At 37.6% G+C, this 60545-nt stretch overlaps 5 protein-coding genes and 1 long non-coding RNA gene across 11 annotated transcripts; 3 read left to right on the top strand and 3 right to left on the bottom strand.

Annotated features, from left to right (window-relative positions):
- The first annotated feature begins 10085 nt into the window (after positions 1-10085).
- Positions 10086-15631, top strand: LOC130989616 (probable ubiquitin conjugation factor E4). Its single transcript, XM_057913633.1, has 16 exons — positions 10086-11064; positions 11414-11618; positions 11733-11884; positions 11975-12269; positions 12462-12614; positions 12707-12910; positions 12999-13111; positions 13194-13308; positions 13721-13810; positions 13896-14099; positions 14182-14277; positions 14354-14476; positions 14606-14698; positions 14853-15017; positions 15154-15243; positions 15324-15631. The coding sequence occupies exons 1-16, from the start codon at positions 10235-10237 to the stop codon at positions 15498-15500; spliced, it is 3105 nt and encodes a 1034-aa protein (XP_057769616.1). The 5' UTR covers positions 10086-10234; the 3' UTR covers positions 15501-15631.
- Positions 15632-17668: 2037 nt separating this feature from the next.
- On the bottom strand, positions 17669-21480 carry LOC130989642 (uncharacterized). Of its 3 annotated transcripts, none has more exons than XR_009090705.1 (7): positions 20698-21480; positions 20079-20595; positions 19461-19599; positions 19304-19365; positions 18926-19064; positions 18115-18318; positions 17669-18022 (listed from the first exon to the last, which is right to left on the bottom strand). XR_009090705.1 is itself a non-coding variant. In XM_057913673.1 (6 exons), the coding sequence occupies exons 1-6, from the start codon at positions 20840-20842 to the stop codon at positions 18184-18186; spliced, it is 1137 nt and encodes a 378-aa protein (XP_057769656.1). In that variant the 5' UTR covers positions 20843-20857; the 3' UTR covers positions 17669-18183. The 3 variants fall into 3 exon arrangements, 1 of the variants encoding a protein (XP_057769656.1); XR_009090704.1 differs by having other exon boundaries at positions 17669-18020; positions 18112-18318; positions 20698-20857; XM_057913673.1 differs by having other exon boundaries at positions 17669-18318; positions 20698-20857.
- A 7613-nt stretch (positions 21481-29093) lies between these two features.
- Positions 29094-30599, top strand: LOC130989635 (UDP-glycosyltransferase 13-like). Its single transcript, XM_057913663.1, has one exon. The coding sequence runs from the start codon at positions 29171-29173 to the stop codon at positions 30500-30502; it is 1332 nt and encodes a 443-aa protein (XP_057769646.1). The 5' UTR covers positions 29094-29170; the 3' UTR covers positions 30503-30599.
- Positions 30600-32636: 2037 nt separating this feature from the next.
- On the top strand, positions 32637-40420 carry LOC130989637 (UDP-glycosyltransferase CGT-like). The gene is made up of 2 exons (XM_057913665.1): positions 32637-33749; positions 40076-40420. Exons 1-2 carry the CDS (start codon positions 32679-32681, stop codon positions 40322-40324), a joined length of 1320 nt encoding a protein of 439 aa, XP_057769648.1. The 5' UTR covers positions 32637-32678; the 3' UTR covers positions 40325-40420.
- A 108-nt stretch (positions 40421-40528) lies between these two features.
- LOC130989632 (probable mitochondrial saccharopine dehydrogenase-like oxidoreductase At5g39410) lies at positions 40529-45804 on the bottom strand. Its single transcript, XM_057913661.1, has 2 exons — positions 45099-45804; positions 40529-41323 (listed from the first exon to the last, which is right to left on the bottom strand). Exons 1-2 carry the CDS (start codon positions 45774-45776, stop codon positions 40592-40594), a joined length of 1410 nt encoding a protein of 469 aa, XP_057769644.1. The 5' UTR covers positions 45777-45804; the 3' UTR covers positions 40529-40591.
- Positions 45805-51790: 5986 nt separating this feature from the next.
- On the bottom strand, positions 51791-54656 carry LOC130989658 (uncharacterized). Of its 4 annotated transcripts, XR_009090708.1 has the most exons (5): positions 54191-54649; positions 53349-53409; positions 52802-52871; positions 52519-52618; positions 51791-52255 (listed from the first exon to the last, which is right to left on the bottom strand). It is a non-coding gene; the product is annotated as an uncharacterized LOC130989658 (long non-coding RNA). The 4 variants fall into 4 exon arrangements; XR_009090709.1 differs by lacking the exon at positions 52519-52618 and having other exon boundaries at positions 53349-53679; positions 54191-54653; XR_009090706.1 differs by lacking the exon at positions 52519-52618 and having other exon boundaries at positions 54191-54644.
- Positions 54657-60545: the final 5889 nt, after the last annotated feature.

The following is a 60545-nucleotide window of genomic DNA, read 5'->3' as shown; positions in this document are numbered from 1 at the left end:
AAGCTTTTGATGAAGATTAGAGTTGATTGTGGAGGAATTTAGAGATTGGGCTTGGAGTTAATTATTTTACATTTAATTAAGCCCAAAACTCTTATTTTAATTATTTTGAGAGGTTATATTTTTGAAGGGGCCGAAAGCCCATGTTGGGCTGAGACACGACATCTAGGGATTTTTAATCTCTAATATTTGTTTTTAGTTGCAACCTAGCCGCAACTTTGGACTTAGATATTAGGTTTGACTTTGATTAGAATTAGGGGAGATACCTTTGCTTTTATTTTTTTAGTGCAGACGAGTTTATTTGGTTTAATGCATGCAATTTTGAGTTTTGACTTATTTTTGTAGGGAACAACTCTTCTGATTCCATTATTGATTGCTGCGTTTTAATTTTATGCATGAAGTTTAGTTTTAGATTTTTATTTTTTTTCTCTTGCTTTTTACTTTGGCAATTGGCGGCTAGGAGTTTGGACGTGAAGATCATTGGCGGCTGGACATTGCGAGAAGAACAGTTTATTAGAGAGATTTGTTTCCTTAGTTTTATTTTCTTTTCGTGGTTTAGATTTATTTTAATACATTCGATTATTTTATGTTTACTTTTATTTATTTGATTGTTTTTATTTTAAGCATGAGTAGCTAAATCTTTTAATTCGGCGAGAATAATGAAACTCTAATTTAATGATCTGTGAGACCTAATTGGTTTAAAATTGATTCCTATTGATTCCGATTAATTCCTAGGTTCCAAGATAATTCTGATTTTATTTAAGCCTAATCAACTTAAGTTTAATTGGATTACAGTCAATTAGTTCCTGCCAATCCGTAATTGTTGGAATTGGACTAATTAGTGATACAACTACCGTGATCGTAGTAGGAATTAATTGGTATATTAATTATTACTAGCGTCTCTAGGATAATTGATATAAATTGGGTTCTTTCATCGTAATACTGTTAGAATATTAAATCTAGGTCTGGTGTCTCCAGCTAGGTTATATTTTAATAAGGGAAATAAGCAGGTCTGGCGTCTCCAGCTGTTTATCGACACAGTAAGTAGGAATTGGGGTACGTCCGTTGTGTTTCACGGTATCCTATAACTGGTTGGTTGATAGGGATTGATTAATTATTGCGTCGAGGATCAGAGTTGAATTAGAGTGGATTTATTTGAGCCGAATTACCCTTTTTATTGATTTACTTCAAGCGTATTTTATTTGATTTAATTCTACATTTTTAGTTTAATTAACCCCTCTTAAAATTAAGGCGTGGTGGCATCACCGTTTTTATAGATTTAGGGATTTGAATGAATTTTAACTGCTCTCTGTGGGATCGACCCTGCTTACCAATATACTAATTTATTTTGGTAATTCCGCAGGAATTATTTGGTGGTTGGCGACGTCCACCAAACTTTGGCCATACAAGTTTGCAATGCGCTGGGGGGGACGGAGATCTTCAAGCCCAAGTAAACTCGTCTCACAACTTTTACAGCTGTTCTGATCCACTGCCCCCTTTGCCCAAACGGGACCCCTACTCGAGCAACTACAATGCGCCGTGGAGAGATCACCCTAATGATCGTTGGAGAGACCAAAGCAATCAAGTGCAGTAGCAGCAGCAAAGCTATAGACCGCCTCATCAAAGAGGATTCCAACAAGCACCACCACATCCCCAAGAAAATCAAGGAAAAGCTCTCGAAGAGATGATGAGAGAGTTGATTGGCTCACAACAATTGTTGCAAAATAATTTGCAAACAACCAATGAAGCGGTGCTAAAACTTCAACAGTCTCAAGCAGAGCAAAGGGTTCAGATCGAAGGGTTGGCTCGTCAAGTGTCTCAGCTTGCAACATCCGTGAATCAACTCAAGGGCAATCAAGGCAAGTTACCATCTCAAGTCCAATTGAATCCGAGGGAGAACGTTAGTATGATCACTTTGAGGAGTAGCAAGGAGTTGAGTGAGCCCACAACCCAGAATTCAAAGGGGTGTTCGAGCAAGGATTCTGGAGTCGAATTCAACTTGGAAAAATTCGAAAATTCTGGAGAGGAAATCGGTTCGGCTGCCCAGAATACAGATACGTCCCGTTTGGCCAAACAGAACGGTAATCCGACAGCTGTGCAGAAAGAAAACGAAGCAGAACACAAATTAGTTGAGGGTGAGCAGTCTAAGGTTCATAAACCTTTGAGTCTACATGATCCCGAGATCGAGATACCTGTTCCTTTTCCTATGAGGTTAGCAAAGAAGAGGCCGGAGGAAGAGCTAATGGATTTCATGAAGATATTTGGGAAGTTGGAGATTAATCTTCCTTTCCTCCAAACACTCAAACTCCCTCATCTGAGCAAGTTTTTGAAGGACTTCATCGCTGGAAAGTCTAAGAAATCTGGAAAAATTGTGATAGGCGAGACCGTGTCAGCAGTGATACGAAAAGAGTTGCCGCCCAAATGCAAGGATCCAGGTATGTTTTCTCTGCCATGTTTCATAGGTGACACCAAGATTGATCATGTCATGTGTGATCTAGGAGCTTCTATTAATGTCATGCCTTTAGCTGTTTATAATAGCCTAATTGGTGTGAAGTTGGTGCATACTAAGGTGGTGATTCAATTGGCTGATGGGTCATATGTTCATCCTGAGGGTCTTCTAGAGAATGTTCTTGTAAAGGTGCATGATTTTATTTATCCTGCTGACTTTTATGTGGTGAAGATGAGTGGTATGCAATCGAAAGAGTCAGCTGGTGTTCTGTTAGGCCGTCCTTTCTTAAGGACCACTAGGGCACTCATTGATGTTTATAGTGGTACTATTTGTTTGGATTATCATGGAGAGAAGTTCACTTTCAATATTGATGATACCATGAAAAATCCTCTTGTTGTTAAAACTGTTTGTGCCACTAACATTACTGACCCTTCTGTCCAAGAACATCTTGAGACTAAATCTGTGCAGGACAAGTTGGAACCGACCTTGATCAAAAGAGCAACTGGTCTTGATGCTCGTGGGATGAACAATGAAGAAGTCAAAGAATCTACCTAAGTCTCTCCATGCTCACTCAAAATTGGCAGATTCTGGAAATACGTTCTGTTTGCCCAAACAGATCAAATTTCTTCATGCTGACTCAAAACTCACAGGTTCTGGACATATGGTTCGTTTGCCCAGACGGAAGCCACGTTATAGAAATCTACATTTTAATGTGGAACCACCTGACTTAAAAGATAAGTGTGAGGAGAAGCTCTGTTTGGAAGCCTATAATACCAACATGGGGTATGCAGATCTAATAGCGATAGCTTATCACAAGCATCGATTCTGGAGAACATTTGAAGTCGGTGAAAAGGTCCGATTCATGCTTGGAAGGCAATGGATAGGTCCTTTTGAGATACAGTCTGTTTGGCCAGGCGGACCAGTGGAGATTAAGAGTTTGGCTACGGCAAAGACGTTTGTAGTCAACTATCACAAGTTAAAGCCATATTGCGATGCATCTCATATGACAGCAGTGGAAGAAATTCCATTGTCACCTCAGACGAGATTCTGATTGCATCAATAGTCTAGCCAAAGACTTTAAATAATGGCGCTTATCGGGAGGCAACCCGATTTTCTTTTCCTTTGTTTCTCCCGTTTTGTTTTTCTTTTTCTTTATTTCCGTTTCGTTCAGTTTTTCTTTCAGTTTTAATTCCCTTTCTTTAGATTTAATTTTTGTTAAAGTTTCTTAAAAAAAAAATCAGGTGACGCAGCAGTGGATTACGTGAACGTGGCAGCCCTACAACAGAGCATCACAGATTTGAGTGCCACCATTTCACAGGAGATGCGGCGGCAGCGTACACGGTGACTTCCTTCCTTTTCTTGTTTTGTTTCGTGTGTTTTTGTGTTGTCTTTGTCTTTGTTTTTCGTTTAGTTGAGTGTCTTGTTGCTCCTTCGCTTATGCTTTGTTTTATTTGCTTGAGGGCAAGCAAAATCTAAGTGTGAGGGGGGTGTCTTTGAGTTTGTGTTCTGTTGAGTCCGTTTTTTATGTCGTTTTGTGTGTTGTGAGCCTTGTGATTGTTGAAGTATTAGTGATAAACATGCTGCCCGGTTGAGTTGTGTGATGAACGTGAGGTTTGATACTTGAGATTTGGGATTTTGAGATTGAAAATTTGTGTTTTTATTGGATGACATTTGGGATGACAAATCAGAGCAACAATGAGTAAAAAGCCACATATAAGTGAGAATTGAGCTTATTAGAGTAGAGCACTCTCTACTATCTTATTCTTGTTTAGTGGTTTGTCGTTCATGAAGTTGTGATATGTTGTGAGTCATTGGTGATGCATGATAGAAGGCACTAGGGTAGCCATTTGGCCTGCTTTTGAATTCCTACCTGAACATTAACCCCTAGTGAACCTCGTTTGAAGCCTTGAACCTTTTTGTTCTTAATAGTCACTAAATAATTAAGCCAATGCCTGTTTTGGACTTTCTCTTGACCCTGTGATGCTTGTTTAATCTTGAACCTCATTCCATCTATTATTAGAGAGAATTACACTGTGTATTTATGTGTCGTTTGCCCAAACTGATGTCTTGTGTAAAATGATAAGGATCTGTGATCCGTTTGGCCAAATAGTGGCACGATCAGATCAGTCTTGATTAGATGCAGGATTGGGAGATAGAATTATGGGGAATGTTATATCTGATGATCATGTGTTGGAAGTGAAAATAAAAATGGGTGTTGCTGTATGCTGTAAAAAAAGAGAAAAAAAAAAGAAAAAAAAAGAGAAAAAGAAAAGAAAGAGAGAAAGAAGTGCAGCACCAAATTTTTGAAACACGTTGGAGTTTTTGATGAGTTTTCCCCTTAGCTTTGTAGTGTTTCATTCTCTCTATAGTCTTGATTGTAGGGATGATGGTTTGGATTGAACATGCACACTTTGAGTTTCAATGCTTGAGCTTAGGACCCCTAGGATCTTACCAACATCATGAATGGTCCTTAGCCCCATTACAACCAATGAGAAAAGACCTTTTTGAGTTACTGTGTGACCATGACATATCACGACTAAGTGGATTTTCCTTCTTGTGTGTGAAATTCCAAAATAAATTCTTGAGAAAAGAGTGAACCTTGAGAGGAGCTCATTGTTGCTTGTTTTGGACTAGATTGACAATGAAAACACTTGTTTTGCATTTCATTTTCTTGATTTGAGAGTTGAGAATCGATTGTGAGTTGCATAGTTCGATTTGGCAGTATGTTACGTTACTAGTGTTTTGATGATTACTTGGCTATTGGTTTAGTTGAGTTCGTCGTTGTTTAGTGTCTTCTTTCTATTTAGTTTCGTTTGCTTGTTAGTTTGTTTCTTCCTTTTTCTTTAGGAGTCTTTTGTGTCGTGTCGAGGGAGGAAGTTGTCTCTAGTGACTGATTTTCACCATTAAATTCTTCTTTCACGTCATACTTGAGGACAAGTATGGTCTAAGTGTGAGGGGATTTGATGTGTGTATTTTAGCTACCTAATTTAGTGTGCGTTTCGCCGTGGTTTCATGTGATATTACATGTTCTGCTATGTTTTGGCGCAGGAATTAGATGGATTGGAGATAGATCTCGTGGATGGAAGAAGTTGGTGGAAATCAAGCTTTTGATGAAGATTAGAGTTGATTGTGGAGGAATTTAGAGATTGGGCTTGGAGTTAATTATTTTACATTTAATTAAGCCCAAAACTTTTATTTTAATTATTTTGAGAGGTTATATTTTTGAAGGGGCCGAAAGCCCATGTTGGGCTGAGACACGACATCTAGGGATTTTTAATCTCTAATATTTGTTTTTAGTTGCAACCTAGCCGCAACTTTGGACTTAGATATTAGGTTTGACTTTGATTAGAATTAGGGGAGAGACCTTTGCTTTTATTTTTTTAGTGCATACGAGTTTTTTTGGTTTAATGCATGCAATTTTGAGTTTTGACTTATTTTTGTAGGGAACAACTCTTCTGATTCCATTATTGATTGCTGCGTTTTAATTTTATGCATGAAGTTTAGTTTTAGATTTTTATTTTTTTCTCTTGCTTTTTACTTTGGCAATTGGCGGCTAGGAGTTTGGACGTGAAGATCATTGGCGGCTGGACATTGCGAGAAGAACAGTTTATTAGAGAGATTTGTTTCCTTAGTTTTATTTTCTTTTCGTGGTTTAGATTTATTTTAATACATTCGATTATTTTATGTTTACTTTTATTTATTTGATTGTTTTTATTTTAAGCATGAGTAGCTAAATCTTTTAATTCGGCGAGAATAATGAAACTCTAATTTAATGATCTGTGAGACCTAATTGGTTTAAAATTGATTCCTATTGATTCCGATTAATTCCTAGGTTCCAAGATAATTCTGATTTTATTTAAGCCTGATCAACTTAAGTTTAATTGGATTACAGTCAATTAGTTCCTGCCAATCCGTAATTGTTGGAATTGGACTAATTAGTGATACAACTACCGTGATCGTAGTAGGAATTAATTGGTATATTAATTATTACTAGCGTCTCTAGGATAATTGATATAAATTGGGTTCCTTCATCGTAATGCTGTTAGAATATTAAATCTAGGTCTGGCGTCTCCAGCTAGGTTATATTTTAATAAGGGAAATAAGCAGGTCTGGCGTCTCCAGCTGTTTATCGACACAGTAAGTAGGAATTGGGGTACGTCCGTTGCGTTTCACGGTATCCTATAACTGGTTGGTTGATAGGGATTGATTAATTATTGCGTCGAGGATCAGAGTTGAATTAGAGTGGATTTATTTGAGCCGAATTACCCTTTTTATTGATTTACTTCAAGCGTATTTTATTTGATTTAATTCTGCATTTTTAGTTTAATTAACTCCTCTTAAAATTAAGGCATGGTGGCATCACCGTTTTTATAGATTTAGGGATTTGAATGAATTTTAACTGCTCTCTGTGGGATCGACCCTACTTACCAATATACTAATTTATTTTGGTAATTCCGCAGGAATTATTTGGTGGTTGGCGACGTCCACCATTTTACGACGAGCATTATGGTAGAGTAGTAACATGGGATAAAAACTTTTGACAGAATGATTTTGTGAAATCAATACAAAGTTCCATTACATAATCAGGCAGAAGAGAGGAGGAGAACAATGGAGAGACTTTCCTAAAAAAAATATCAAACAGAGATTTGTTGTAGGACTTGTTGTCTAAAATCAAAAGAAATATCATCCAAACCCTTCTGAGCCTCCGGAGTACCTTGTAGGACTTGTTGTCTAAAATCATTCAGGGAACCAACCTGTTCCACCACAAACCAAAACAACATATATTAGATAAATTGATCTATTACACGTAAACTAATAATGAAACAATGAGAACCACAAAATGCTTTTATGTCTCCTCATACACACATAAAAGAAACACAAACTGATCAGTCCTGCTTGGAAGTATAATTTCATACATATAACCCCTTATTTATGTCTCTAGAAGGACACCAAATTGAAAATAACAATTGGCATACTTTAACGGATATTGAAGAGCATCATTTATTGCATTTGAGTGCTCCTAATACTAAGGGTAAAGATTATTTACTTATTGAACATTGAGAATTTGAAATCATAGCATCAACCTTCCTAACTAAATACAATAACAAAGGGATGAGAGAGATAGAAAATGGCACATCGAAATCATATCCAAAGAAAAGAAAATAGATCCCACAAGAAACGTCAATTGGCACAGATTCAGATTATAATACAAATAATGGCTTCAGAGTAATTAAAACTATAGACAAATCTTGTATATGTCATTCAAAAGGAAAATGTTTCAAAACTTAACAAACAAAAGTTAAATACTTCTAATATCAAACATTCATCAATTGGGAGACTACCGAATAATGCTGGTTCTGGAGTGGGTCGCGGTGGTGTTGCGCTGCGACGAAGGCGGCTGGGCTGGTGCTGTGGTGGTCGGACAAGTGGTGCGGCCGGAAGAGGGAGTTCAGCGGCGGATTGAAGCTAGGGCACGGCAGCGGCAAGGAGCCGCTGTTGTCGCCGGAGTATGGAGAGCAGAGGGGGCTTTGGGCTGCGCTCGGAGGCGACGGCCTTCCCGCCGTGCGGTCGACGGGAATCGACAGGGAGGTGGCTGTAAGATTATAGATCTAGGATTTCAGGCGCGGTATGGTGTGCGTGCATTTGAGTCAGAGAGAGAGGAGATTAAGAGGGAAACGAGGGAAGTGTGACGAGCTTGGTGGCTGACGTTGCTGCGGCCGGGGAGGACAGAGGGGGGGCGTGCTTCTATGGCCAGAACTTGCCTCGGCAGCGGCGGCGACTATCTCTCAAAGTGGGAGAGATCGCGAAGAGAGAGAGAGATTTGGGGAGGAGATGAGACGCAGCGAGGGTGGGCGGCAACGGCGTGACGCAGCGCGACAAGGGTGGGCGGCGACGGGCTGGCTCGGGGCAGCGGCGCCGGCGGCGGAGTCGAGAGGGGAGAGAGAGAGTCGAGAGAGACAGTGAGGACGAACAAAACTAGGGCTTCTAGTTTTGGGGGTTAATTTCTAAATTTCCTAAATTTTTTTCTTTTTTTCTTTTTTTTCACTTTTAATATTCAATTTATGGTATTTAGATTTCTAATTTAGATTTTTAATTTAGATTTTATATAAGTGTTAATAAAATAAAAAAAAAATTATGAATTTTTTATTTTACAAAGTCTATATCTAGGAATAAATTCAAATTTTAGGATAAATAATTTATTTGTTATTTTTTAATATAATATTATTTTAAAAAAATTAATAAAAAAAATTATACATAACAGTTTTTAGAGACGCTCATACATAACGGTTCAAAAACCGTTGTAAATGACTCTTATACATAACGGTTCAAAAACCGTTGTAAATTACTGTTATAAAATATGGTCATAGATAACGGTGGCACAACGGTTTTGTAATACCGTTATGTATGCAACTAATAGATAACGCAAAAACATAACGCATTTGTTCAAACCGTTATCTATGCATTTAGACAACAGTACATAGATAACGGATTTTCGCAAAACCGTTATCTATTCCTAAAAGTGCGCTCATACATAACGGTTTTTGAAGAAAATCGTTATCTATTCACTGTTATGTATGTAAACTTTTGTCGTAGTGACATTAACAATAGCCACTTTTTGTCCGTGTCTTATGCACCGATGATCACTCTTTACTTCCAACGTCACACATTAAAATTGTAATAAAACGATATTACAAGTAAATGCCTATTATTTGTGCATTGACACTAAAATCAAATTGTAAACAATTTTTAAGGTAAAGGTTGCTAAGAAAGTTAGAGAACACAAAAATCGTCGATCACAAGTGGTGAAACAAATAAATAAATTTAGAGAAAAACAACTTTTTAGGGATTGAGAACAAATCTAGAACCATAATCGACGACGTAATTTATATATATTAAACGATGTCGTATATACCTATTGAAATTGCGTCGTTTTATCTTTTAGGCTGACTATTCGGCACTATCTTGACTGTTACATTTGTGCCAAGTTAACTTTAATTTGGTCGAAAAAATAAATCGTGAAAAAATTAAAATAAAAAAATTTCACTTGGCCTAATTTTTATTTCGGATTGTCCCATCAAATTTGATCTGTTTCTTTTTTTTAGTAATAAATTACATTACAATAAGTATGAGCCTACATACTTTACTTTATTTTAGTACATTACAATCTTATTCTCCTAAATAATCGTGTCAAAAAGAATTAGGTCAGAAGAGATGGGACAGAAAATTTTGAAATTTTGCTTGCAATTTAAACATTAGACTAAAGTTCATGTATTTATATGCATTTTAACCTCTTTTTTTAAAAAAATATTTTGTTTACATGATATTTTCCTACTCCTTAAATAGTCATGGTAAATAGTTCTAATAAGGGATGACACATATTTTAATAAAAATGGTTATTGTATTGTGAGTGAAGAAATTGTTCCATTTAAGAAATTAGTGTTTGTATGAATTAATTGTATTGTGAGTGGAGAACGAGGCTTATTATGTGATAAAAAAAATTAATTTTTGTGGACATATCAAAATGGTAAAACAAAATTATTTTTTGTGGATGTAGGATACTTCTCATCTCACTAAAATTTAAATTAAATTATTATTAATAGGACTTTATAAATTTATGTTTGAGATATTATTAATGGGAAGAAGGAAAATATTAAACACAACCGCAATCCATCGTTTTCAATTTCTTCCCTTATTGATCTACACCTGAAAAACCCTTATTTCAAAATCAAATCAGAATTTCGTTCAGTTTCAGATTTCGGGTGATCGGATTGCACTAATCTTCCATCAATGGCGACGCCAAAACCCTCGAAAACACCGGCGGAAATCGAGGATATAATCTTCAGGAAAATATTTTTGGTGTCGCTGGTCGATTCAATGGAGAACGATTCTCGTGTTGTTTATCTACATGGGACAGCCACGGAGATCATGAATGAGGGTAAGGAGCTCAAATTATCGCGAGAATCGATGGAGAGAGCCTTAATCGATCGGCTCTCCGGGAGCTTCCCCGCTGCCGAGCCGCCATTCCAGTATCTGGTCAACAGCTACCGCCGCGCTTACGAGGAGGGGAAGAAAATCGCGTCGATGAAGGATAAGAACGTGAGGTCGGAGATGGAATTGGTAGTGAAACAAGCCAAAAAATTGGCAGTAACCTACTGTAAGATTCATTTGGGTAATCCGGATATGTTTCCGAATTATGATGCGAACAAATCGAGTGTTACGCCGCTGTTGCCTTTGATCTTCGCGGAGGTTGGGGGTAATCTTGATGGTTTCGGTGGGAGTAGCAGTGGAGCTTCGTCTCCACCGGGTTTTCTTGAGGAATTTTTTAGGGATGCTGATTATGAATCGATGGAGCCTGTTATGAAACAGTTGTATGAGGATTTGAGAGGGAGTGTTTTAAAGGTTTCAGCTTTGGGGAATTTTCAGCAGCCATTAAGGGCACTGCTGCTGCTGGTGAATTATCCTGTGGGGGCGAAGGCGTTGGTCAATCATCCGTGGTGGATACCGAATAGTTTGTATTTGAACGGGAGGGTCATGGAGATGACGAGTATATTGGGGCCGTTTTTTCATGTTAGTGCATTGCCGGATAATGCTATATTCAAGAGCGAGCCCGATATAGGGTAAAGTTAGAATTTTTCTTGTCTCAACTTTGCTTGCCTGAGTTAGTTATGTTAATGCAGGTTTTATAATGTTGGTGCATTTTACTACCAGCTAACTCTCGACGTATACCATTATGGCTGTTGTGTAAAGTTAGAATTTTTTGTCTCAGTTTTGCTTGCCTGAGTTAATTCTGTTAATGCAAGATTTATAATGTTGGTACATTTTTACTACTAGTCAAATCTCGACATATATGTATGATGGTTTTGTTTTTTGGTTTGATCATTATTGAAGCTTAGCTAGAAACTACGACATCTTTTTAGTTCAGTTTGTGTTTCTTGTAATAATGGATGTTTGGGTTTACATTGTCAGCCAACAATGCTTCTCTGAAGCCTCAACTCGCCGCCCAGCTGATCTTCTTTCGTCCTTTACAACTATCAAAACGGTTATGAACAGCTTGTATGACGGGTTGGCGGAAGTTCTTATGTGCCTCCTAAAAAATACAAACACACGCGAAAATGTTCTTGAGTACCTTGCAGAAGTCATCAACAAAAATTCTTCAAGGGGGCATTTACAGGTATATTTTTCGTAGTCATAGGAGGAAAACTCAGCCTTCATTTTCCCCTTTAAAGTGATCTTAAGAGGCTAATCTGAAAACAATGTCGGCGGTTGCCACTGGATTTGGTTACAGGTTGATCCTTTGTCTTGTGCTAGCTCTGGCATGTTTGTAAATCTTAGTGCAGTTATGCTTCGTCTCTGTGAGCCGTTCTTGGATGCTAATTTGAGTAAAAGAGACAAAATTGATCCTAAATATGTTTTCTACTGTAACCGTCTGGAATTGAGGTAGAGGATTACTTTTTACCTTTTTTTCACCCATTCTTTAATTGATACTAAAACTTCCCCATATTATTTCGGCTGACAAACTTGTATCAGTGGATTGACTGCTTTGCATGCATCATCGGAAGAAGTATCTCAATGGTTTGGTGGCAATAGTGCTAAAGTAGATACCTCGACAAGTGCTGGTGATGAACTAACCCGGATGTTACTATTTCAAGCCTCAAGTTCCAGCAATAGTGGCAGCACACCTTCTCTCCAAAATAATAAACCAGTTAACATAAGTAGTGAAAAAACCAAATACCCATTCATATGTGAATGCTTCTTCATGACTGCCAGGGTGCTCAACTTGGGGTTGCTAAAAGCATTTTCAGACTTCAAACACCTCCTTCAGGTTATACTTGGTCTTTTGTTCAAATAAGACATGTTTTGTATCAATTTTCACTTTTCAGACATGTTTTGTTCAACTGTAGCCTTATTTTTGTAGTGTTTGTATATATTTAAATTCACATTTATATACATTATATAAGGTTATTCATCAAAACCATTGGCTGACAATATGCTTTGATTTCGACTTTATGTTCAGGATATTTCTAGATGTGAAGATGCTTTGTCCTCAATCAAAGCCATGCATGAGCAGGCACCTTCTCCACAATTGCAGCAAGACATATCTCGCCTGGAAAAGGAAATTGAGTCATACACACAGGAGAAATTATGCTATGAAGCTCAAATACTAAGGGTATAAAAAATATTGCCTTCTATTCTCTCTAATTGGAAATGTAATTCCCATAGTGCTATGATGATAGATGCTCGAGCATTTCTATTATGTAGGATGGAACTATTCTTCAACGCGCATTATCTTATTACCGCCTGATGGTAATTTGGTTGGTTGGGCTAGTTGGTGGGTTTAAAATGCCTCTATCGCCAACATGCCCGAAGGAATTTGCTTGTATGCCTGAGCACTTTGTAGAAGATACCATGGAATTGCTAATTTTTGCCTCTCGAATTCCTAGAGCTCTAGATGGGGTTATGCTGGTATGTTGATATCTGATTTTACATATAATTTGATTATCATCTTGAATGCTTGGAACCAAGCTAGTTGTATCTTCGTACATCTTGACAGGACGATTTCATGAACTTCATCATTATGTTCATGGCCAGTCCAGAGTACATCCGTAATCCATATCTAAGGTCAAAAATGGTTGAAGTGCTTAATTGTTGGATGCCCCGGAGAAGGTATGTTTGATAAGTTTTGTGCACAGTGTAGTTTAATTCATCTTGCTTCATTATTATTGATCCTCACTAACTTTGTGTACAGTGGATCAAAGGCAACTGAAACTTTGTTTGAAGGGCATCAGTTATCTCTTGAGTATCTAGTGAAGAATCTTCTGAAGCTTTATGTTGATATTGAATTCACTGGTTCCCACACTCAGGTAATTGTTACTAAGAATTGTCATGTTAGTGGAGAACTGCAAATATTATTTAGAGATAACCAGTTTTTCATGTGATAGTTAACTTACTGTTTTATTGCCTTTATCGTCCTATACTCCTACTTCTCATATTGATTACTAACGCATGCTTTATCAAGTAGACTCTTCGCTTTCCACTGATATGATTGCTAAACATTAGTAAGGATCTGGTATCAATTTGTCCTTGAAAACCTCCTAGTTTAACAGTTGCTGCTTTTAGTAAGTTAGATGGACTTTGAGCATTTAAGTATTGTCATGTTAAGCGCATATAATGTTCTCCTCCTCCTTATTATTATTTGGCATTTCATTTCTTATCGATGGTGCGCAATCTTGTACTTATGCTTTTCTTGACTGAGTCCTATTGACACCTCCTCAGTTCTATGACAAATTCAACATACGTCACAACATTGCCGAACTCTTGGAGTACTTATGGCAGGTTCCTAGTCATCGAAATGTCTGGAGAAGGGTAAAGCTATCCATTATATTTTTCCTTACCTTGATCTATGTTCCAATGGAACGTTATGTTTATATATTGTTTTCTTCCGTACCAGATAGCTAAGGAGGAGGAAAAGGGCGTCTATCTGAACTTTTTGAACTTTTTAATCAACGATAGCATCTATTTGTTGGATGAAAGTCTCAACAAAATTCTTGAACTCAAAGGACTAGAAGCTGAGATGTCTAACACTGCGGAGTGGGAAAGTAGACCAGCCCAAGAGAGACAGGAGAGAACTCGACTTTTCCACTCTCAGGAGAATGTCAGTTTGCACTTCACATATCTCTAGGTTTAAATTTTAGTTTGGAATACTGACTGAAACCCTAGTTCATTCATTTCTGTAGATTATTAGGATTGATATGAAATTGGCAAATGAAGATGTGAGCATGCTAGCATTTACATCAGAGCAGATTATATCCCCTTTTCTGCTACCGGAGATGGTTAGTGTTTTTGGCTGATTATTCATCAAGTTCAGGAGTTCGTATTAAGTTTTTCTAACAGGGTTTTGTCTTCCAGGTTGAGAGAGTTGCCAGTATGCTGAATTACTTTTTGTTACAACTTGTGGGGCCGCAAAGAAAATCTCTTACCTTGAAGGACCCTGAGAAGTATGAGTTTCGACCAAAAGTGCTGCTAAAGCAGGTACTGAAAACCACTTTGTTCGTGCTTATGCATTGTCGCTTTTTCTTGGTGATTTTGATTTTGAATTGGTTGTAAGAAAGCTGAACCATGTGACTGATGGTACCATATTCCTTTTTCTCTGTTTTGAAGATTGTCACTATATATGTCAACTTAGCTAGAGGAGACACGGAAAATATATTCCCAGCAGCCATCACAAGGGATGGTCGTTCATACAATGAACAGGTTTATTCATCTACGTACCTTTTCTGTTTTTTCCTTATACTTGCTGAGGAACATGAATTCTACCCAATGAGATTATATTGAGTGTAAGAATATATATATTTTCTTATCTATATATGTTTACTTTTGTTTTCTGGTTGGTGGTGGGCGCTGCCAGTTATTTGATGCTGCATCTGATGTCTTGAGGAAAATCGGAGAAGATGCTAGGATCATACATGAGTTTGTCGAGCTTGGCACTAAAACCAGAGTTGCGGCTGTAGAGGCCAGGGATGCTGAGGCTGCTCTCGGAGACGTACCTGACGAATTCCTCGACCCAATTCAGGTACATGATGATTTTCTTGCATGTCTCGGTCTCAATAAGGATTGGTTCATTGGAAAATTGAACAATGTCATCTCGTCTCCTCGGTACATTCTTCTACTACTGTTTGTAAGCATGTTATTGTTTCTTGGTGTTGCAGTACACTTTAATGAAGGATCCTGTCATTTTGCCATCATCAAGGGTGATCGTCGATAGACCGGTGATCCAGAGGCATCTTTTAAGTGATAGTGTAAGGGCCCGTTAATAATTAATTCTTCATTGTATTGTTTTGGAAAATTGAAATTAATTATTCTTGATTTCGGAATACAGACGGATCCATTTAATCGTTCTCATCTCACGGCGGACATGTTAATACCCGACGTGGAGTTGAAGGCGAAAATCGAAGAATTTATTAAGTCACAAGAATTGAGAAGGCGGGAAGGGTTGAGCACGCAAAACTCCAAAGACAAGATTCAAACGACTGATACTACTACCTTAATAGAGTAGGCAAATTTCTAGATACTTGTAAATTTTATTGGGTTGTGTAATCAGTGAATATAATTTTTATGGTGACTGGATTCTTTTGTTGTGAGATGTAGTATGCTCATTGCTCACAATATGCTTTAGTTATTCTCTTACTCGTCTCTAAAAGCATATTTCCTTTATAATGTATTTTTTTTGCTGCAATTTTAATGTCAAAAATCAGTAAAATGTTGAGGGTCCATGCACTCTAGCAAATTATTTGAAGCAGATCATAATTCTTAAGTAAACGAAACATATGAAATGTGTGTGAAGTTGAAGAATTGTTACATTGAAATAAAAGCCATCTCCAATGAAGAGAAAAATAAAAATATCTATAAAAATGCTCCAAAATATCTATAAAAATGCTACAAGGACTTCAAAAAATAAACCGAGTGTACATACTCTGGAATAAAAAGATCACATATTTTGAATGCTTTTTGACAAAGAAGTGAAGAATATAAATGGAAAAGATGATGTGTAAATATTTTTCTCAATTTTGGAATTAAATGGAGTAATACTGATAGAGTAAAGGTGGAGATGACGCTAACAATATAATTTACTGAACGAGAGGAACTCCTCCACAACGGAGGCCTACAGCAAACACGTTGTTTACAAACTTAATCTCAGCATAAACCCTACTGCTACGATACTCACTATAAATAATAGAAAAGGAAACCCTAACTTACTAAGCCCATGCAACATACTGGACGGGCTTAAGGACTCATAATAATTATTGACCCAAACATAATAAATGACTTAACAAGATAAGAAGAAATAAAGATAAACTTAATCAGCCAAGGTCTATCAATAGCCTCCCCGGGCAAAACAGCCTTGTCCTCAAGGCTGGAGCATGGACCGGAAATAGGATGCCTCAACAGGCGCATGCTGGTGTAGTGCATCGAACTCGGGCTCCCCCAATTCATCACACACAAGGACGTTCAACGTCTTAGGCGGGCAGCGGTGAAGGGGTCCGAAAGTCAGACCGCAACGGAAGCAGGTACCAGCGGCAAGATGTTTCTGAATCTCTGATTGCGGCAGTTGGCGAAAGTTTTTGGCCTTGCTTAAAGGTGGTGAAGCGACAGAACCCGTGGAGTCGGAAGAGTAGGTAGTGGTGGCCGTTGGTTGGCCGGCTGTGACAGGGGTAACACGGTGGGAAAATACGGTAGGGGTACTAGGACGTTCAACACGGCGCGCTGCGCTGACCGCAGAGGTGTAGTCAGTTAGAGCGTTGTCCTGTATCTGCTCTTGCACCGAACGCTTGAGACCACCGAGGAAATATCCTAAGCACTGGTCATCCGAAAGGGGAGGCAACTGGGCCACGCGGCTTTCGAATGCAGCGATGTAATCCTCCAGAGATCCTGTTTGACGTAATAGAAACAAGGCCTCGTAGGTGTTGAGCGTGGAGGCATCGCCGAAACGCGCCAATAAGGCTTGGGTGAATTGTGGCCATGCCGGGTTGGGATTACGACGCAGGAGTAGTTGTAACCAGGAAATAGCTGCGCCAGACATGCCGATAATAGCAAGCTGCAGCTTCATGGCCGGTGGAATGCGATGGACGAGAAAATATTGGTTGGCTCGAGCAATCCAGCCCACGGGATCAGATCCATCGAACCCGGGTAAGTCAGATTTTTGAATTGGAATAATGGTGGGGTTGGTGTTGTCGGGAACGAACGGCTGTTTCCCAGTGGAAGAGTCGCTGGGGTCGTCTGGAACGAAGGGTTGTTTTCCAGTGGACGAGACGGCGGCCAAGATGGCTGCAAGTTGAGTTTCCACGGCAGAACGGTTAGCGTCGACTGCTTTGGTGAGGGAGGTCAGCGATGTCTGCAACTCTAACACCACCTTCTCTAAATAATCCAGTCGAGACTCGGTGCTGCGCGTCGTAGCAACCATGGTAGGTCGGACCAATTGATAGAGTAAAGGTGGAGATGACGCTAACAATATAATTTACTGAACGAGAGGAACTCCTCCACAACGGAGGCCTACAGCAAACACGCTGTTTACAAACTTAATCTCAGCATAAACCCTACTGCTACGATACTCACTATAAATAATAGAAAAGGAAACCCTAACTTACTAAGCCCATGCAACATACTGGACGGGCTTAAGGACTCATAATAATTATTGACCCAAACATAATAAATGACTTAACAAGATAAGAAGAAATAAAGATAAACTTAATCAGCCAAGGTCTATCAAATACATAGAATTACTAAGATACACCTACATATAGTATTTTTTTTACAAAATCTCACATCATTATCATATGAAATCTCATAAGCTACTCAGTGCCTCAGTGGACGTGTAATACAAAAATTAATTCTCTAGGATGCTGCAGAAAACAGATTTTTTTGATGTCCATAAGGTTGCTGAGATTTTGTTTTTCTTGTCAAAAATTCTGTTTTGAGGCTTTCAGCATTGATATAACTGGCAATGTGGCCATCATCCTTCCAAGGCAACTATGGTGCTTTGCCCAAAATCTTAACTTGCCGTTTTTCCAATGTTATTACCTGCGATTCGAGAGAGTAACAACTTACCAACTTGTCACCATGCGTTGCTTCAATTACGCAAGAGTTGGAAAGCCAAAAGAAGGGTTCCGTACCTATCGAACTCTGCATCATGATTTGCAACATTTCTCCACTACGGATCTGCAAGGTTAAACGTCGTGCTTTCAGAGTTTTGATTGCATAGCTAATTTCCTCCTGGAGTATTCATTGGCAATTCTGGTGGAGTTTTTGTTGTGACGGAGGTAAAACTCAGCCAGGAGAATTTGGCGCTGATCCTCTGTTAAGTCCCCATGACAACCCTATAGCCAACAAGAAAACTGAGAGTAATTTCCACGAGTGTGCATCTTAGAGCTTAAAGCATCAATTGTTGAAGAAAAGAGTAATTCATTACAGCAAATGGAACTACAGAAACATGAGCACTCATGAAATTCCATCATTTGTTGAAAATTCAAACCAAACGTGATTTTTGTACTAGAAGACTAGGATTCCAAATATCTTGGCCATGTTAAATAAGGATTCAGTTATTGTAGATTCTCAAGTCAAACCACAGAAATCATATAAGAGGAAGAAACCCAAGTTTGATATACTTGATCGTCCAGTTGAAATTCCCGATCCCGAATAAGGCTGAAGTCTGGTACAAGCATATCTAGATAAAAGCTGTTATACGGAATACTCCTCGAGTATAAAGAAAGGAATCTAGAAACACCGGAGAACAGAATCTTCCGTAAGATATGTCAAAAGGTCATCATAAGCTCAACTTTCTTTCTTAAACATCCACAATGTGAGATTTTCACTACAAATCATCTACTTAACCTAAGCACATAGGTAGCTTAGTTGTTCAAGGATGTAATTTCAGTGATAAAATATTAAAAAAAAATTAATAATGAAAAAAAAAAAAGGAATTACCATGCGGGAAGTCCTGTCACATACAGCATGGTGCATTAAAAGTCCAGCAGCTACTGAAACATTAAATGAGTCAACCATGCCTCTCATCGGGATACAGCAGTGTAGATCTGAAAGCTTAAGAGCCTCCTCACTTATCCCACTGAAAGTGAAAGCATTACCAAGTAATTCATAATGATCCAACCCAAAGAACGAAATGGAAATTAATGACATGGATTTTAAAACAAACAAGACAAGGATTCAATTACACTCCATAAGACTCAATATAGGAAGTTATTATCTTAGACAACTTCATTTGGATATGTTTTTCCAAGACTCCGAAAAGAAATCTCACTGATACAGAACAAAAATCCAAGAATATATAGGCTAGAGCAAACGTACTTAAGTTCATTTCCAACAACTATTGCAGTAGGACAAGACCAGTCTACATCATAGACAGAAACCTAGAGAAGCACCAAATGTTGTATTGCATTAGCTGTGGATCTCAACGAAATTTATCACTTCATTGAAAAATATAAGGAAATAAATTTGTTGATACCGCATCCACCCCCAGGTGAGTTGTGGCAATTCTATAGCCACGTGCTTTCAGAACTTCAAAGCACTCACTGATTGAGTCCCACAGTTCAATGTCCAACCATTTCTCTGCTCCCATGCTGACATGGCGATTGTCTCTGTACCTATATATTGGAGGTAGAAGAGTGAGATGGTTAACCCCACAACGCCAAATCCAGAAACTTATTCGTGAATGCAAATCAGCAGATAAGTTCCTCACTGTCTTTCAGTTAGAAGCATAGCTAAAATTCCACAGCCTGACTATAATAAAATGCTGATCAACAAATAGTTGTGCCTAAAGCCAGCAAGTTAAAACTAAAAATCAGAAAGTTTCTAACACGATGCAACTTCATAATCATTTTCTTGAAATCATGAATAACTTGATATACTATTCAACCAATATGCAAAACACATTTGCAACAGGCAGTGATGCAACTTTTGGAGCTGTCAAATGACACAACATGATGCAACTTCATGACTAAAACTAAAAATCAGAAAGCTTCTAACATGATGCAACTTCATAATTATTTTCTTGAAATCATGAATAACTTGATATACCATTCAACCAATATGCAAAACACATTTGCAACCGGCAGTGATGCACCTTTTGGAGCTGTCAAATGAGACGACATGGACAGACTGAATTCCAAGAGCATCAGCAGACCGAAAAGCAGCCGAAACATTCCCAAAGTCGCTCAACCCCTCAACCACTAAACACACAGAATAGCTCCTATTATTCACTGCATTCCTAAACTTTTCCTTCCTCGGGTCCATTATGTAAGGAGCAACAGCTTCCAGAACCTCACTGCTGCTCAGATACGCATCCTCGGCTGTACATTTATCTAAATAAGGAAACCAACGCTTCCTCCTCTCAGCACCATTGCTCTCATCACCATTTCCCAAACGACGCTCCATTTTCATCAAGCTTGAAACATCATCCTTGTTCTTGGAAGACAATAGTTCCTCCACCCTATCCTTACATAAATCTTGTAGCGTTTCTAAATTAACACTATGAGCTACAATTCCCTCTGTACAATCGGAAATTTCTGATGTAATAGCGGTTGCCAGACTACCGAAGCTTCTAGAAATCGAAAAGGGCTTGTGGGATTTGATTCTCAACCCTGTTTTCATAAAACAATTGGATATTCATATCACAGCAAATAGACAATGCGTGATAACACAGATGTATACTGAGTATGTCAACCGTATTAATAATTATGCACCTGGACGAGATGAAAGAGAGACGGGAAAATGGCGCAGCATACTTGAATTTGGAATTCGAGCTCGGAAATCCAGGCATGATAATGTAGCGCGAATTAGGGTTTTGCAGGAGTTCATTTGCAAACGGGGGAGATGAACTGAGTTCATTACGTCGTCGTAAGGGGTTTTTAGCTATTTATTTAATTTTTGTTTTCTGGATTATTTGAAATTTCATAGTAATGGATTAAGTTAAGCTCCTACTCAAATTCTTTCAAAGTTTCAAACTCCATTAGAGGGTGTTTGACTGATCCAATAAGCTTTTTAAAATAATTTATAAATTATTTAAAGTTTATAATCTCTTTTAAATTTCCTCAAAAAAATAAATTTATCTACCCCAACTTATTATTTTATTATCTTATAAAAAACACTCATTTTTTAAAAAAACAATTCAATTTTAATTTTCTATTTTCATCATGTATCATTCTAATTTGGATAAATATAATATTAAACTATGAACTATACCCGTTTTATCAAAAATATCTTGAACTATTATAAATATCGTCTAAAACCCCAAACTATTACATTCGTGTCAATAATATCCAGCGTCCATTTTTCGATCACCAAAAACATGATATGGCTCGCCGCGAATGCCACTGTGTAATTTATATTTTATTTTTTAAAATGACATGGCATAAAACGATGTCGGTTCATACCATGTCATTTAAAAAATTAAAATCCACGCTGATATTTGAACTAATCTGTGATTAAGATCGTTGATCTCGATCTCAGGAGGGCCTTTACCGTCCCTCTCAAGAGCTACACGCACGAGGTATTGTCGTCAATTTACTGTAATTTTTCATTTGGTGTTGAAGATAAAGCTGTGTGATTTCTAAACTGATTTCTTCTGCATATTGGGGCTGATCTTCTTGCATTTTTTTTTTTATTCAATCACGGTTTAGTTCAAATTCCAGCGTGGATTTTAATTTTTTAAATGACATTGTATAAAATGACACCGTTTTATGTCATTTCATTTTAAAAAATAAAATACAAATTACACTATGGCAACCGACGAGTCACATCACGCTTCTGGTGATAAAAAAATTGACGCGGGATATTTTTTATACGAATTTAATAGGTTAGGGTTTTAGATGATATTTGTTATAGTTCAAGGTACTTTGGATAAAATGTATTGTTTAGGGTTTAATATGATATATACCCTTCTAATTTCATCTATCTTCGATTTTTTGCTCTCTAACAAAGATTTTCTCTATCTAACTAAAAATTCTCTATATAGCTTATAAGTTAAATTATCCAAACACTTTGACAACTTATAAGCTCTTAAAAAATTACTACATTTTATAAATTTTTGAAACATCTTATAAGTTATTGGAGCTTATAAGCTCTTTAAAATAAACTTAGCCAAACACGATCATACGTTAAAAGTCTGTCAAATACCAAAAGTACCCTACCAATGAAATGTTGTTGTTCTTATACGAGTAATTATTTTTGTGTATTTCGGTATTTATTTGTTTTTGTAATGAAATGTTGTTGTGATCAGTTTTGCCTTTTTTAAGCGTAGTGACTTTCTTTGGGTAGAAAAGAAGTAAATGTTTGAAGAAAGTTAATCCATCAGCTAGAAGAATGAGTTAATATTTTACTATTTAGTTATAAATTTGAAAGAATGTGCATCTTGGATCTTCTAATTTTGTTATTCTGTCTGATTATTTATCCAAATGGTTTCGTGCTTGTTCTAGGGTAAGATGTAAGTCTCTTCTGGTGATCACTCATCAGCTACTCTCATTGTTGTGCGCTGCTATCTCTCAATACATTACATTCCCAGTTGAAATCACATCTCTCAATATATATACATAGATTTTGGACCTCCTACCAATGCCCATTACATAGAGCTACACAGAATTACACCTTGGTTGTTGTTTGTTGGTGATTGAAGGGAGTGTGCAGTGGAATCAACTCAAGAGTTTATATCTTGAAGTTTTAAATACCTCGTGTGATGATATTGTTTATTGATAAAATTGTTGAAGACTTCAATATCCCATCTACTAGTTTGAAGAAGCTCATAATCAAGAACAGCGGTATGCGGGTTGATGTTGACATAATGGCAATGCTGAGAATTCGGGCTCCTAATCTCTTGACTCTACAACTTAATGCAAATGTTGTTCATGGTGGTAGTTGTTTGTTTGATGTCCCATCTTTGACTTATGCTTCTTAATTTTAATCAATTTTGTTTGGTTGATCCGCCTCTTGTAACGTTCTATAACCTTCTTCGAAGCATCTGCCATGAAGAAGAAATATATGGTTCTTCAATTTCCAAATGCTGAGATTCTACAACACCAGGGCATGAACGCTCGAGGTCGTCTTGATCTTCTAGAGCTTTTTGAACTTCTTGAGATGTTTCCTAAGCTGAAGATATTAACCTTCTCTCAACACCAGGTTGATTAATTTCTCTTTTCTCCACTTATGTGGAGTGAGTGTTATAGTTCATCTCCATAATTGATACATATATACATGTTATGTTACTTTTGCTTTTCGTTTGTCATTCAATTCAATATTCAGGGTGGGGATTTTGGATTAATTAACAAAATCTTCTAGAGTGCTAAATTCATTTGTTTCATAGATTTTGCAGGAATTTTATCCCATAGTTGAGACGACATTCCCCTATCCCTCAGACAGGGCCGGCCCTGAGGGTGGGTGGGCATGGGCGACGGCCCAGGGCCCAAAAAATTAAAAGCCCAATTTTTTAATATATCTCATTAATTATAGGCTTTATGTATACTAAAAAATATTAGATAACATCAAAAATTCAAAGTTCAATTTAAAATAAATTTCAAATTAATTTGATGATAATTTTGTAACATAATTTTGAGGGCCCAAAATTTTAAATATATCTCATTAATTATAGACTTTATATAGACTAAAAAAAATATTAGGCAATAGTATAACTTATTGTCAAATTTATATTATATTAAAACTTCAAAATTCAAATCGAAATATAAAATTATGCTGATAATGCCAGTTACTGACTTACTATTCTAAAATGAGCTTCTTAAATTTAAAATTGTTGAAAACGTATTTGAGATCGTCAATGTCCCTAGAGAGATTGAATGATTTGATAATATCTATATACATATATAAAAGCTCAATCACTTTCAAAAATAGTAAGTTAGTTTTCCTACCAAAAATCACCTTACTGTTTTTAAAAATAATTTTTTCTTTCTATTTTTTTTATCAATCTACTCTAAATAATAATAATAATAATAATAATAATAATAATAATAATAATAATAATAATAATAATAATAATAATAATAATAATAATAATAATAATAATAATAATAATAATAATACAAAAACGTACTAAAAATTTAATAAATGTAAATCATATTAGAAATTCTATTTTTAAGTTATATATATATATATATATATTAATATATATATATATATATATAAATTATTTATCTACAAATTTATGTTTTAAGCTAAAGAGTTCTAAAATGAAAAAATATAAGTTTAATCTTAGTAACTGCATTAAATTGTTATAATAAACAATTTAAATATAAAAATAATACTATATAGTAAAAATATAAAATAAACAAATTTTAAGATGTTATGATTCTTGATCACGACAAATTTTAAATTTCATCTTTGCTAGGTTGTATTTGTTAATTTTATCAAAATACAAATTTTAAAATTAAACTATATATATATTCATTAAATAATATATATATATATATATATAGGGGAGAGTTCAATGGAGACCACTCCCCTATATAGAGAATGAAGACCAAATCTGGTTCATTGATCTAACTTAATCTAATGGTGGTAATTTAATTGATTAAATTTATTAATTTTCATTTATTTTATAATCAAAAGGTTAAGCATGTCATTTTCTATTTAACCCTAATCTCACTCCTCCAACCTCTCTATCTCTCCCTCGACCTCCCTCTTGCTCCCTGACAGCAGCAGCGGCCGTCCAGCCCCCACCAGATCTGGCGCATGGTTCTTTTTTCGGCCGGTAGAAACGGTCGCCGTCGCCGCCACCGTGACAGGCAGCAGTCGGTAGGCCGCCGCCTCCCCTGCTTCCCTCTGTCTGGCTCGACTACAGCCATTCTCCAATATTCATCTCTAAATCCTTCCTCCCCGCCACCTTCCCAATCGCCTCCATCTCTCCAGCTGCTGCTCCGTTGCCCCCCCAATCGCCTCCATCTCTCCTCCTGTTGCTCCGCCGCCTCCTCCTCTGCTCCGCCTCCCCAATCGTCGTGGGCACCTCCTCCTCTGCTCCGCTAGTTCATGCACCCATCTGTACTTCGATCGGCGGCAGCAACGACCGCAAATCCGCCCAGCCGCCGCCTCCTATCACCCTTGTTCATCGATTTTTTCCATGTGTTCATCGATATTTTTGTACTGTGTTCGTAGAAAAATATAATGAACATGATAATGTTCATTGTCATGTTTTGTAGTGTGTTCGTAGTGTGTTTGTAGAAAAAAAATAAATGTTCATCGATTTTTTTGTACTGTGTTCGTTGAAAAATAAATGAACATGATAATGTTCGTAGAAAAACAAATGAACATACTAATGTTCATCAATATGTTCATAGGAAAACAAATGAACATACTAATGTTCACCTATTATGTTCATTGACGGATCAGGTCCCAGAATTGGAAGAGAGTAATTTTCGGGATTTGTTCAACCAGATGCCATAATTCGTGGATTTGAGTGGACGTTTTTGCCCTTTTTGGAAAATAATCAAATCAGGAAATAATCTGGATCATTGATTGGATTGAGATGAATGGCCTTGATTTGGTCTTCATTCTCTATATAAGAAATTGTCTCCATTGAATGCAACCATATATATATATATATATATATATATATATATATATATATATATATATATATATATATATATATATGTTATTAGTACTGTGTATATTTCAGTAGAAATTTTGTAAAAGTTATTTTAATATAATGTGTATATATTATATCATCTTTAATTTTGTCATGTATGAACGAAATTAAAATTCAGGGCAAATTTCAGAATGAGCTAAAGTTTATATATTTATATTGTAACTTTATATAATTGAAAAAAATAGCAAAATTAACTAATAGTTTGTGAATTTACAGTCAATTAACGCCTCAAAAAAATATATATTATGAAATGCAAATAAGTAAAAAGTAATTAAAAGTTCCAAAAATCCTTTCAAAACTAATAGAAAATTTGAAAGAAAAATATCTAGATATTTGGGTGGAAATTTTTTAAATAGATAATAATAATCATTAGTTAAAAAGGTTTTGTCAAGATCTTGATCATTCATTTTATATCCTCCAATTATAAGATGGTTATATCTTCATTTTAATGCTATTATCTTTATTAGAGCTATTTTATATAATAATATAAGTAACTTATAGAATTTTATTTTCTAAATATAATATTCTAAAAAATATAATTTTTTTTACCGTGCATCACACGGGAGTAATACTAGTTATGTATAGAAAAAGAGATTAATAGATTTTAGATAACATGCAACTAAAAATGCTAGATGAAGTCATTTTTTATAAGTAATGGAAAAATTTATTTTTCAATATATTGAGGGCCCATTTTTATAATTTCGCCCAGGGCCTCATTTTTCTCAGGACCGGCCCTGCCCTCAGTGTTCCATCTAAATACAGTTCAGATTATTTGGCCTGAGGAAGACCCCTTTATACTTCCATTTATTGAATTTAATGCTCCCTCGCTCGACGAACTTGTGTTTCGTCTTTCACCGTTTGCTTCTGATAATCGTTTCATAATGATAGAAGAGAAGGTGCGAAGCATGCCCAGATCCTCCCCAACTGAAGAGGAAGCCAGCTTATTAGAAAGGGAGTCGGCATTTGTTTTACCTTTTCTCGACTATTATATCTATCGATTCCTATTTTGCTTATTCGCATCATTTGTTTAGTTGTGTTTGTTCTGTCTTTAAGCAGCATTCCTGCTAATGTTCTGAGCATAATTAGCTTTCAATTTATGTTTATTTCAGTGTATGATTGTGTTCGTAAATGAGCAGCCCAACGCTTTAGTTCGTCTAGCAAAAACTATCGTGTGTATGAGAAATAAACTCTGAGGCTCGTTTATTGACATATTTTTTTCATCATTTTCATATGTTTACTATAATAGAAACTTTCTCCAATTAAGGTGGAATATTTTCTCGGGCAGTTTTTTTCACTCATTTTCTCTCTAATATTGAATAATATTATATTTAGATACTAGTGTAAAAATATGTTTCAACAATTTTCAATATTTTCACCTCTAGTAAATATATGATAAAAAAATTAAGAAAAAATAGAATATCTTACAACCAAAGTAAACGCTCTCTATATGAAAAACATACATATATAATTTTCAGTAAAGGAATAGTGAAAATTGGGAAAGTAACAGGTATTATTTTTAGAAATTTGTCAATTGAACTAATCATACTACCTAATTAACTTAATTTATGGAGATATTAATAATACCATTGAAAATGCAATCAAAGATAAACAATCAATTAATAATATAATTTTTTAGAGGCAATTAATAATATAGTTAATGATTGAATATTTAATATATAATTTACTAAAATTAATTTCTAAAAATGAAATGATGAAAAAATAGAAAATATTCCACCTTAATCAGAGAAAATATCCCACCCTGCACGAAGAAAGTTTCTATCATAATAAACATGTGAAAATTATGAAAACATATATTTTCACTGTTTTCAATACTAATTATAACATTTTTTTCTCCACTATCAATCTATATAATATATAATTACATATATCCAAAATTTATTGCATTACATCATATCCAAAAATGTTTGAATGTGGAGGTATGTGCTTTAATATTCTTTCTTATGGTTAATTTTTAGTTGTTGTTTTAAGAGTAAGAAGTTGAAGTGACTTGAAGATTTTAGCATGTGATAAAAATAATACACAAATATTCATGTGCAACCGGTTGCACTGTGCAACTGGTTGCCAAAATGACATTTCCGAATGACACTACTTCAACATATAAATGACACTTAAATATCTTCAAGTGTCATTTATATGTTGAAGTAGTGTCATTCAGAAACCAATTGCACGGTGCAACTGGTTGCACAGGAGAGCTCCTCAGTCCTCAAGATAATAATAACATATCAAGTAGAATGAATGTTGTCTATAAAAAAGTTTTTCAAAATTTATAAATTTATTAATTTGTATTATTATGCTTTATTCAATTTTACAATTGTCAGTTTTACATTATTATTATTATAGCACGCATATTTCAAATAGTACAATTAAAAAATTAATTCCTTTAATTAATTAAAGGTTATGTGTCTTTTTCGAATATAAGTATTTATTATTTTAACACAATACAATGTTAATTTATATGATGAATTAACGTTATAAAAAAATACTACTCCCTCCGTCCACGAAATGAGTATTCATATTTCCTTTTTAGTCCGTCCACCAAATGAGTACCCATTTCCTTTTTTGGTAAGTGTACCCCACACAACCCACTCACAATAAAAGTGGGCCCCTTATTCCACTCACACACACTTAATCAATTTCTTAAAACCCGTGTCACCCTCAAATGGGTACTCATTTCGTGGACGGAGGGAGTACAATTCTTTTATCCCGTGCGTATGCACGAGTGAATTACTAGTATACTTAATAATTTTTTCATAAAACTTGTGATGCCTCCTACTAAAAAGTTACTCCATCTGTCTCACTCCAATAGACTCATTTTTATTTTTGGGTAAAAAAGTTGTACTTAATTGGTGTTGACCACACCACTTTTCTACTAAAAAGATAAATTTTCTTAATCTCCGTGCCCAAAAGAAGTGAGCCTATTGGAATGTGACGAATGGAGTATTTGGGGGACGGGGAAAGCATAAAGTACAAAAATAGAGAAAAATCAAAAGACTCATGGTAGCCACGTATTACCTTCGTTCTTGTACGAATCGTATATTCGTACGGAATGAGATTCAGTGTACCATATTTTATGTTCCACTTTGTGTCACACTTTCAATTTTATTTAATTTCTTATATATATTTTCTTCAATTTCAACTTTATATGCTTTAGTTTAATTTTATGATTATTAACTAGGGTTTATTCCATCAATCTAGGGTATATAATTATTTTTTATCATTTAATTTCACTTTTATTAGCTAATAATAAGTTGATAAATTCAAAGTCATGGTATATACTTTTTAAAAAAATTAATTTTTTGAAATAAAAATTAAATATAATTCATAGTATTATAATAAATTTTATTTTTATAAAAAATATTTTTAAAACAATAAATATAAACATGGGATACAGTGGCACACATAAAATTGTGGGACACTGGATCTCATCCCATATTCGTACTACCTACTATTACCTAACTCGCACGCGCAAATAAATGAAAATTGAAGGTAATTAAACGCTCTGTTTTATAGAGTAGTCTCACATTTATCATCCATAAACAATACCAAGCATGAATGAAGCATCCCATGTCGCCCTCTTCCCCTGCGCCGGAATGGGCCACCTCATCCCATTCCTCCGCCTCGCCGCCGACCTCCACTCTCGCGGCGCTGCCGCCACCATCATCACCGCCGAGCCTACCGTCAGCGCCGCAGAATCCGACTACCTCTCCAACTTCTTCGCCACATTCCCGCGCATCAAACGCCTCCAACTCCACCTCCTCCCTCACAAGAAATCCCAGCTCACCAACGACGACCCTTTCTTCATCCAAATGGAGCGCATCGCTGACTCAGTCCATCTCCTCCAACCCTTGCTTTCTTCCCTCTCGCCGCCTCTCTCCGCCGCCGTCGTCGATCTCCCTGTCCTCAGCCGCGTCCTCCGCCTCGCCTCCCTCCCCATTTACCCACTCATCACCACCTCCGCCAGATTCTTCTCCCTCATGGCCTCTCTCTCTCATCTCCCGCCCCACGAAAACGACCGCCTCGAAATCCCTAATTTAGGCTCCATCCCCGTCTCGAGCATTCCTCCGCCGATGCTCGACCCCAACCACTACTTCGCCGCCATGATCACGACAAACACGGCGGCGCTGCGAGAGGCGAGAGGCGTTCTGATCAACACATTCGCCTCTCTCGAACCGGAAGCCGTCGAGGCTCTGCGCCGGAACGGAGTGGATCACATTCTCCCAATCGGGCCGCTGCCGCCGTTTAAGAGATCAGAAACCGTAATTGTGCTCCCATGGCTGGACGAGCAGGCGCCGGAATCGGTGGTGTACATCAGCTTCGGGAACAGAACGGCGCTGTCGAAATCGCAGACGAGGGAGCTGGCGGCGGCGCTGGAGATGAGCGGGTGCAAGTTCCTGTGGGTGGTGAAAGGGAGCAAGGTGGATAAGGAAGACGGCGAGGAAGTGGAGGCGATGGTGGGGGCGGCGTTTCTGGAGAAGACGGAGGGAAAGGGGAAGGTGATCAAGGGGTGGGTGGAGCAGGAGAGGATTCTGGCGCATCCCGCCATCGGAGGATTTGTGAGCCATTGTGGGTGGAACTCGGTGACGGAGGCGGCCGCGCTGGGGGTGCCGGTGTTGGCGTGGCCGAGGCACGGGGACCAGCGCGTGAATGCGGAGGTGGTGGAGAGGGCAGGGGTGGGAGTGTGGGAGAGAGAGTGGGGTTGGGGCTGGGAGAGATTGGTCCCGAGGGAGGAGATTGCAGACAAGTTGAGGGCGGTGATCGGAGACGGAAAGTTAAGGGCGGCGGCGAAGGAGGTGAAGCAGGAAGCGCGGCGAACCACGGAGGTTGGTGGGAGCTCCCAAAGGCTGCTTCAAGGACTCATGGAGTCGTTCAAGACCAACTGAAAGTATGCACTAATATCTGTAATAAAACCAAACACATTATGAATCGGCTGTTGAAAACATTAATTCACTCTTATTTATTCTAGTCTACGTGATTCCCCGTATTAGGTCTTATAAGTTTAACTACTTAAATAATATGGGATTATCTATGTGTTTGCTATACAAAATTATTAATCAAGAAGGATCGGAATAAAATTAACGCTATTTTTTGTTTCACTATTCTTAGGGTTGTAAACGAGTTGAGCCGAGTCGAATACTAGCAAGCTCGTACTCGGCTCGTTTTAATATTCGGGTGTTCGAGCTCAGCTCGAGCTCGATTCAAACTTTTATCTTATTGATCGAGCTCGGCTCTGTCACCCAATTAATAAGCTCAACTCGAGCTCGGTTTGAGTTCGACTCGGGTGATGCTCAATAATGTTGAATTTGAGCTTGAGCTCGAACTCGACTCGTTAAATATTCGTATATATGGTGTTCGAGCTCGAATTCGTTATAAATTTAGGAAAAACTTCTTAATTAATATATTACTCGAGCTTGAGTTCGACTCGTTTAAGGCTCGTGCACTAACTCGATTGAAGGCTCAACTGAAGGTTCGTGAACATACTCTCAAACATGTTCGCGAACAATCGAATCCGAACATGTTCGCGAGCTTAACGAGTCGAGCACTGTCAGACTCAAGCTCGAAATCAGGCTTGAGCTCGGCTCGTTTACTATCAAATCTAACTCCGAACGAGCTTTTTTCGAGTCGAATCTCGAATAGCTTGGTAGTAGCTCTGTTCATTTACAGCTCTAACTATTTCTTTTTTGAAAAACAACTCCACCAGATAATTAATTAATGAGTCAGGCATAACCACTATCCACACAAAGATAGAAAAACTATGATGCATGTAGGCGGAATTGAGCCCAAAACCTCTCATAAAGGAGAGTCTTTGACATCTCAGCTTTAACATTTGATTAAGGCCTCATTGACCTTGAGTTGATCTTAAAGATACAGTAAATATTTATTATATTATTATTTAAATTTTATTAATCAATCTTATGTAGTAATCCAAGGTTATTAATCAATCCCTTCTTTTTTGCATGATTGTTAATTATAGAAAAGTGAGTTGTTTTTTTAATTCAAGGCATTATTCCATCAGACTATTCAAAAATAGATAAATTCCATATATTTTTAATTAAAAGGCAAAATGATATATTTCCCTTTTTAAAGACAAAAACAAAATATACTCACATTTTATAAAATATATAAATTCTATTAATTCTGATTATTTTACCCTTGTACTAGTTTAAAATTAAATTATGTCTTAATATTTTGATTTTCTATTTTATTAACTATATATAAAAATGATTAAAAACATACCCCCACCCTGAGCAAAGTAGATTGAGGAAGCTTGATTTCTGTATATTAAGAACTGAATGAATGACTTACACATCTACAAGATATATATATTGAAGCTAACCAAGACTGATCGTGTAACTGCTGCTAACTAAATGAGCTAATTAACTAACTGGAGAAATAGCTGCAAAGGATTGGTTTGGGATTCTAGAAAATTCATCATTGAAGTTAAGGTTAGACTTTGGTGTTGGAACAAAAATTTTGGGATCGTCGAGGTGGATACCACCGTAGCCGATCGGTACCTCTGGTACCTTTCAATGAGATATACTTTTTTCTTGATCTAAAAAAAAACAACTGGTAAGTTACAAAAGCTAAGTCTAATATACTTCAATACTCTTAATTAATTACTATAAATGAAACAAAATTACTATTACGACCATATTGTAATGTCATTGCTTTGACAGGTGAGTATTTCTGATTCACACAATTTGTTTAAACTATAATGTTATGGCAGGACCATCAATAATTCGAAATTAACTACACAAAACTGAAGCAGATTCCTAATTCAACAACTAACAAACAAGATGTCGACGCAGCGACCAATTCATGCACTCCTTCCTTCTCACAAAAACGTAGACTTTTTGCAATTTTGAGTAATCTCATAAAAACATATGAATATTTTTCCTTTATTTTCTATCTCTAATTTTCATACCATTTTCCATTTACAATACACCTTTATCTAAATATTCATATTTTTGTGAGACGAAAGGAGTATATAAATATACTTGGAAGAAGTCATGCAGAAACATCATTCATTCAAGCAAAGGGCAGATAAATCTATATGCAATGTCAGTTTCAGACGAGAGAGACAGGCCTCACCTAGTTTTCCTTCCGAGCGGCATCGGAAACTCGGCTCTACTCTTCCGACTCGCTGCAGCGATGGCCTCGCGCAACTGCAGAGTCACCTTCATCAACGTCCACCCGCCTCAACCCGCCTTCCCCAACCAGCCCGGTGTCGAGGTTCTTGATTTCGAGATGCTTGCAGTTGCAGATACAGCTTCCTTAGACGACGGCGATCCATTTATAGCACGCGCTGCAGCCATCAACCGCGCATTCCGTCAACTAAATCCGATCCTAACTTCTCTACAAGCCTCTGCTATATTCTCGGACTTCGCCGTAGCAGCCACCCTTGCTGATCTCAACATTCCCCTCTTCATTGTTTCCACCACCTCAGCAAAGTTTCTCGCCCTAGTCGCGAACACCCCGCGCCTGCTGTCTCGAGACCCCGACGCGTTTAGCAACTGCGCGGGAGAGATTCAAGTGCAGCTGGGAATGCCGTCGATACCGAAAGCCAGCATTCCTGCTGCTTGGCTGCACAAATCCTCATCAAACAATCTACTAACAGCATACCTTCTACCAAATGCTCGAGCGCTCTCACGGGTGAGAGGCGTCGTCTTCAACACTTTCGACTGGTTCGAGCAAGAGACGCTGGCGGTGGCGGCCCTCGACAGCAGCCGGCCGCCGCTTTTCCCGGTCGGGCCACTGCCAACTCACCAGCAACAGGGAGGCCATCAATATCATCTTCCGTGGTTACGCGAACAACCTGCAAAATCAGTAGTGTATGTCAACTTCGGCAGCCAATTAGAAGTGATTTCACAAGATCAAATAGGAGAAGTGAGAAAAGGGCTGGAGATATGTGGATATGGTTACCTCTGGGCGATGGCTGAAGGCGAACCTTGTTTTGAGAGACGCGGCAAAGGGGTGATAGCGAGAGGGGGAGTGGATCAAGAAAGGGTTCTTGCTGATCCTGCCATTGGAGTGTTTGTGAACCAATGCGAGTGGCAGTCGATTATGCAGGCGGCTTGGGAAGGGGTGCCCGTGTTGGCATGGCCGCAGCATGGTGATCAGAGGATGAATGTGTTGGAAATATGGTTTTAATGCCATATCTGGAAATTATTATTTAATTAAATATTTATTATTTAATTAAAATAATGATTGGATGTTAATCTACATCTCGAGTAGATCAACGTGATATACTTGAAGTCTCAAAACCGATTTCCGGTGAGTGAGATATTGTATGTCAAAGTTTGGATGTTGAAGAGGGAAAATCAGTTTCAACTTCTGCGTTCAACGATTGCGGCCACCTACCGCGTTCAACGATTGCGGCCACCTACCGAGTTCAACGATTGCGGCCACCTACCGCGTTCAACGATTGCGGCCACCTACCGCACCCGCCGGAATTGACTGACGTTCCGTTCACACCGGCCGTTCACACTAGGTTTAACACCTATAAATACGGGTGTGTTGTGAACTCATAACACACAACTTAGAACTCACAACTCAGAACTAACGACTCTGAGAACTCACAACTCACATCAAATTCTGCATTCCACCTCAACCTCTAGCTCAGTTCTTGATCCTATTCAGTTCGCCGGAGCTCGCCGGATTGTGGTGCTACATCTGACGAGACGAAGTCGTTTTACCTTTGGGGAAGATACGCCAAACCGAAGAGCACTACCGGGGCGATAATCTTCTTGCGGGAAGAGATTCATCTCGACTCGACTTGATTTGTTTAAACGTATAATTTATTTATACAGTGTATTTCAGTTGTATATATTTATTTGAGTTGTAATTTCTCAAATTATTTCTTTTGTAATATTTTCAATTATTTTGAGTTGTATTATCTCAAAATATTTATTTTGTAATATCTCGATCGTGTACCCGGTTCTAACAATCGCAAGAAGATTATCTTCTCTGCCGTTGATACACGTTCGAGAAATGGCTCACACCGACGTCAATATGGATGGCTCCACCACCTCTGCAACCATCGGTTCAACCACGTCGTCAATATTTTCCTCGTTTGCATCAACGGGGGCTTCATCGTCAACATCTAGAACTATTGGTCTTGCCGAGAAACCATCAACGTTCTCAAGCAAGAACTTCAAATATTGGCAAGAGAAGATGTTATTCTACCTCACAACCGTGGGGTTTGCCGGATTCTTAATGGAGGATAAACCTCCAACCCCGAGTGAAGGGGAAGGGGAGACAAGCCAAGAAATTCGTACCGGATATTTGAACTGGTGTCGCGGCGACTACTTGTGCCGTAACACCGTTCTCATGTCTCTGGACGAACGGCTCTACCGTGTTTTCAAGGTTCATGAAACCGCGAAACAATTGTGGGAGGCCCTTGATCTGAAATATCAAGTGGACAAGGCAAATACTACCAAGTATATTGTCGCCAAATGGTTGGAATATAAAATGGTCGACTCCCGGCCATTAATGGACCAAGTGGAAGAGTTCCAAAATCTTTCACATGAGGTTCAAGCCGAAGGGATGCCCTTGGCGGATGCATTGCTCGTTGCAATCATCATAGAGAAATTACCTCCTAGTTGGAGGAAATTTCAAAACCTTTTGAAGCATGAGCGCTCGGAGATGTCCGTGCCGATATTAATATCCAAGCTTCAAATGGAGGATCACGTGAGAAGTCGTGATCAAAAGGGAAAAGCTCCGATGGAGGCAAAGGCCAATCTCACCGAGAAAGGCGGACCCTCCAACAAACGTGGTCGCCCTAACCCTAATAATAAGGGTAAATGGAAGCAAGGCGGACATCAACCATCAAAGTTTGATGGTGTATGCTTTAATTGTGACAAAAAAAAGGTCACATGGCTAAGGATTGCCGCAAGCCAAAGCGGAAGAAAGCAAATGGCAACGTGAACAACGTCGAGAAGGACTTCGACGATTGGAACCACGATGACTTTGCTGCCATGATCTCCGAGGTGAATCATGTGGACAACCCGAACGCTTGGTTCGTGGACACCGGCGCTACCGTCCATATATGCATAAATCGTGAGTTGTTCCACAACTACAAAGAAGTGGAAAACAAAACGATAATGGAGGCTAGCGAACGGACATCCCAAGTCCTTGGCATGGGAGATGTGATTCTTCAACTCACGTCGGGCGTGGAGATCACATTGAAAGACGTATTACACGTTCCAACTGTCCGAAAGAATTTAATTTCGGGCTTTAGGCTTACAAATAAGGATTTTGAATTGTTTTTCAAATCTGACTATGTTGTAATACGCAAGTGGGGAAAGTTCCTAGGGAAAGGCTATGCCTCCGAAGGACTTTTCAAACTTGGTGTAAGAGCTTGTAAGCCTGCCAAGGCTAAAATCAATAAAGATGCATCAACTTCTTCTGCTTACTTGATTGAGTGTTCTGATTTATGGCATTGTAGACTTGGACATGTTAATCTAAATGCTATAAAGAGATTAGTAAAAATGAATTTACTAAAAGTTGATGAATACAACTCACAAGAAAAATGTGAAGTTTGTGTTGAAGCCAAAATGGCTAAGTTACCGTTTAAATCGGTAAAAAGGAGCACTCAACCTTTGGAACTTATTCACACCGATGTTTGTGATTTAAAGTTCGTGCAAACTAGAGGTGGCAAGAAGTACTTTATCACCTTTATAGACGATTGCACAAAGTATTGTTACCTTTACTTATTGAAAAGTAAAGATGAGGCTATTGAAGCTTTTAGAAACTTCAAAAATGAAGCCGAGAATCAACTTGGATGTCGAATTAAGATGGTTCGAAGTGATAGAGGTGGAGAATATGTAGCTCCGTTTGCTGAATTATGCAACGAAAGTGGTATAATCCATCAAACGACGGCTCCTTATTCACCACAATCTAACGGCGTTGCTGAACGCAAGAATCGAACTCTTAAGGAGATGATGAATGCCTTGTTGATTAGTTCAGGATTACCCCAGAACATGTGGGGGGAAGCTGTCTTAACGGCCAACTATATCTTGAACAAGATTCCACTCAAAGGGAAAGATGTAACTCCCTATGAGCTATGGAAAGGAAGGAAACCTTCGTATAAATACCTCAAAGTGTGGGGGTGTTTAGCCAAGGTAGAAGTGCCTTTACCAAAGCAAGTTACAATAGGACCTAAAACGGTGGATTGTATCTTCATTGGTCATGCACTTAATAGCAGTGCCTATCGTTTTATAGTGCACAGATCGGAGATACCTGATATACATGTTGGGACAACGATAGAATCAAGGAATGCTATATTCTTTGAAAATATCTATCCTAACAAGGATAAAGGTATATCGAACTCTAATGATGGAGTTGATGGTGATGCTACAGGTTCTAAACCTATGGAAGTAGCTAGTAATTCTACTCAAGTAGATGATGCCACGGGTTCTAATCATGTACCACCTAATAGGAAAAGACCAAGGTCTAAACCTATGGATGTAGAACCGAGACGTGGGGAACGAGTTAGAAAAGCTAATGTCTATGGACCGGATTATGTTGTCTTGATGCTAGATGGCGAACCGGTGATGATTAAAGAAGCTATGTCTGGCTCAGATGCAGCTCTCTGGAAAGAAGCCATCGATATTGAGATTGATTCCATTATGCAGAATCATACTTGGGTGTTAGTGGATCTACCACCTGGAAGTAAAGCTTTAGGATGCAAATGGATCCTAAAGAAGAAGTACAAATCTGATGGTACTATAGATAAGTACAAAGCCCGACTTGTCGTTCAAGGTTTCAGGCAGAAAGAAGGGTACGATTTCTTCGATACCTATTCACCTGTGACCAGACTAACTTCTATTCGGATGCTTCTCGCTATTGCTGCCTTGCACAATCTCGAGATTCACCAAATGGATGTGAAAACTGCGTTCTTGTATGGCGAGTTGGAAGATGAAATATATATGAAGCAACCTGAAGGGTTTGTAGTACTTGGGCAAGAGCACAAAGTATGCAAACTTCAAAGGTCTTTATATGGGTTGAAGCAAGCACCGCTTCAATGGCATTTAAAATTTGACAGTGTAATGTTGTCAAATGGATTCAGAATCAATGAGTGCGATAAATGTATCTACATTAAGAATTCTAATAACGGATATGTTATTGTTTGTCTTTATGTAGATGACATGCTCATCATGGGAAGTAATTCCCGAGTGATTCAAGAAACCAAAGGCATGCTAAGTAAAAATTTTAGCATGAAAGATATGGGCTTAGCTGATGTTATCCTTGGAATTAAAATTCTAAGAAGACCTGATGGTATTACTATAACACAATCTCACTACGTTGAGAAAGTGTTAAAGAAATTCAACGCTTTTGACAAGCCAATAGCTAAGACACCATGGGAACCTAGTGTGCATTTGAGTGTACACAAGGGAGAACCTGTTGACGCGATAGAATATGCGAAGATTATTGGGAGCTTGTTGTATCTAACAAATTGCACTCGTCCCGATATAGCATGCTCGGTCAACAAGTTGGGCAGCTTTACAGCTAACCCTAGTAATGAACATTGGAAAGCTCTTGAAAGGGTTTTGAGATATTTGAAATATACTCAAAACTATGCGATTCATTATACTAGGGAACCCTCTGTACTTGAAGGGTACTGTGATGCAAATTGGATATCTGATGCCAAAGACTCGTTTTCAACGAGCGGTTATGTATTCACTGTGGGGGGTGGTGCTGTGTCTTGGAAATCCAAGAAGCAAACATGTATTGCTAGATCGACCATGGAATCAGAATTCATAGCTTTGGATAAAGCTGGTGAAGAAGCCGAGTGGCTTAGAAATTTCCTCGAGGATATTCCATGTTGGTCGAAACCTGTGTCGTCCGTGATAATTCATTGTGATAGTCAAGCTGCTATCGGACGAGCACAAAACCATTTGTATAACGGTAAGTCGAGACATATTTGTCGACGTCATAATACCGTGAGACATTTGATCACTAGTGGAGTTATCTCAATTGATTATATAAGATCAATTGATAACATAGCGGATCCTTTGACAAAAAGTATCCATCGAGATCAGATGTATAAACTGTTAGGGGGAATGGGTTTGAAGTCCACAAATTAAGGATAATCATAGTGGCAACCCAACCATGATGACTGGAGGATCCCAAGAACTTGGTTCAATGGGACAACTAAGTTATGAAAATCCGTGTGTTGAACACTCGAATTGCCTATTCCTTGTAGAACAGTGAGTGTTCGGAAACCTGCACGTGGTGAGGTTAAGTCTTTGACTTTTAATGACTCTAGAACTCCTCGAAGAGGACAAGTATAGCAGGATACTTGAGTTAAGAGTTACCTATGTAAGTGTGAAGTGGGGCCGCTTCGATTGAAACACTTATGAATCCAAAGAGGTGTTCCAAGGCCTGTAATGGAAACAAACGTGAGAACGAATAAGGATTGAAGCAATATTGTGTCAATATTGTTGACTCAGTATACACCGAGGAGGACTAGTTCAAGGAACACAATCCACTAGGCCGCCGGTATACTCGATAATATTGACTATGGCAGGTTCAAAGCCACAAGCTACCTTTCCAAATGCAATGTTGTATCTTAAGAGGACTGAGCTAAGTGTTTGCATACTTTCGCATACTGATTTCTCACTCATGTGGGGGATTGTTGGAAATATGGTTTTAATGCCATATCTGGAAATTATTATTTAATTAAATATTTATTATTTAATTAAAATAATGATTGGATGTTAATCTACATCTCGAGTAGATCAACGTGATATACTTGAAGTCTCAAAACCGATTTCCGGTGAGTGAGATATTGTATGTCAAAGTTTGGATGTTGAAGAGGGAAAATCAGTTTCAACTTCTGCGTTCAACGATTGCGGCCACCTACCGCGTTCAACGATTGCGGCCACCTACCGAGTTCAACGATTGCGGCCACCTACCGCGTTCAACGATTGCGGCCACCTACCGCACCCGCCGGAATTGACTGACGTTCCGTTCACACCGGCCGTTCACACTAGGTTTAACACCTATAAATACGGGTGTGTTGTGAACTCATAACACACAACTTAGAACTCACAACTCAGAACTAACGACTCTGAGAACTCACAACTCACATCAAATTCTGCATTCCACCTCAACCTCTAGCTCAGTTCTTGATCCTATTCAGTTCGCCGGAGCTCGCCGGATTGTGGTGCTACATCTGACGAGACGAAGTCGTTTTACCTTTGGGGAAGATACGCCAAACCGAAGAGCACTACCGGGGCGATAATCTTCTTGCGGGAAGAGATTCATCTCGACTCGACTTGATTTGTTTAAACGTATAATTTATTTATACAGTGTATTTCAGTTGTATATATTTATTTGAGTTGTAATTTCTCAAATTATTTCTTTTGTAATATTTTCAATTATTTTGAGTTGTATTATCTCAAAATATTTATTTTGTAATATCTCGATCGTGTACCCGGTTCTAACAGAATGCAGAAGCTGTTGAGAAGACTGGTTTGGGCATGTGGATGAAGGAGTGGAGCCGCGGAGGGGAAGGGGCGGTCGACGGGGACGAGATTGGCCGAGTGGTGAGGCAGATGATGGAAGATTTGAACATCAACAAGGCGGCTGAGATTGTGAGGGAGAGAGCCAGGGAAGCAGCCTCTGAGAATGGTGGGAGCTCTCAAAAGGCTTTTCACAAACTAATGCATATGTTTACAAGCAACAACAACTATAGCTAAAGATAATAATTAATTTAACATGTGAAATTATATGTATTTGTAAGTTTACTCTATAGCAATATTTGTTTTAATAATAATGTGTGTATTGCATTACAATATGACTTTGTAGCTGTTTCAATTGCAACACAACGTACACATAAGTTTAGTGTCAATTATATTAGCGTATTTTTATGCTAAAAGACCGCAGACAAACATAAGACCACAGACTTTGACAAAAATTAGTGTCGTATGTGTGGTGTCATATCCAACTTATTGCAACACGTATGATCAAAGCTTAGATGAGGCAGGCAACAATGTTTCGGAAGAAAGGGCTCTCTTGGAGATGAAATCAAACGATATCCCGTTCTCCTGCAAGCGTTTCTGGAGGTCTGTCGGGCCAAACACGAGCCCGGGCGTATAAACTCCCCCTTTAGGCAGATTATCGCGTTCCTCCAGCAGCACGAGAGCGCATTGAAGCAGCACGATTGGGGTCGTCAGATATCCAATCTCCGGCCCCATCACCCTCGTCACCACTTCCGTGTCGGGCTTCTTGTCCCCCTGCGACGCTAGACTGCCGTCCGAGTACCCCTGTCCCACGAACCACATCTTGAAGGTAGCACTCGCGACTTCCTCCTCGGAAGGCCCGTTGTTCCTGAACCATCCGAGGCTGAAGAACGAGGGGTACTTGAGCAGAAGCCATCTCCCCACTTCCCCCACTCTGCTTTTGCTCAAGTTCCCCAAGAATACAATGAGCGTGATCATGGGAAACAAGCCGAGCAATGATTTTGAGCCTAGTTTTATACCGAAATGGGCTGGCTTGGCAGATGACCAGAAGTCCTCCCTCTTCTTCACATGCTCGACACTCTCGTTCCCACCGGGTAAGCCGTGGGGGTTTTCAGCCAATGTGGCCTGAGTTCTTTGCACGACGGTAGAGTCCGCTGATGGGAGGCGTAAAGCCCAGAGGCCGAGCTGCTTCTGCTTCTCGATGGTGAAGCCCTTCGGAGGTGCAGCTCCAGGAATCTGAAATTTAAGATAAGATTGTTGAGAGCTTAGTTTTTAAACGAGGGAAACCTGCAGCTGCTACTCGAGACTGATAAATGCATTTCATAGTTCAGATCACAGCTATAATACACACCATAACAAAATTGTGACACAATTTTACTCTCACTTTATCTCTCACACCCGCGCATACCACATGAGATCCTCTGTCCCATAATTTAGTGTGTACCATCGTGTACCACTCTTAATTTATTATACTAATTTATAATTATATTTTCTTCAATCTTCATATATTATGCTTTAATATAATAGAAAAAATAATTAACAAGGGTTCACTCATCCAATTAGGGTTTATAATAATTTTTTTATATTTATTTGAATTAATGATTGATTATTTGGGTTAATTAATTCAAAGTTAGGGTATATAATTTTTTTAAATTTCAATTTTTAATTATAAATATCAATTAGAGTTCATAATTGTAGAGGCTAAAATCTACAATTGAAGTTGACGTCTGCACGTCCGGATAGATTGGGCACTAGCAACCTGTCAACACAAGAATACGTAAGAGCCCTAGGTTGAGCACCGGGTGGGGGTGTCGACCGTAGAGCCTCCGACGCTCAAGTCAGTAACGGAATAGCAAAGCGGAATTATAAATGAAATTAAATGAGAGAGAAAGACAGGCTGGAATGTGTGGTTGTTCCAGGCTGTAGGCGGCATCGGAGGGTGAAAACGGTGACAGTGTGTTGTAATAGTGGAATATGGGAGGCGGAGATAGGCCAAGTTGGCTATTTCCGGCTCGGAAGAGCAATTAGCGTGGCGGCGGAGTAGAGAGAATTCAAGGAGTCGAGAGCAAGTAGGATTTTTCGTCCCCCCTTATGATCTAGTCTGGATGTTTATATAGGAGACATCCAGCCGCTAGGGTTTTTACAGTCTGGCCCCATCAAAACCCTCATCCCTCCGGTTGTTGCGATTTGGACGGGATCATGAAGATCTCCCTCTGACTGCATCAGCTTGGTGGAAGACGTCTTTTTAGGGTTTGACGGCTGGGAGGCCTTATAACCTTGTCAATCCAGGTTGGCTATAACCCTTGGGCCGCATGCGATATATCCAGCTTGGTTGTGGATTTAAGTCGATCTATAGCTTTTCGGGCTAGACGGACCAGTCCGTTTGACTAGTTGGGCTTTTTAGGATTGTGCCAAACTGGCAAGCTAGCTTGGTGGGCTTAGGCCGAATGCAGCCCGACTGTTTAGACAATTTGGACCTAAAGTGGATAGTCAACCTGGGTCGATCCAGGTTGATCCTGTGATGAGTATAATTTCACTTATTGGGCTAGACGACAAGTTTTCTTAAATAATTGGGCCAACCTGTTAATGATCCAAGTTGGTCCGAGGTCTGTCGGGCTGGACTGGCCGGGTTTGTTCGGCTCATTAGTCCAGCTTGGAATGTTAATTGGGCTTGAGCCAAGTTGACGAATTTTGCCCACTACAATAATATAATAATATTTTTTATTTTTACAACAAATAATTATAAAATAAACAAATTAAGAGTGGTACACGATGGTACACACTAAATTGTGGGACAGAGGATCCCATCCGCGGAATGAGATTCAGTGTACCACACTTTATGTCTCACTTTCAATTTTATTTATTTTCTTATATATTATTTCTTCAATTTCAACTTTATATGCTTTAGTTTAATTTTGTGATTATTAACTAGGGTTTATTCCATCAATTTAGGGTATATAATTATTTTTTATCATTTAATTTCACTTTTATTAGCTAATAATAGGTTGATAAATTCAAAGTCATGGTATATACTTTTTAAAAAATCTAATTTTTTAAATAAAAGTTAAATATAATTCATAGTATCATAATAAATTTTATTTTTATCAAAAATATTTTTAAAATAATAGATATAAGCATGAGATACAGTGGCACACATAAAATTGTGGGACACTGGATACATACAAGCCTCACAATTATTATTATACTACTTTAATTATTAATAAAATTACAATTTTCAAAGAACTAATTATAAAATATATTATCAAAAAAATATAGTTATGGCTAGTTTCACATGTCACAAAAACAATTACACTTTTAAATATCACAAAAATACTTATGTCTTCAAATGTCACTAAATTGATTTTTTTTTTAAAAAAAATTGTTACAACCAAAGAAAGGAAAAAACTCACTCACACTCTAGCTCCTAAGGTGACTCGAACCCCGACCTATTGGTTGGAGGTGAAGCGTCTTACCAACAGACTGCGCTTCATCGTCGTCACTAAATTGATTAGTAACGTTTCATTATTTTATCACACGTAGAACAATTATCCAACTACAACATATCATAATTTTAGTGGTATTTATAAATGTACTCCCTCCGTCCACCAATATGCGTGTCTTAATTTTCTTTTTGGTATGTCCATCAATTCGTATCCTGTCCATTTTTAGTAATTATTTATACATTTTTTAATCGATGAGTCCCAATGAACAATACATTTTTTTCTCCACTCAACTAATAAACAATACATTTTGTGGGTTTCTTTTACCACTCAACTAATAAATAATATGGGTCTCTTTCTCTACTCAACTAATAAACAATACATTTCTTCTTAAAACTCTTGTTTCCTCCCCTAGGTCACGAATTGGTGGATGGGGGAGTATAAAATTAAATTGATAGGATAAAATATAATTAAATAATCAATCCAGAGTGATAAATTAATAAGTATTCAATTAGATTATTAGGGGATGGGGGCTGCATTATATCACGGGTCAAATTATTCAAACAAGACATTTGATCAAATTAAAGAGTAATGGCCTCAATTAGCCCTTGTTATATAAGAAAAAGAAAAAGTGTCTATCCAAATAAAAATATGGAAAAACTACCATTTTTAAATGTAAATATACAATTATACATTTAATACAGTTACACATTTTTTCGCAAAAAAAATGTGTAATAACGTAAAAGTGTGTAACAATGTAAAATACACTGTCACGCACTTTTTCAAAAATCGTGTAATAATCACGAAAATCGTGTAATAGTGTATTTTACGCACTTTTTCACAAAAGTGTGTAATAATGTAAAAATGTGTGATTGCGAAAAAATGTGTAACTGTGTATTTTACACTGTTATACACTTTTTCGCTTCTAAAAAGTGTGTAATAGTGTATTTTACACTGTTACACACTAAAATGGTATTTTAGTCAGAAATGCTATTATTTCCATATTTTCTGTAAATACACGAACTTTTTATATTTTCTGAAATTTAACATGACTTTTATTCTTAGCCCACAAATACACGAACTTAACATTTTTTCTGATTTTTGACATGGACAAGAAAAAATTCTAATTTATTATTAACGTGAAGGCCGGTATACCATGTCATTCACTCTCTAATCAAAATAATGAATCAAATTACTCAATTCAAGTGCATATTTCGTAATCCACGTCATGTATTTCGGCCTCCACCTCAACAATAAATACAGTTTTTTCATGTCGGTGTCAAAAATCAGAAAAAATGCTAAGTTCGTGTATTTATGGGCTAAAAATAAAAGTCATGTTAAATTTCAGAAAATATAAAAAGTTCATGTATTTACAGGCTAATAACCCTTTTTATTTGTATGATTCGAATTTCCTATGACTAAAAGGTTTTAGCTACATTAAGGTGCCGCCTCCAAATTAAATTATATTATCAATCATATTTTATCTCTCGCACTAAACACCATTATATATATAAACTTAGTTAGAGCGGTTGCATGCATGTAACATAGTAGCATCAAATTTATGAGCTTACTGCGGGCCGGGCCCTCCTCAGCCTAGACCGCCGCAACTCCGCCAACTTATCAGCGTTGGCCACCCCAAGAACCGCCGATTCGTACGTCCCGAAATTCAGCACAATCCTCTTGTCCGACTCCAAGCTCAGATACGCCTCCACCCTGCTCGGCGCCGACGGCCCGACCCAATGCTTCAGATGAAATAGCAGCCCGATCTCCGCCGGCACAGAGTCAAACCCGCAAGCTGAGACCACCAACGACCCATTCTCCACCGCCGTGTCGTGGTAGGAAGCCTCCATCCTCTCCATGAAATCGGGCTCGCCGCAGATGTCCAAGTAGTCACAGCCCGAATCAACGCACGCCGCCACGACGGGCTGCCCGTAGAGGCGGAACGGGCCGACGCAGTCCAGTATGATCCTCGCCTGGGACGCGAGGCGGGCGAGCGAGTCCGGGTCTGAAGTGTCGGCGGTCAGGAGGGGGATCTGGGGCGGCGGGTTCGAGGCCGAGGCCCATGCGAGGGCCTCCGATAGCCGCGACGGGCTTCGGCCCGCCAAGGCCAGGGATTTGAGGGGCGAGTTGGGAGCGTGGAGGAATTTGAGGGCTTCTCGGATTACGTATTTTCCGGTGAAACCGGAGGCGCCGAAGATGACGACGTCATAGGTTTTGGAGCTCCGGACGTCGGTATTGATTCCCGCCATTTTCAAAGATTGCAGGGCAAGGCCAAGGCCAAGGGAGCGGAGTTTTTTTTTAAATCATTCTCGGGTTTTATATGTGTCTTGTTGTGTGTGTGCGCGCCTAATGGGATAGGGTGTTCCACCTCTAGATTTAGAAGTAACTCGTATTAGCAACCGAGTTAGGATTTTGTTTAAAAATTAACATTGCAACCAAAAATGATTTTGCTAGAGCTTAGACGAGTATTATATGAAAACTATGTCATATTCTATTGTATATAACAAGGCATTATTGTAATATGTAAAATATATATTATTGTATATAAACATAGTTTTAAAGGAAACATTATTGTAAACATAAAATTATTATTATAGAAAAAACATTATTGTAAAATGTAGTAATTTATTTGAAAATCAATGTTGATCATCCATCAATCTAGATCTCACACACCCACACACACACATATATTATAAGTAAATGAGCAAATTTATTTATATATTATATATAGTGAAACATCTTCAAGGGGACATCCAAGCGATACGAACTCTTGTATATAAGGTATAGGGTTCAAACCTCACCGCTCCACAGTCCCCCTTGTCCAAAAACAAATTGCAGATTTTATTTTCAATAATTATCACAATTAATGCAAATGTTACAATAGCATAATCCATGGAAAATTTATTAAAACAAATATATATATATATATATTACTTTTTATTCTTAAAAAAATTATAGGAATTCATGACAACTAAATATATTACTCTTTTTAATTCTTAAAAATTAAATATATAAATATATTAGTTTTTTTTCTCTTACAAAACAATATATTAGGTGCATTCTTCATGTTTAGATACATTTTCGCTTTAATGAAATAAAGATTGTCAATTTATGCTTATATATTTTATTTTAAATTTTCATATTTTACTTCTAAAAAATATTACCATATATTTCAAATTATTAATTTTTACAATCATCATAATTAGAAGACATACAAATATATAACTCAATTATCTAATGCATCGCATGGGTGGTGTACTTGATTTATTAAGCTTTCTCATTTGTTTCACATGTTCATTCCGAAGATTTTATGATATTGATTAGTTTCTAATAATCATATGAGATTATATGATATATTTTTCAATCTTTTAACTAGGCATTTTGAATTAATAGCACCACATTATACAAGTTGCTACATGAAAATTTCAGGATTTTTTATTTTCATGTTAGAGAAATTTGGGATCCCACATCTACTTTCATTATATTTCACCAATTAAAATTCAAATAAAATAATATAATTTGAATCACACATCTACTTTTCATTATATTTCACCAATTAAAATTTAAATGAAATAATACAATTTGAATCCCATATCAATTTTGACTTAAAATCTCACATCAATTTTTTCATAAGAGTTCACCGATTCAGGACCTAAAGAAAAAGATACAATTTGTAAGAAGATAGTTTGTTCAATTTAATATTATTGTGGAAGCAAATTGTTTCTTTTAAATTTATATAATTTTAATATTATGCTGATTTAAGGAATTCTATATATTATTAATTTTATATAATTTTAATACAACACACAAAATAATATATATTTTATAAATATTTTAATACATTCTATCATATATATAAAAGATGTTTTAATCAAACACATGACACATTATTATTCGGTATACTGTACCGAAAGAGCCCTTAATTAGCATACTCGTAATATAATTAAATGATATGCCGTCAAATGTAAAGTTGTCCTTGAAGTATAAGATTTGTTTACATTTATGTGAAGGCCTATGAGAAAATATTACTCGTATTAGATGTGATGGCCTACTCAATAAATTATTTCGGCACCTATACTTTTTGCCGTTTGTCAGACGGGACCACGAAATAACTTCACAGACAACTTGACAACTGAATTTAAGTTGTTGTGTAAATTCGGGACGAGTCAGGTACCCTACCTACAAATTACAGATACTCGATCAATAAAATCATCCAAAAATATTATCGTAATTTGTCTCGCATTGCGTATGCAGATATTTGAATACTCGTAGCGAATATTCAATTACCCGCTATTTTTTGAATTCATGCAAAGTGAGGGTATTTTATCTCGCAAATCGCGGATACTCGACGCGCAAAATGAGGGTACTTCATTGTGTTGAGTCGTTGACTGTTGTGTTGAAGTGTAGAGTTTTGAAACTATTAAATATTTAGATTAATAGATTTAATTTGAACTTTGAAGAAATAAAATAATTATAATAAAATTGATAATAAATATAAATAAATTAATTAATTCAATTTAAAAGCAGGTATGCGGGTATCCACATTACCCGAACTGAGTACCGATACCCGATTTTTTATGAAAGATAATACCTGCACTCGACCCTCTTTATGATTTGAGAGGGTATCGAGTCGGGTGAGAATAATGCCTGATATCCTCTACCCGAATTTACACCCCTATTCGTTGAGTATATAGCAAAATGGCTAAGATGTGTGTTGATAGTCTTGTTTTACAAAAATTGATTTGCTTGTTATATTCTTTCATATAGATTTAATTTAAGGTTAATTGTGTTATTTAAAATTATATAATTTATCAAAAAAGACAATATATGAAAATGGCCACTTTTTTTTAGTAAACTTAAAATTTATCCACTCAAATAAAAATTTAAAAAAGTACACATTTTTTGTGTTAAATGACTAAATTGCCCCTAAGATTAAAATTAAAAAACTACCCACATCTAATCCCTATGTTCTCGGTCTCTCTACACTCTCTCTCTTAGTTTTCTCTCTGTCGATCTTCCTCTGCCCTCACCGCTGCTGATGACGGCAGAGCTGGAGGTATACTCACCACTGCACCGCCTTCGTCATTCGCCCAAGCGTTGCTCGGGTAATATCAATGAATAAGGGAAGCTTTGCTCCAAAATTCGACGGTTTGAGGTTCATTGATACTCTGGTGACGGCCCACATGTGAAATTATTTCAATGAGTATTAAAATTGAGTTGGAAAAAAAAGTTATAGGTTCGTGAGTGAGAATGTTGTGATGCTGTTGAACATGTCAAGTATCAATCTATACAAATTGTTGGGTTTTCAAATTAATTGATTTACCCGTGGTTGGTAGTTTTCCAAGAATAATAAATTGCAGCGTCAAGTCTCTCCTCTCTCTATATGTACTCTCTTCTCCCTCTCTATATATATATATATCGGAAAATTGAGGCATATTGAAAAATAATGGGTTAATTACGCCAAAAACCATGAACTATACCCTTTTCCATGAACTTTTTTTTATCAAAAAAAATTCCCTGAACTTAACGTGTTGAACAATTTTTCCATGACTTTCAAGAATCCCAAATTGAGTGCTGACATGGCGTAGCCGGCGGTGAAAAGAAACGACGTCGTTTAGTTGGGGGTAAAACGACGTCGTTTTGAGCCAAAAACCTCTCTCTCTCGGTTGGGGGTCGAACTCGCCACCGTGGCTGGTGGCGGTGGATCTGCGAGCATGTCAGGGGAGGCGGCAAAGCTACAGGGGTGGTTGGTGGCGGCAGATCTGCGAGCTCAACCATGCCAGGGCTAGAGGCGGTGAATTTGCGAGTCCAACCATGCCAGGGGAGGCGGTGGAGCTACGGGGGTGGTTGGTGGCGGCGAATCTGGTGATGTTGGTGGTGGAGGGCGATGGAGAGAGAGGGAGCAATGGCGAGAGAGGAGGAGGTGGCGTGAGTTGAGATGAATGGGAAGATAAGGTTTGATTGCATCTGCTGAAATTGGGAAGATAGCGGCGGTGGAGGCACAGTGGAGCAGGTATGGCGGAGGAGGTAGAATTTTGGCCGCATCTGCTGAAATTAGGGGCAGCGAGCACAACAGTTGCGGCCCCTTCGCGTCCCCGTCTCTCATGGCGGGTCTTCGTGATGATGATGGTGGAGGGCGGTGGAGAGAGAGAGGGCGGTAGAGGGGGTTCAATGCGGTGGAAAAGGATGACGACAATCGCTGATTTGAAGAGGGTGGCGGTGCAGGTTTTGGGGAGGAGGATTTTGGGGATTTCTTGTGGACGATCGGAAACGAAGACGGCATAGCTCTTCGGAGGCGGCGCGAGGTCTAGAACGGCGCGAGCACAGCAGCGGCGCGAGGTCTGGAACGGTGCGAGGTCTGGAACGGCATAGCTCTTCGGGTCTGAGATCGAGCGTGGTGATCGTCGCGAAGGAGGAAGACAGAGGTGGTGGTCCTCGGTGCTGCTTCGCCGGAGGAAGGCAGCGGTCCACCGGCCGACCTGGAGGAAGGGGAGGGAAAATAATTGATTTTCTATTTTTTTGTTTTTTTTTTCAAGTAGGAGGCCACGTCAGCTCGGTATTACCATGTAGGCGTCATGTCAGCTTGGTATTGCCACATAGGCGCCAACTAAGACCGGACCTTCACCGGAGGTAAAAACCGTGGAAAATTGTTCAGGCGTTTAAATTCAGGGAATATTTGATAAAAAAAAATAGTTCATGGAAAGTTTGGAAATCGTACCAAAGTTCGTGATTTTTCACGTAATTAACCTTATTTTTAAATAAATATTTAATTTTAGAAAAAATATTTTTATAAAAATATGATTTAATTGATTTATATATTTAAATATTATAAGAGGGCATGTATATTTTTGGACTTACGACACCGATCAAAACTCGAAGTGATATAAGAAATAAAAATGGTGTTTTTCTACTACAACAACAAACAAAAATTAGTGTGGTATACAGAAAATATCATAGACAATCGGCACCTAAGACACTAATCGAAAACCAGTGATACTAATGATACAACAACAGATTATATGCTCTCAAAGACCATAGGCAATGTCTGTTGTCATAAATATCTACTAGTGTGTAACCCGTCGAATTTCGACGGGTATCATTTGATGTTATAATTTATATAAAAAAAAGTAAAAATTATTTTTTAATATATTTATAAATTATGGAGATTAATCACTAAAAAACTGTTAATATAATATAGGTCTACGTTACACATGAAACTAAAATTAAAAAATAAATAAAAGATGACTTTTATAATTTATAAATAACTTAGTAAAACGTATATTCGAAAAAATTATTTGTCACCCACTACTATTTGCCCCATACCCGCGATCTGCGGATACCCGCCATCCGTTACCCGTGGCTTGAGAGGTAGGAGCGCTGCTGCTTCTCGGCATCGACATCGTGCAATAAACCACCCAACAAATAAATCACCACGAAACTGCAACAAATTTTAGAGAAAATTTCAACTTCTTGTACACTACTATTTGCCACCCATACACGCGACTCACGGATACCCGCCACCTGTCGGGTATCCACCAACCCGCCACCAGCCACTCGCCATTTTGACGGGAATTATTTAATGTTATAATTTATACAAAAAAATGTGAAATCATTTCATAATATATTATAAAATTTGAATATTTAACAATAAAATAAATGTTAACATGACATAAATCTAAATGTATGTCAAACTAAAATGACTTAGTGAAACATATATTCAAAAAATACGAAATGAACTTGAAAAATAATGCATTATAAAGTAAGAATTGTGTGATCCAAAAAAAAGATAGATAACAATTGTCATTGAAACAATTAATAAATATGTCACATAAAACAAATATTGTCTAAACAACACTAAACGTCTTCTTCCTATTTTTATTTGGAACAACTGTCTTTAAATTATTTTCATAGACATAATATTTCCACACTACTAAGAGTTCAGAGATGAATTTTTTAATGTCTGAGATTTCCTCTAGCCCCTGCCTTCCTGTTATTATCTCAACGTCTTTCATTACTTCCTCTGCTATCCATCCTATCATCTTGGGGTCAATACATTTTTATTTTATAAGAAAATGTGTGGCAGAAAAAACTATGATGCAGAAATGCAAACTATTACAGATGAAATCAATTAGAGTTCCTGAATTCTCAAAGAAATGATTGGTATCGCAATAAAAATCTGAAATATTTAATGCTTCAACATTCAAATGGAGCATGAAAATGCATATCCCCCCTCCACACTTTTTTTGTTGTCGAATGACACATCTCACATAATCATCATCAACTAAAAAATCATACAATAAAAAATTGTACGTACATGTAACTTTGTAAAAACAACAATGACCAAAATCGAAAGATTAAAGATTGAGTATCCAAGAGCCCACAAAAATCGCCTCTTTTACAATGTTCCGCAAATTGATAACAATGATAGAAAACTTTCCCTCTGAATCTTCACTGCTTGTCCTTTATTTAACCCATCTAATGAAGAGTTCACCTCATCAATATGTTCTGTTGTCTCCCCGAACTCTCGAGTCTCCATGGATGTAGAGGTAAGCTCTATATTTAACCTGGATCCAAATCCCTTGATTCCCTCTTCTTCTTCTTTTTCTTCTCTACAACCCATTTTTTCCCTTATCCTTCTTATGTGATTTCACAAAAACTTCAGTATGATTTGCTCATCCCATTTCAACCATGCTTTATTGATTGTAGAATCCCTAAATCCTGAGATGATCTTTTGCCAAATGTATCCGAACCAACAAAATAAAATTCATCAATATTGATTTAATATGTAAATCAAATAAAGTTGAATCTTCTTTCATAAAATAAAGTAGAAGAAGGTAGAAAATGCATAGAAACACATAATTGATGAATCCACGGAAGATGCTATATTTATCACAAAATAATACAAAATGAAAACTTAGTACTTGGATGAAAAAGACATTTGAATTAGGAAAATTTGGATGAATCCAACTCAATACAGTCAATTTAACTCACCCTTTCAAGCAGGAAGCTGAAATATATTTAGTACTCAAAGACAGCAGCACAAACTTGACATCCTGAAAATCTAATGTGAGGAGCCTCTAAATTCCCTAACCTGTGGTGGCAATTTGGACACACATGTATAAGACTAAGATGCATCGTCTTAATAGTTAATAATAAAGTTAACCAAATAATATAAGCAAAACACTACTAATTCATAATAAAGTTAATCAAGTAATAGCAAATCAAACATAGTCTTAATAGTTAAAACTTAATAAAACACACTAAAATGTTAGACCTCTTCATTCATCATCCTCATTCTCCTCCTCTTCTTCCTTTTCCCTCGTATCTTCAATCTTCAATCCAGCCTGTCCATATTTAAATTGAAATCACCCATCGAAAATCAGCCCATCTTCAATCGAAAATCAGCCCCCATATTTAAATTAAAATCACCCATCAACACCCATAGAAAATCAGCCCATCTTCAATCGAAAATCAGCCCCCATATTTAAATTGAAATCACCCATAAACATAAATTAAACTTCAATCGAAAATCAGCCCCCATTAACACCCATCTTTCGAAAATCCAACAATTAAATCGAAAATCAGCCCCCATTAGTTACCCACTGTCAACCAACAGATGGATATGATATATCTAAAGTGAGATTTATATCACAGGAAAGCACTAAAAACAAACATCAATATTACTACGAGTACATGATACTCTTAGTTTATCCATCATTCAGAGCAAACATCTCTATTTCTTTTAGCAGATGCATCAAGCAACAAATAATATTGGAAGATAAAAATTCACCTACTGGAAGTAAAATGTTTCTGAAACTTACCAATAAGTTCTCTTGCAATCTCATGCTCAAAAGCCTGAAGAATTTCAGGAGCTGGAATATCCTGCAAGGATCAGTCAAGATTAACTATATAAAATACAACTGAGAGAGAGAAAACATCCACACTGTCAAGCAGACAAAACTAATGAAATATAGCCAAAAATGCATTAAGATGTCAGATTATATAAATAGAAGCTCCAATGATATATAATACTCCAATATACCCCTCCCTTTTAACAGATCACATACTTACAGACACACATTTATTTTCAGAGAGACGGAAGCCTCCTCCTCCTTCTTGGCGGCATCAGCGGGAGTAAGAAATTAAGCTTACCTTGAACCAGAACGAACAGTGGAAGCCGCAAATCACCGTTGATTGACTGTAAAATTCTTATCATTTGAACTAATGAATTTATAGCTAAAACCTATATTATTAAGTTTCCATCGTTAATTTGTATCTAAAATTGATTGATTATTGATTGATAGGTAAATCATATAATCGTATAGCATAATGATTCTTTCCTAAATTTATTCTTTCTAAAATTCACACTAATCATTCCATATTTATAATAATGAAATATAATCTTTCCTAATAGAAAATACTTACCATGGCTAATCAAGATAATAAATTCACAGCCCGTCGACGAATCAGCTGAAGCCGCCATGATAAGACTTACCTTAAATTCAAATGTAATCTTTCCTAATAGAATAAGTTTCCATTGTTAAATCTAAACCCTAAAAATTTACTGACTATTGACGCAGAGGTAAATCTTTCCAAAATTTGATCTTTCTAAAATTGAGCACTAATCATAGTCAAATTTAATCTTTCCTAATACAATACTTACCATGGCGGATTGTGGCGGCGAATCAGCCGGAGTGCAGATCTCCGACGGCGAGACTTAGCGTGACAAATGCGTCCGGCGGCGGTGGATGGGAAAGGCGAGCGGCGACGTTATCACCGAGACGTATTGCAGCAGTGATTGCACATTTCTTGATGCTGCAGAAGGCGTCGTCATTTTTCTATGCAATCAGAGTTATATCGTCTGTCCTACCCAAAATCGGATCTTACGTGTCAGAGCAACGATTAAATTTCTGGGATCTTTGTAAAACCCTTGTGCGCGGCGAAGAGAAATGTGGGAGGCAGATCACAGATCTGTGAAGGGAAAGGTGGGGCCGATGTATGGAGATGGGATGGGGCAGATCACGGCGGGAAAAAGGGGCGGGGTAGTCCGGCGAAGCAGATTGCGGCGGTGGGGAGGGAGCGCCGGTGTTTGGAGACGAGAGGGCAGGGATTCCAGGGAATGGGATTTGGGAATTAGGAGAGGTGGTATGTTATGTGATGTATAATATAATAAATAAAATAATTGTTGGGAACCTTGTGGAATATCCTAACCCTTGTTTTGATGATACCAAAATTCATAGGACTTAAATGTAATAGACTAGAATCGTTTTGAACTCAAGTGTTAGAGTTCGTTTGTAGTTTAGTTGCGGTGTCGAAGACTGAAGAATGAAGACTGGAGTTACCAACTGAAGTGTCAGTTGAAGAATCAGTTGAAGACTGATTATTTAATGCGCGCCATAGACTGATACTAAAGTAAAGTATCAGTTGAACATTCCTCCTAGGACTGATCTTCCAACGTTCAGAGGAAGCCACGTACGCTCAAAGTACAGCCGCATTAAATGCAGAGATATCTCAATATCTTATCTCTGCAGAGGTCATTCCTATCTGGTGGCTACTTTTCAGAGATGTCACATCTCCTGTCCTTCAAAGAGAGCCGTTTCCACACAGACAAGGAACCTCGAAGATTGAAGCCTCAGCCCAAATTCGAATTGCTCTCCAACGGAAGAAATCTTGAGGACGATTTACGCCAACGGATCTATTCAAGAGTTCTCCTACAAATAGCGCTCGAGGATCACTTCAATCTTCACCGATTCAACGACATAAGCTGAAGCTCTGCCGAAATAGCTACTCAGCCTAAAGCTTAACCGCTCAAAGCTTGAATCGAAGAAGAGAATTCCAAAGCCAAAATCAGTCACTGCTGATTACATACATTCTCTTAGACCCTAGGCATATATCTGTGTACCCAGAAGCCAAAGGTCAAACTTGCTTCAAAGAACTTGTTCTTTGTAAGTATAGTTGGCACTCGTTTAAACCTCTCCCCCATAAGAGTGTTTGAGTGACTCGGAGTTCAAGAAGGTACTCTGAACTCTGAAAGGGAAGTCTGAGCACGAGGTGTGCTTAGCAGGGAAATCCTACGCGAGTTGTGTAGGTGCTGAAATCCTACGCGAGGTGTGTAGGTGGGGAAACCCTACGCGAGGTGTGTAGGTGCTGAAGAGAGTTTATCTTCAGTTTACGGTTTGCAGTGCACCAGGCAAGCACTTGCGGAGTGGATTGTTGGTCTGATCAACCAGCCGTGGATGTAGGAAAGAGTTTTTCCGAACCACGTAAAAGTCTCTGTGTTATATACAGCTTTCAGTTTTACATTCATAACTGTGCTATTTCAATTGATAAAACTGAACACTGACTAACAGCAAAGAGAAACTCTAATCCAACTATCTGCTCCACTGAGGCTATTCGAAACTAAGTTTAATTTCCGCTGCGTATGATATCAATCTGACTCACTATCCTCTGATAGTAAGGAAGAGAGATATCATCTTCATCTTTGCAAACACGACTGAAGCCCTTACGTGGATCAGTTAAGTTCTAGTGACTTAACTGATAACTCTTTACTGAAGAGCTTTCAGTATCAGTCGTCAACCCTGTTGGTCAAAACTAATTTCGGTTAAACAGGTGTCTGGTTTGCATGCAAAGTTTCTTTTCTATCTCTGACTGAGATCTCTCTGATTGAGGTCGGTAGATAGTCAAAAATAGCCTATAGGTGTATTCCCCCCCATACACCTATTCGAGACCCCCCGGACCTAACAATAATGTATATATAAAATATAGCTGATGTGGAATTATATTGCCACGTCAGCGATAGAGAATTGAGCTATAGGCTCTAGAATTGCAGGGATTTTGAATGGTGAATTCTCATATATGCCACGTAGGAGAGTGAATTAAGGAGAGGCCAGGAATCGCTAATCGTATTATATATTGATGACAACAGGCAATGTCTGTGGTCTATGAGCACATTTTTTCAAGCACCTACGACACTACCACCTATAACAACAGACATTTTCTCTAATAGACAATAGGCATTGCCCATTGTTATATTCTTTCATATAGATTTAATTTAAGGTTAATTATGTTATTTAAAATTATACTCCCTCCGTCCCACCATTTTAGTCCCCTCCCACTTTTCACACGTATTAAGAAAATGCATTTAATTTTTATATTTTTATCTTTTATACCCTTATTTATTATTTTCACACATCCTTTTCACATTTAAGTGAAGCATTAAATAAGGTTAATTTAGTAAAAGTAATATTTTTCTATAGTATTAATTAGAAAAATGGACTATCTTTTTGGGACATCTCAAAATGGAATAAGGGACTAAAATGGTGGGACGGAGGGAGTATAATTTATAAAAAAAGACAATATATGAAAATGGCCATTTTTTTTAGTAAACTTAAAATTTATCCACTCTAATAAAAATTTAAAAAAGTACCCATTTTTTGTGTTAAATGACTAAATTGCCCCTAAGATTAAAATTAAAAAACTACCCACATCTAATCCTTGTGTTCTCGGTCTATCTACACTCTCTCTATACTCTCTCTCTCAGTTTTCTCTCCGTCGATCTTCCTCTGCCCTCACCGCTGCTGATGACGGCGGAGCTGGAGGTGTACTCACCACTGCGCCGCCTTCGCCTGGTTCCGGCTTCGTCATTCACCCAAGCATTGCTTGGGTAATATCAATGAATAAGGGAAGCTTTGCTCCAAAATTCGACGGTTTGAGGTTCATTGATACTCTGGTGACGGCCCACATGTGAAATTGTTTCAATGAGTATTAAAATTGAGTTGGACAAAAAAGTTATAGGTTCGTGAGTGAGAATGATGTGATGCTGTTGAACATGTCAAGTATCAATCTATACAAATTGTTGGGTTTTCAAATTAATTGATTTACCCGTGGTTGGTAGTTTTCCAAGAATAATAAATTGCAGCGTCAAGTCTTCTCCCTCTCTCTATATATATACCGGAAAATTGAGGCATATTGAAAAATAATTAATGTTTTTGAATTTATCACCAGATCTATAAATTCACAACATAATTTTATGGAATTCACAATTAGATCTATGAATTCACAATTAAAATTAGAATTCACAATAAACAATATTTGTAGTTGTGAATTCATTTAAAACTTGAATTCACGACTAACAATATTTCTAATCGTGAATTCACGACTAACAATATTTCTAGTTGTGAATTCAAGTGAATTCACGACTAAATATTTTTAGTTGTGAATTCATTTAAAACTTGAATTCACAACTAATGTTATTTATAGTTGTGAATTCACGACCAACAATAAATCCTGGTTGTGAATTCGAGTTTTAAAACTCGAATTCACAACTAGTTGTTTTGGTTGTGAATTCAAACTTTAAAATTCAAATTCACGACTACTTGAATTCACAACTAGGGATGGCAGTGGATCTTGGACCCGATCCAGGTCCGTGGATCCAGATCCATTTTTACGGATCTGGATCTCAATTTTTTGGACCCGACGGATCTGGATCTGGATCTCAGTTTTGAAAATGGATCTGGATCTGGATCTTGAAATTTTAGATCCGGATCCGGCCCGGATCCGACCCGTGGATCCGTTTTATTATATATATATATATTTTATATTTTATATTTAGTTTACTAATAATATTAACTAAATTAAAAATAATAAATAAATTATATTCAAAAGATTAAAAACTAAAAGTAATTAGATAAAAGTATTTTGTGTTATATTTTTCATGATGGAAATTAGATGTTGTTGATTTTGTGAAAATTTTTTAATTTAATTTAAAAATAGTAGATCCATGGATCTGGACCCGCGGATCTGACGGATCTGGATCTGGATCCAAAATTTTCAGATCCACGGATCTGGATCTAGTATATGAAAACGGATCTGGATCTGGTATTGGCCAGACCCGGTCCAGATCCGGCCCGTTGCCATCCCTATTCACAACCAAAATAAACTTTGGTTGTGAATTCGAGTTTTGGTTGTGAATTCAAACTTTAAAATTCAAATTCACAACTACTTGAATTCACAACCAAAAATAAATTTTGGTTGTAAAATGCACGAATTTTTAAAAGGGTAGTGTTTAAATTTTTATATGCAAGAGTAAAATGGTAAGTGTGGGTATTTTTTAAATTTTTTATTTTAGTGGGTAATTTTTAAGTTTACTAAAAGAAATAGACTATTTTCAAAATCCACTCTTATGAAAATGTTGTTCATTGTTATTATTGTTAGAGCCAATGTTGGCTCCGACAATGTTGGATTGAATGTTGATAACATTCGTGTTTTCAATGTTGGGTTGAATGTTGATAACATTCATGGTGTCAATATTTATGGGCTTCAACCAACATTCCGAAGTCTGCCTTGTCTTCATTCTTTGGCTCTCCATTGGTAATTGTATATATTTAATCTTTACCTTCCTTTTACGTTTTATTATTCTTTGGTTCTTGTTGACCACATTTTTAATAAGTGGAATGGTCCAAAGTAGTAAGCAGTTTGTTCCTATTTTTCAGGACCCATGATCTTTCAACCAACATTCCAGACTGGTCAACTGGCAGTTTTCAAAGGTGGATTACAACGGTTATAGGAAGTTTATGGAAGTGGGAAGTGGAGGAAACTAACCATGGCATGAAGGTCTGTAAAAGCAGCAAGAAGCCTCATTCATGCTGACGTTTTGGGAGTGTATTTTCACCGACCTAACATTCGCTCACAACCAACTCGTCACTTTGTCTTGCTGCAAACATGACACCAGTTCTTCAAACCTTGCTTTGACGGAGGAGTCTTAGACAACCAATCTGTAAAGGCTTAATCTATATTGATGGGAGGTCAAGGGCTTTTGAAGATCGAGGACATTGGAGCGTAGTAGACTGTTTTGTCCGAGTTATTCGGATGTGTTGTTTCAACATTCCTACTGCAAACGTGACACTGGTTCTTCAAGGATTGCTTTGACGAAGGGGGCTTAGGCAGCTAATGTGTAAAGTCTCACTTTGTATTGACGGGAGGTTAAAGGTAAGAATTGAAGTACAACAAGGCCATTGGAGTGTAGCAGGGTGTTTTGTTTTCTGTGTTGATTCGACATTCTAGTGCAGTGAGTAGATAGGTAGATTTATCTTAGCCAGTCAATCTGTAATGATAGATCTCCAAGAGATCTCAAATCTGTACTTTGTATTGTTGATGATCATAGTGTTTTTAGCCTTGAGGCACTCGCGGATTATATTTATTTAATAAGTGAAAAAGTATTCATATGTGTTCTTTAATTTTCGCTACATGTTGGTTACAATGTTATTAAAATTCGGTTGATAACATTCATATCAACACTACTCTTACGAATTATACAGTGTTACTTGTGGTAATTTGGAGCACTAAATTCTTTCAATTGGCATCAAGAGCAGGTTCTTGACGAACTAAGAATCGATTCATGTGTGCAAAATTACCACCAATGGATGTGTCTAATGCTTCGATTCGTCTTCCTACATTGGATAGTAGTGGGAATAACTATTCATTGTGGAAAACTAGGATGAAGATGTACATAAAATCCATTGATGAACGTGTCTGGGTTGTTGTGTTGGATGGATGGACTCTACCGTGTGTTATTGATGATGTCGGCAACATTACTCCTAAACCAGAAAGTCAATGGAGTGCAGATGAACGAATCATTTCCAATCACAACTCCAGGGCTTTGTAGGTTATTTTCATCTTAGTTGATGTTCCTTGTTTTCGGATGATCTCTACCTGTGTTGAAGCTCATGATGCTTGGTTTATTTTACGGGAACAATGTGAAGGATCAGCAAGTGTTAGAACAACAAAATTACGAATGTTGACCACAAAGTTTGAAATGTTGAGAATGCGGGAAGATAAGACTATTCCAGCATATTATGATAAGTTTTGTGAGATCTCAAATGAGGCAGTTGGTTTGGAGAACCGATCAGCAACGAGAGACTTGTAAGTAAAATGTTGAGATCACTTTCGAAAAGGTACAACATGAAAATTTCTTCCATTGAAGAAACTGCTAATGTTACTTCGATTAGAATTGGTGATTT

This window comes from Salvia miltiorrhiza, chromosome 6, assembly GCF_028751815.1.
Source record: "Salvia miltiorrhiza cultivar Shanhuang (shh) chromosome 6, IMPLAD_Smil_shh, whole genome shotgun sequence".
Taxonomy (NCBI): domain Eukaryota; kingdom Viridiplantae; phylum Streptophyta; class Magnoliopsida; order Lamiales; family Lamiaceae; genus Salvia; species Salvia miltiorrhiza.
Note: the sequence above shows the minus strand (reverse complement) of the source record. Positions and strands in the feature narration are given on the sequence as shown.

What these genes read in the sequence shown, in the direction of transcription:
- LOC130989616 (XM_057913633.1), top strand. Translation starts at nt 10,235, where the DNA reads ATGGCGACGCCAAAACCCTCGAAAACACCGGCGGAAATCGAGGATATA. An exon ending in ACTTCAAACACCTCCTTCAG is followed by an intron (nt 12,270 to 12,461) that starts GTTATACTTGGT and finishes CTTTATGTTCAG; the next exon opens with GATATTTCTAGATGTGAAGA. An exon ending in GTCGTTCATACAATGAACAG is followed by an intron (nt 14,699 to 14,852) that starts GTTTATTCATCT and finishes GGGCGCTGCCAG; the next exon opens with TTATTTGATGCTGCATCTGA.
- LOC130989642 (XM_057913673.1), bottom strand. Translation starts at nt 20,842, where the DNA reads ATGAACTCAGTTCATCTCCCCCGTTTGCAAATGAACTCCTGCAAAACC. An exon ending in TCATTTGACAGCTCCAAAAG is followed by an intron (nt 19,600 to 20,078) that starts GTGCATCACTGC and finishes TCCAATATATAG; the next exon opens with GTACAGAGACAATCGCCATG. An exon ending in GTGACAGGACTTCCCGCATG is followed by an intron (nt 18,319 to 18,925) that starts GTAATTCCTTTT and finishes TGTTGGCTATAG; the next exon opens with GGTTGTCATGGGGACTTAAC.
- LOC130989635 (XM_057913663.1), top strand. Translation starts at nt 29,171, where the DNA reads ATGAATGAAGCATCCCATGTCGCCCTCTTCCCCTGCGCCGGAATGGGC.
- LOC130989637 (XM_057913665.1), top strand. Translation starts at nt 32,679, where the DNA reads ATGTCAGTTTCAGACGAGAGAGACAGGCCTCACCTAGTTTTCCTTCCG. An exon ending in ATGGTGATCAGAGGATGAAT is followed by an intron (nt 33,750 to 40,075) that starts GTGTTGGAAATA and finishes TTCTAACAGAAT; the next exon opens with GCAGAAGCTGTTGAGAAGAC.
- LOC130989632 (XM_057913661.1), bottom strand. Translation starts at nt 45,776, where the DNA reads ATGGCGGGAATCAATACCGACGTCCGGAGCTCCAAAACCTATGACGTC. An exon ending in TGAGGAGGGCCCGGCCCGCA is followed by an intron (nt 41,324 to 45,098) that starts GTAAGCTCATAA and finishes CTTAAATTTCAG; the next exon opens with ATTCCTGGAGCTGCACCTCC.